Source organism: Eupeodes corollae, chromosome 1 (genome assembly GCF_945859685.1).
Source record: "Eupeodes corollae chromosome 1, idEupCoro1.1, whole genome shotgun sequence".
In the NCBI taxonomy this organism is placed as follows: domain Eukaryota; kingdom Metazoa; phylum Arthropoda; class Insecta; order Diptera; family Syrphidae; genus Eupeodes; species Eupeodes corollae.
This window is the reverse complement of record NC_079147.1, coordinates 299,193,626-299,265,714: the sequence shown is the minus strand read 5'-3', so window position 1 is coordinate 299,265,714 and position 72,089 is coordinate 299,193,626. Positions and strand designations below refer to the sequence as shown.

General features: G+C 33.0%; 1 protein-coding gene across 1 annotated transcript; it reads left to right on the top strand.

The window, feature by feature from the left end:
• Positions 1 to 27,276: 27,276 nt before the first annotated feature.
• On the top strand, positions 27,277 to 43,218 carry LOC129941361 (protein commissureless 2). The gene is made up of 2 exons (XM_056049972.1): positions 27,277 to 28,069; positions 42,053 to 43,218. The coding sequence occupies exons 1-2, from the start codon at positions 27,472 to 27,474 to the stop codon at positions 42,766 to 42,768; spliced, it is 1,314 nt and encodes a 437-aa protein (XP_055905947.1). The 5' UTR covers positions 27,277 to 27,471; the 3' UTR covers positions 42,769 to 43,218.
• Positions 43,219 to 72,089: the final 28,871 nt, after the last annotated feature.

Here is a 72,089-nt window from a genome sequence, read left to right as displayed (position 1 = left end):
TAACCTCCAAGTCGTGTGGGTCTGTAAGTCGTCTGTACAAGTTTTTGAGTCTTGTCAGTAAGCCACTCTTGTGCCTACGTAGTGCGTCAATAGTCGCCATATTCAACGCTGTAAAGATTCATCAAATTAAAAAGATGATTACCTCTGGGATTACTATGTTGATTTTCCCAATCTTCATGTTTTGCGTTCAAATCACCGGCCAAGATGAAATAGTTTTCTTCCAAGCTCAGTTTAAGTTCCCTAAAAACAATTTTGATTTCTGATGCAAAGTAAGTGATCTGCGGAGCTCCAGCCGCATAGCCGCAATCATATACATCCGCTTCCCTTGAGAGAGAGAGATGCATACAACGCAAACTTTTAGCGTCTCGAGCTTTCGCAATTCATTGTTGTATATGACTTTATAATTAATGCCTTTTCGTATAAAGAGAGCGACACCGCCCCCTTGAGTGGAGTCGGGCCGGTCTCTTCTTACGATATTGTAATTTTTATGAGTCAATTTGTGTTTGTGGTTTAGCTTAGTTTCGCTAGCCATAAACACATCGGGACTGTAGTCTGTCAACAATTGGAACATATTGGCTCTTCGTTCAATCCTAATCAGTGAATTTACATTTACAGCTAGGACTTTTAGGCGCGTCTCCGGCAGCGCGCCCATTATGGTCTAAATTGCGCCAGGCCAGGCAACAAAGAGTAGAGATGATCTACCCTTTTGCCTTGCTCCTTTATCTGACTTTAGCCCAACGCACTAACCATCACGCCACGGGTACTACAACGTGAGCGACTAATTGTGTTAAAATGATTGAGATGGTTTAGATTGTTTTTGAAGAACTTAGACAGTACCCGGTTTCGACACGGATTGTCGAGCTTATAGGCGATATGCTTAGGGATAGCAAGTACCTAGAGTTTTTAAACTTGACACGTAGTGATGTTATTCTCCTTTATGTTTGCTTTCTTCATAGTGTCTTGCATAAGAAATAGTTAACATGTAGCCAATGCGTATGCCAGAATTTGACAAACGTGGTAGAATGACTTGTACTGTTTCTTTGCTAGATATATCAACAGATGTTAGGTAGATTAGTGTGTCCAGTACCGGAGATAGGGTCGTACGAAGCGTTCCGCTTTTATTCATTTTGTCGCGGTGTATAGTTTTTCTATACTACCACACCGTGCATTACCATTTTTACCAACAGTTTTTTTTGCAAGAAAAGAGAACAACGGTAGCTTTTTTAACTCTTAAGGGGGATAGAACACCACCTTGCTGTGTCCCTCTCCTTCTACATACGAATCTTCTAGCAGAAGAATTTCCTGGTCTTAACTACACTCCCCAAGTGAATTTTTTACGTTCATAGATGTTAGTCAAGGTGTGATTGCAGATATGACTTACTAATGTGTAACGCCGTTTCCACTGGTTTGCCCTTACAGTAGTAGGGGGAGACATAGACAGAAGTCTTGTATCAATACTTGCCTCTAAATGGATATCAATCAAACTTTCTAGGGTCTTCAGAAGGAATGAAGATAGATTTTTCGGTCGCAGGTTTCTAGCGTTGACTTTCGAGCATTTATCTTCTTTTAGGTATAAAAACAACTTTCCCTTCTCTTCATGTCGAGGGAATATGGACCAAATATAAACAGCTGTTAAAAATTGACTCAAAGATTTGTGCAATGACTTCAGGCTTTTCATAATTTGGATCGTATTTTGCCATCTGGTTTTGAAGATTTAAATGGTTCGAAGCTATTGAGAGCCCCTTGTAGTTTGTTCCTTGTGATCAGACCTTGTGGATATGTTATATTGAACCTTGAACGAATTTGATTTTTAAAAGCTGCGGTTAGAGAGCTAACAGAAAAATGAGTATCCAGACGTAAGTTCAGCGATTCTTCATTTTTCAGACAGCTTTGTATCGCTGGATTTCATCTATTGTGCCACAGAAGGACCGCCAGGGATTCTTTGTAAGAATCCCAGTGAGAAGCTAGTCATGTATCTTTGGCTAGGTTAAAGAGTTTCCTATAATTATTCTCTTCTCACCGAGTCCAGCTCTGAGGCCTACCATTATGGGATTTCCTCTTTTGAGTATAAGTGGACAAGCAATTTCTAACAATATTCATAGATAAAAAGAGATCATCGACTTTATTATCAAATTCACCAGCTTTAGAGGAAGAACTAAATAGTGTAGGTTTAGTAAACTTTGTAATTTGTTTCGATGATTTAGATATGTCTATGGATATTTATATAGAATTTGATACATCTATGATCATAAAACGAGTGTTCTTTGGATAATTTAAAGTCCGAGATGGTAAATAACATCGGAGACAAGCGTTATGTCTATGACTTCTTGTCGATTTATATTTGTATTAATTTTATGATTAATTTTTGAATTTTGAACAGATATTGCCTTTGACTGTTAGTACCCGTGTTATGATGGTTAGTGCGATGGACTGTCATGCGAGAGGTCTTGGGTTCGATCCCTGCCTATGCCATCTAAAGTTTTTTTCATGGGTACTTCCTCTTGCGAGAAATTGACAAATTCTCCAAGAGTAATTCTTGTCATGAAAAGTGCTTTCTCAAATTTGCCGTTCGGATTCGGCTTAAAACTGTGTAGGTCCCTTCCATCCCTGACAGATTACTCGCACACAAAAATGGTTGAGAGTTGTCAGTCACTAGGCCCTAGTTCTCAAACGAACTGTTGCGCCACCCAATTTATTTATTGCCTTTGACTAAAATTGTATGGATTTTTTTTAACTGTGAATGGTTCAGGAAGTTTGACACATAAGCTTTACAATCGAGAACTTCAATGCATAAACAAAATTAAACTCTGGTATTCTAATTCTTTAACATTTCGTTAAAAATAATTAAATTGTTTGCGGGAGAAAAAAAAAGATACAAAAAATATTCCATTTTGTCCTTAAAATAGAACCAACTTTATAAAAGTCATCTCACTTGCAAAAATAATTTCCCAGATCACAATGTTGACATTTTTTTTTACCATGAACACAATTCAACAAATTATCATTGTAAATAATTAAAACTCATCACTTTATCATCATCCTATAAAAAAACCTCACATTAACAAAAAAAAATTAAAAACCTTTTTGCTTCAAGCCCTCATTAGCTCTTATACAAACACAACAATATGAATATGTAGTAAAAAGTTTTGTATTATTATCATTTTTCTCCAATTAATGTGTCAGACAGATTTTAAATTTATTGCAGCTAACTGGCCAATGTCGAATTCTATAAATTGTAACTTAATGGCGTACAAAGTGACATTAAGCCACTTTGCAACTAATGTCACCCTGTACAAAGAAATACAATTGATATAATTTTTTATTTTTTCAAAGTATTTAAACTTATAATCTATCTTTCACCTTTGGTTATAACTATATTTAATCATTTAAGTATAAATTGTGAAGTAACAACCAACCAACCTTGTCTAGATAAAAACAATTGACTTTATGCAAATTGCCAACCTGTCATCTGACCAAACACTTTGTGTCTCTGTAATTAAAACAGAGTTGCATTGACCAATAACAATAAACATTGAAACAGATATATCCCAGAGAAAGATAGAGAGAGAGAGAGAAAGATAGATATGAGGTGAAACAATTAAGAAAAAAATATCATTAATGCCATCTGTCAGAGAGCTGTCAACGATGTTGGAGTTGGCTTTTATTCGAGTTATAATATAAAGACTTGACCAGACTCGACTTCGTATATGAGTACCTTTACCTATCATATGATAAGAACCACAAGCGGTAGTCATGTGATGACATAATCCATTTTCAATCTGACAAGTGACAGCTGACAGCTTCTGTAAAATAAGAGAAGTTCTTTATACACGTGGATAACTGTAGGTATATTTATATGGGCATGTTCACACAGACAGAACTAAATTGACCATCAAAATATAATCGGACTACCAAATTCACCGCAAATCATTTTACTCAGACTCCGACCAGACAAAGACAGATAACAACAACAAAAAAAGCGAAAGTAAAAATACCATATGGACCAGCATCAAGATCTACGTCACAAAGCTTCATCATCATAATGTGGTATAAGCCCAAAGCCCCAAAGGCTGGCAACAGAGAAACAACACAACACACGTTCCGAGTTAATTCTGTTGCAATATGTTGAACAAGGCACGTTGCATATATCACGTATAGAGGCAGAATGTTGTCCCGACCGAACCGGTAAGTCTTGCAGTTAACTAGGTTTACGTTTACACCACCACCAGCACCAGCAGCTATCCCCAATTCCCTCAATTCACCAAGAGCTGGCGGTGGCGGTAGAGACCGGTAAAAGTGTGCAGTGTGCAGTTTTTATCTTTTTATTTTTAATTTTCGCTTTTCTTCGCTGAATGCATTCTGCATGCCTGAATGGTGCCTTCGCTAGCGTCGTCGTCGTAGTCGTCATCGTTTTAAAGTCGACTTTGTCTGTGGCATAGCTCCCATCGAAACTTAACTCGAACTCGAATAGGTGAATGCGCCCATTGACCCAATTACCTAGTGACTCTGTGGCAGTGTGGCAAGTTGGCTTAAATCGACGATTTATTAGCTGTGAAGGGGAAATAACAACAATTTTTGGTGTTTTTTCGGTCTTAAGTCTTAACACACGAAATATAGGCTTGAGGGGGAACAATGGTTGCTAAATGTTTCTTTGGGAAATTTGCCTCTTGTCTGCCTAGATTCATTATGTTCGTGGCTTTATTGTGGCTGGTTTTTTTTTGGCTCGAACAACCAAAAAAGATATAAAAGAAAAAATAACGTGTTTTGATGAGATTAAAAGTGGGAAATTAAAAGGTATCTAGACGGTGTTGCATATATGCATGCATTTTAAAGCATTTAAGCCATTTAAGAGGAAAGTATCAACTACTAATTGCCTTTGAGTACGGCGGCGTGGAGAGTGTTGTTGGGTGAGCATTAATTAGAATATACATATATGAACGTTGTCTTTTTAAGGTGATTAATATGCATAGGCAGAGTTTAAAGTGGTTTAAAAGAGGTATGTAGATATTTTTAGATTAGTTACAACACTTTTTTTTAAGGAGGTTGAATGTAATAGTTTTGGTTTTGGTATTTTTTGACCAAATATGTCCTTCGACTCATTAAGAGAATTGCAATTTTAGCTTTAATTGCTTGCGTACTTCAAATCAAAGTCCGTAGGTGTTTGCTAGATGTGTTTAAGTTCTGTACAGCTTTTTCACGGATAGTTCCTCCTTGATACTTCTTGGTTTCCCGATTCGTCTCAATTCCTGAAAGTGTGAATTTCAATGTCTTGCATGTCTTTAAAAGACAGCCATTTGTGTCTCGAAATAATAGTGTCATTAATTTCCGAACTTTATTTTCTATCCAGTTTTTAGTTGGAAAAAAGAAGGGGCCAAGAACTCTCAAAGCCTAATTCCAGCCTTTAAATGCCAACAACTATTTATTTCTTTAACTTTGCTTAGAAATACTGCAAAATAAATCAAGATCCCCATACCTATCAGTTACCACTAGCAATAAATTATTTAAAATACACTAATATTGTTTTAAAGGACGAAGTTGGCCTGAATTTGAATCTCACTTTTTAATTTTTCTGTGACTTTAGGTTCTCAAAATATAATTATTAAAAATTAATTGTAGCAAAAGTTTTTCTGATGACAAATCTTCTATTCCGAAAATAGTTTCTGGAAATTGACATAAGCTATGATACTTTAAATGGAAGCTGTGAAGGTGATCGTAGAGGAGAATTTACTTTTATTCGTGGTTCAGCATGCTCATTGCTCAGTGATAGTTTATTGGTTTATTTCTGGAGATTGGTACTCGTGTTTTAACGATTTAAGAGTAGCAGTTAAAGGTTTTTCAGATCATATGCCATTAGAGGTAACATTCAAAGTAAGATCATCTTCAAGTGAAAGTGCCTGCGCCTGAGCTTCTTCCAAAACTTATATGGAGAGACGACTCCCGCCGATATTTCGGCGTAATTCATAAAAAGAGCTTTATTACCAGGTAACCGACAGCAGTTTAAGGAGTCCAGACGTAGAAACCCTAATTAATATAATCAAAAAAGCAATACCACAAACAACATCAAGAAGAAAAGTTTTAGAATAGAAGCAAAAATGGTTCGACAGTGAATGTTTGAGAACTAGAAATGCGTCTTTTGCTTTTTTGAAACTAGTGAGAACGACCAATAACTGCCACTTCAAATTTCTATATGTACAAGCAAATAAATATTACAAAACGTTCTGTTAGAAAAAAAAGCGAAATGGATCGGAGAAACATTGAGACAATAAACAAAACAAAATCTTCAGCGCAGCTTTGGAAAGCAGTTAGGTTTGTAAGTGGGAAAAAAACATGACATGCATTTCGTGAATCTTCTCAACACAGCACAAATATCACTTTCGCTTCACTATGCGCTACCTTACATACTCGTATTTAAGGAATTCTTAGATGCTCCTATGACGCTCTCTGAGGTAGAATTGGTTTTACAGAAATCTAAAAATGGGAAAGCTCCGGTAGAGGATAGAATACCCTTTGAATATTTTAAAACACCCGAATTTTAAAACTTACTAACCGTGGAGTTAGAAAGAAGTTTTGAGACAGGTGATGTTTCGGGAAGTTTTCGAAGAGCAATCATTTTCCCACTACACAAGAAAGGAGACCCTGAAGATCCGTCTAATTACAGAGGCAAAGTTATTTGGAGCAATATTGTTTAACCGGTTAAGCGAGTGGGTCGTAAACAAGCAGATTTTGTATGAATTCCAAGCGGGTTTCAGGAAAAACTTTTCAACGATAGACCAAATTTTCTCTTTGGCAAATATTGGTGACATCTATAAAATGAGAGGGAAAAAGCTGTATTCCTTTTTTGTAGATTTCCAGGCAGCTTTTGACTCAATTCCCAGAGAAGCACTTTTCTACAAACTCTACGGATACGGAATCTCTACAAAAATGATATCTGTCATCAGAGCAATCTACAAAGAAAATGTTGCAAGGGTATGGGATGGTAATTTCCTCTCAGACGAGTGTGAAACGTCAATGGGCGTTAAACAAGATTGTGTTCTTAGCACTCTATTTTTTGTTTTGTACTTTAACTACATTATCGATAGTGTAAAAAGGGGAATTGCTCTGAGTGGAAAAACATCCCTGGCTTAATGTTTGCAGATGATTTAGTCTTCCTATCGGAGACTATAAACGGTATGCAGCTAATGATAAACCGACTCGAACACTTCTTCAAAATCAGTTAATCTTGCCAAGACGAAAATTATGATTATAAGAAGTGGGTGGCAGGTTTTCGAGGAGTAAAAAGTGGACTCTTGAGGAGGAACCAATAGAGATTGTGAAAGAGTACAAGTACCTAGGAGTCTTAATTGCTTCTAATCTAAACCTAAATAAGTACCTTCAATAAAAACTATCTGAAGTTAAACGAGCTATGTATTCTGTGTGGAGAAGTTGTATTGAAAGGAAAAACATATCACATGGAGCAAAGTATCAAATCTATCGTACAGCTGCATTATCAATTCTCTTCTACAAAGCCCAAGTTTGGGGATATATTTTTTTTTGATGCTGTGGAAAAATGTCTTCGTTTTTTATACGGAATACTTTCAAGCTGCCTGGTTCACCAAATTATATGTTATACTTAGAAACAGGTATAGCACCGCTATTTTTGGATACGCTAAAAATACATTTCGATTATGTGACAAGTGTAATGGCGATGGGAGAAGAAAGGATTCCAAGACTGGTTCTCATGCAGCTGATACATTCTGATTGAACTTGCGTTACTTTGTTAATATTTAATTTTTCGTAAAAAAACTGTTTATTAAATTTTCCTCAAAATTTTACTGAGTGTTGTATTTTTCGTAAAAAAAACTGTTCATTAAATTTTCCTCAAAATTTTACTGAGTGTTGAGAGCATAATTTATTATCACATTACAATATATGAGATATATAAAATTTAATTCAAGTCTCTAGCATTTTTGATTCGTAATATATTAAGGGTTACCCAAAATGTTCACCTTTATTTTAAACTGCTACGGTAAAAAAAAAAACAGACCACGAAGGCCTTTCTGCATCTTTCTGCCTCATTATCTGTATAACACAATTTATTTGAAGTATATACCTCTTTTGGTTCTTGAGCTATGGACAGCGAAAAAAAACGTCGCGAACGGACGTACACACGCTCGCACAGAAATCTATCTAAAAATCTTTTATTTCGACTTAAGGGACCTTGAAACGTCGAGTAATGTCAAAATTTTCATTTTTACAAATCGGACACATTACAATAACTTCCAACGGGAAGTTAAAAAGTACTTTTAAACTGTTCAAAATCTAATGTTAGTTAACTTATTAAATTGAACAAATACTATGTACCTACTTCGTAAATTGAAATAGCTTCAAAAAGCCTTATTGATCGATTTTTTTTCGAAATTTAAAAAGGAGTATCTTAAAAACCTAACGAAATAGCGTGATTTTGGTGTTGGATTTGAATTATTATTATCAAAACCTAGTGTAAAATTTCGCCAAAGTGCGGAGCATATTTTCCAGGAAAATTCAAAATTTCAAGTTTGAAAATTTTCTGATTTATGAGCCCGTCTAGTTAAAAAAAATACAGTATTAAGATACGCATTTGAAGTTTTCAGTAGTAGAAAATCATGAATAATTTTGCAATTCCTTTTATACAAAAATTCGAATACAGAGGCATGAAAAACTTCTTTTATTTTTAACTTCAAGCAATTTTTGAAAAATTACATTTTTTCAAGGCATTAACATAAATCGTAGGATCCTTTTCTAGACTATTTGCCGTTTTCATAATAATAATACACTCTTCGTGTCACATGAATAGGACAAGTTTTTGTTTTATATTTGACGAAATTTTTTAAACCCTTACTTGTTTTTGAAAAACCTAAATATGGAATGAATGATGAATGAATGAAATGAATGAAACGAAATGTTTGGATTAAGTTGACAAATACAAATTTTAGGGCGGCTTTTTAGAAGAAGGTCATAAAAACTACCAACAGGTTTTTTTGTGTCACATGAATGGATTAAAAATGTAAAGTAGTGTGTGCTGGCTCCTTATTTTTGAATAACTTGAAGAAACCTTTGGTGTATGGATTCTTAGAATGGTGTTAGATAATTGAGAGAAATTTTATGGCTTCAATAATCTCTTTGGTTTATCTTGAAAGCCATATCCACACGTTTTCCATGATGTTCAGTTGAGAAGAATATAGGGCCATGGTAATAGGTTCACATTTTGCCCCCGAATCCAGGCCTTTGTTGTCCGAGCGGTTTGTACTGGTGCATTATCTTATTGAAAGGCCTATCATTGTCCAACAAATAATTAAATAAGCTTCGGAAAATCTCGTTCCAGAATCGATTTGTAAGTGATTGTCGTAATTTTAGAGCTTTGAAAATCCAGCTCCAAGATCTCGTAAGGTGATTGCTCCCTATACCATTAAATAGATGTCTTTCAAAATCATGGAAATAGCAGCTCTAACATGTCCGTCCAAATTAAATTAGTATAGTTTGCCAAGCTCGAATCCGACAGATTTGATTTGTTGCATAATTAAAGCGTTGGCTTTCGCGTGCAGCATTTAATGGTGTTTTTTTTTCTTGAATTGTTGGTGTTGGTCTTCTATCTGTATCTCACCAAAAACAGCTGATCTACAAGAATTTACCCCAGCCTCTGCCTTAATTTTAATAATGAAAGCTTCGAAATTGAAGCAGCCCTTACAAACCGGCCTTTCCTAAAATGATGTGTCTTTTTTTATTCTTCCTTGGTGGTTTTCTTTAATCTTCTCTGGGTACTTGAGGTAGTTATTCAACATTTGAAATTCTTCTAATTTTGCTGGAGATATCGCTTTAAGCTCGAATTTGGCCAATTTCCATACTTTTTGTTTCTATAAAATTAATACTTGTACTAAGGTCCCAAACAATCAGAGTATCCTTTTATCTGATTTAAAATATGCAAATAGATAAATTTAGATCTGGTCCCTTATCATGTGACACGAAAAAAATAGGTACCTTCTTTGGAAAAAATGCCAAAAAGTTGTACTTATCAACTTAATCCAATTGTTTTGTTTGCAACACAAACTTAATTCATACCTCATTCATGCATGACTGTCAAGTTAGGACTTCTTTTTCGAAATTTAAAAAACTAAGTATGCAGTTAATTGTAGTCTTTTTGTTGTAAATTAGTTGTTGAAAGCAAAAAATTTGAAACATTTTTTATACTTCTATTTTTTTAAAGAGGGTATAGTGCTAACTTGACACCGCGAGTCCAGGCATAAAACAAGGATATTCGAAAATATAACCACACAATTTATTTTTTTCTTTCCACATCTAATTTTAAACAAAAAAGTTAGAATTAACTGCATAATAAAATTTTTTTATTTCAAGAAATGTAGTGCTAACTTGACAGTAGTCATTCATTCAACATTTGGGTTTTTATAGAAAACCTAAGAGTTTGAAAAATATCGTCAAATACAAAACGAAAAAAGCTTGTCCCTACTCATGTGACACAAAGTGTAAGTAATAAGCTGGGTAGAGCTAATGCTCGTAGAATGCCTTATGACTTACAACTTTCAACAATTTACATATGTGTGCAAGTAATGTTAGGAATAGATGGGACCTAAAAATGTGCCAAATCCGAACTTCTAATTTAAGATACACATTTTTTTATTGTTGACCGATGGTTATTTAAAAGGATGACTGAAAGATTAAAGGCTGATCATCTTTAATTTTGTCTACACACCTGTTATGATTAAGATCCATGATTAATATACATATATCGTCCTCGTAGTTTACATAAAGATCTGCGATAAGTTTTAAAAGTTGTCAGTAGATCTACTAAGCTGATCACTAATAATAAAATAGAATTGTCGACAATATGAAGCCCTGTGTGACTCCAATTAGAACTTCAAATAATTATTTCACTTATGATTATAACATGATTTTAAGCATTTATAAAGCTTTTGCGCACAAAATCTATTATCAAATCAAACTGGAGATTTGATCCTCCTCGTCTTCTCGAAACTAATCAATTTCGGTCGACATTATTCAAAACGCCTTTTGAAGCTATTCAGTTAAACCTTAGGATAGGAACAACTACAAGATTTCACCCTAATAAAGAGAATTTAAAAAAAACTACTCTCAGAGGCCCAAAATACTGAACTTTGCCTTTTGAAAACACCTTTTACTGTAGGTAGTTATCACTTAGTTAAAATATCACTTCACCGTCCTAATTCTATTACCGAAATTCTATGATTTTCACGTAATAATAATTGTTAACATTGCCCTTCTTAATTACTTTTTCCAATCCCTTTTTTGGGTGTCTTTAACATTAGAAAAATATATTAATTTATACTCAAACAAAACCGACAACTCGAGACATCCATTAACTTACAACCCCCATCAGTTTTCAGCCCCTAACTTAGGTAACATTATGTGTAAAACCTTAAATTATAACTCATTTATCAAAAAAGCGAAACAAACAAAAATAAAAACAAAGTGAAATAAAATGAAAAGAAAAATGAATTCTTAAACGTGACATATATTTTCCAGTTAGGTTTTTATGACCAATTAACTAATAATAGACTTTTTGCCTGACTTTTTTTCATCTTGCCCAAACAACCAACAAAAATTTATAAAAAAACGAAAATTAAAAAATAAAAGATTAGTTTTTGTTGTAAGACAATATACGTAATTTATTAATATTAAGAAAAGGTTCACACCCTGTAAGTATCTACCTTTTCTAAGACTTTGAACCGTAAGACAAATTAGTTATGACTTTGCTATAATTTACAAGTTATTTATAACTAAATGGGATTTCTTTTGAGATGAATCAGTTCAAGCTCAATATTGTTACTAATTATTTGCTTTTACGGTTGATTAGAGGTTAATTTAATCTTTGACACTTGACTTACCGATACCGATGAGTGTACAAATTTGTCATAGAAATATTGATGGACATTGTACGACTCGAAACCTGTGAAAAATACAAATGAAGATTAATTTCATGGATTTTGAATTGGGGTTTTCCTTTTGTGAAATAAATCAATTGTTAGTTCACTAAAGGGGTATGAATACCCTTATAATGATTGGACACAATGCGACCTATTGGGGAAGGAGGATAGGATTAAAAAAGAGAAACCAATGCATTTCGGTTTTGGAAGTTGGCAGCGTCAAATATGTGATCACTTCACACCAAGTGGTTTCTGTTGCACATACCTGGAATTGAAAGCTGTTCAGTCTTCTCGATGCAAGTTCCTACCATGGATAGTGGCATTGGAAGAGACTTACGCTTTTGAGACAGTAGACAGCATTGAGGTTTCGAAGAATTAAATTCTACACGATTTTTAATTCCCCATTGCTCTCAAGATCAGAATTTAATGAGCTTACCAAATGCAAACACAACGGCAGGCGTTGGTATTCCACATTCGAAGAACAAGGATGAGAATCTACAAACGAATATGAAAAGCTGAGGGTACTGCCATCAGTGAAACAATTTAGGAGGTTAGAAATTTCCGACAAAAGATCATTTATACAAAAAAGAAACAGCGTCAGAGTCAAAACGGAACTCTGGGGCATACCAGCGTTTATTTTGTGGATATCAGATTTGAACCCGTCCAATACTACTTGAATTGAACGGCCCGAAAGGTAATTTCTAACCCCACAAAGAAGAGATTCATCGATACCAAAAAAAAGATTTTTGTATCAAATGCTTTTGAAATATCAAATGCAATAATCTTACTTTCTCCAAAACTTTGTAAAGATTTTTTACACTGTTCCATGAGATCACCAGTGGATCTATTGCTACGAAAGCCATACAGCCGGTCATTAGGAGGCTTTCGTTCTTCAGTGACCTTGGACTGAAGTGCAATTAGACTATAGTTAGGGACTTGAAACATGCCATAGAATGACAAGTACAGATCAATCTTAAACTTTCAATCGGAAGTTAATTTTAAAATTTTTCGACTTATTACTTTGAATATAATTGAACAGATTTGATAAGTTTAGATTAAATTGGTTCTTTTATTTTGATTACGTTAATTACAATTTTTTAAGCGCATGTCTATCGATCATATCAAATGCAGATTCAAAGTGAGCGAAAAACGTATATATCTTGTCCTTATTGAGGAATGTTTCTGCGATACTTTTAAGGGTGAAAGTGTGTTTTCAACTGTCGAATAATCTGTCCTAAAGCCTGCTTGAAATTCCTTTAATTGATTGTTGTCTTCTAACCATTTATTAAAACGTTTTTGAAAGGCCAGCATGAATATTTTATGTGAAGCATTTAGAAAGCAAATTCCTCTATAATAACACACCTCGGCCAAGCTCCCTTTCTTATGAATCGGGAAAATGATGGACTCCTTACATTCTAGTGGTATCATTCCTGTTTCCATGAGATTGTTATATATAGTTTAGTTGTCAGTCGATTGATTAGCTTTGCTGTACCATACCTACACAATTCTGCTGGTATGCCATTCGGTCCGCATGCTTTCCCATCCTTAAGTTCTATTACAGCTGAAATCACTTCTTGGTTTCTTATTGCAGCATCAAGAGTTTCATTTTTAAAACCCGGAGAACCGTATTGAAAAACAAAATTTTCTTCTGTTTGATTCAACAAACTCTGAAAGTGATCTGCCAGCTGATCAGAACATATTCTAAAATACATTGAAAACTTTTTTCCTTTCAGCTACTTTGCCAGTTTCCAAAACTAATATCCGCTTTAACAAGACGCTAATCTCTTGGAGTAAGGCTTCCCCAACAAATATTCGAATATCTGTATGCTCTACGCCAGCTAAACGATAATTCCTGCTTTTCTACAATCTACATCAAACCATGGCTCTATGAAGTTTTCCGGGGTTTGTTGGCGGCTACAATTGGAAACGACTTCTTGACTATTTTATCCAGCTTGGATTGATCACAATTTCTTAGACTCAGCAGTGAAATATCAAGCCTTGCTTTATCTCGTTTGTCGGTTTCCATTTTATTTTCGGTAGGGAATTTATAAAATTGGACTCTTGAGCTTCTCTGGAAATCTTACTTACTTACTTACTTAAGGTGGCGCTACAGTCCTGTAACAACTAGGGCCTCACCCAACAAACTTTTCCATCTAGCTCGGTCCCTAGCTAGATGTCTTCAGTTTCACGAATCACCTTGTCTAAATATGCCGTAATGTGAATATTTGATCAACTGTTTACTTTCCTTATTTAAAACCACACTGATAAGGACCAATCAGGTTGTTAACGATGGGCTTGAGACGTTCACATATTACGGCAGAGAAGACTTAATAGGATCGGGCAAACAATACTGAGGTTCCATTCATCGGACATGCTTTCTTCCGACAATATCTTACAGATAAGTTGGTGCATGCTCCTAACCAACTTACCTTCACCTGCTTTAAAGAGCTCGGCATTTAAGCCATCCGCTCCAGCGGCTTTATTAGACTTCAGCTTAGATATGGCAATCTTTACTTCGTCTAAGTCGAGAGTACGGGATTGTTGGTTTTCGTCGTCTATGTTGAATGGATCATCCTGCCTGACAGCGGAATTCAGTTCGTAGTTGCCGTTATACAGTCTGCAGAAGTGGTCCTTCCATATCCTCAGCATTGACTGCGGTTCCACTATGATGTTTCCACTTTCGTCTTTGCAGCCTTCGGTTCTAGGTTTATGTACCTGTGAATTTAGTTTCACCTGTTCATAAAACTTTCGAACTTCATTCCTGCTTTTAAACTTCTCATGCCCTCTCTTTTTCCTTCCGAGAAGTCGGTGTTCCTCTCGCCTCTTCTGCTCATAGAGCTCATGAGCAGCTCTCGTCCTTTTATGGAGCGCCGCTTTGCATGCCTGTTGTTTGGCTGCATTTGCCTGCCGACATTCCTTATCAAACCAGGGGTTCCTTGTTGGTGGCTGTTTGAAACCCAGCACATTAGATTCGGCTTCTCTGATTGCATCTTGGCAATGTTGCCATTGGTTTTCCATACATTGTGTTGGCGGCAGAGAACTTCGAGAGAGGTTACTTGTAACTCGGTCGGAAAAGGATTTGGCGATCTCTGGCGATTGTAGCCGTTCGACGTTGTACCGGAAATCCGAAATGCTACCTTGGCTACAACGAGGTAGTAGTCCGAGTCGATTTTACTCGTAGCTCCTCGGGAAGTTCGCACATCCTCTCGAAATCAGTCCGAACGTTATGATCATTGTAAAGTGGTCTGAATACGGTACAGTCTCTATTTTCATGTGATTCATATTTTTATTTCATTCGTTGCCTACGAGACAATAGTTTATCACAGAGCTTCCCTGATATAAGCTCTTGCGTTGCACACTAAATCCTTCGATTTTCTCTAGACTCCCAGTACTCTGTTCCCATTTACAGCTTGACTTTGAGTTCTTGCATTCATGTCACCAACAACAAGCAGATTAAAAGTATTACTTTCCGACATTATTCCTTCCAAGTTTTTAAAATCATTGTTCATATGTGGGAAGAATGCGATAAATCTTTCCATTAATTTGTAGTTTAACATTCCTAACTCTTTCATATACTTCTAACTTAGAATATTTATGTTTCTAGAATTTTTTTGAAACCAAATAGCAATCACTAGCTATTCCCCGTGATTGTGTTCTCATATAGCTGGTATCCATTTTAATTTATAATTAATAAAATTGTTTTCATAATTACTAAAGTTAGTTTCATGTTTAAAACAAATGTTTCATACAAAAAAATAAATTCAAATTGATTGATAAATTTATAAAAATCCATTGAAATTGCCTTATTAAATAGAATAAAAATAAAATGATTTTGCCTCCAGAAATTGCATGCATCGAAAAATACGTTTTTGACATCTGATTTACGTAATATTGTTGTAAACATTTAATGAAATTTCTTAAAAATTATAACTGAAGGTGTTTCTGTTCATAAAATAGACCTTAAAAGAATATCACCTCAAATATTTCGACAAAAAACAGCTTGAACTTCAATTTTTGATTGCATATCTTTTTAAGTTTTTTAAGTGACAAGTTGGTTTACGAAAATATATAATTTGCAAATTTTGAAGGCCCCCAATAAGAAGTTATTAGTTCGGGTACCAACCCAGCATTTTTTTGTCGTTAAAGCTTATATGTCTTCATTTTGACAGCCTACCGCACGGACAAAGATTCTATCGTTAAGAAAGATGCCATTAAAATAACAACAATAATAAATCAATATACAGTTATGTTCCAGTTGCCATTTAAAGATCAATTTCGAATTCCAAATTTCCCGATATAGATAAAGTCATAAGACTTTGACGGAAAGACATTTAAGACAAACTTCTAATCTCCAAAGGTTAAGAAAAATGTTCTGGTAAAATGCTCATAAAAAGATTAATTGTTTAAGACAAAATAAAGAGGTGCACCTAACAGTCTACATCGTAAAGTGTCAGATAAATAAAAGACAGAAATAATGAATCTATGTATGTATATGTAGAAAATGCACCTGTTATTCCTAAATGTTTGAGTCTTGTCAAAAAATAAAATTGAACACCTCATATCAATATCAATACGTCAATTTGATGTTCTATCTTTGACATCGATCTTAACAGAAAAAAAATCAACCACCTTACTTCGCTATCAGGTTCAAAAATCGATCTACTGAGTTTTGACACCCACGATTAAACTCAAGACCCAAGACCCTTTCAATGTGTACTTCGTGCTTCATCTTCTGTTCTATCAGACGAAACAAATTATTTCAAAATAAAATTTAAAAAAAGTAAACCTTCTTATCTCCAGTTAATTCGTAGAATGTTTATTCCTAACAAATATTAACACCAATCTTTTATTTGCTTTCGAAAAGTCATATCACGAGACCCCTCGTGATGATGATGATGATGAACACACAAAATTGACATAAAAGATAAAATTTGCTCAAGATACAAATTTAACTTCACCCTTAACTGGTTATAATTTGTTTCAAATATTTACTTAACAACAAAATTAAAAAAAAAACCAAGAGGGACTGTCAGAAGATCATAAGTTCCGGACCTGTGTGTCTCATAACTTTGGATTTTTATGTTCCTCAGTCTTTGCTTTTTGTTGATTATTTCCTTGGAATCATTTCAAGTCCGATTGATCGATGGATAGCAATCACGCAACTTAATATGAGAACGAAAAAAAAGTCTCTGATAAGTCCAAGTAAGCCCCAATTGAACATGATCAGTGGCTTTTCAGTGATCAGTGAGGAAGAAGAAAAAGAGGGACCCTTCTTTAGTATTTCCAGGGAACTTACAAGAATGAAGATAATTATTTGTTGGTTGTTCTTGATGGAACTGAAGAACGCACATAATCAGTTCAATGACTTTGGCGGCTATACTATAATGGAATGGTTCTATGGTCTTATGTAAGGCAACCCCAGGTTGTTGCATGATTTTTTTTGTTGTATATTGTTTATGTTTTGAGTGAAAAAATTTAAATGGAATCAGGTCGGACTTAAAGCGGAATGAGAAGTTTCCCTCGTGTAGCACGATCATAAAAATATGGGAGCAGGTAGCTGTTGAAATGTTGATTCTTTTTGTATTCAGATGTTTAGGTGACCTACAGTACTAACCTCATTGTGTTTGTCTAATGATTTGATTCTTTTCTTCTCCCTTAGGTTTGATGTTTTTGTTTTATTAATTTATAATAACTTACAATTGAGGCCGTTAAACTCGATAGCAAGAAGTTTCTACTTTTTTCATATAGGAATTGATATTGATGGACAAAATTAAACACTCAGTTTTAAGTAAGGAAATGTTCAACGGACGTTGAAGGCATTGCCAAAAATAGGATTTTAGATCAGTTTTTAGGTTAACTTAATATCGAAACAAGAAAAGATGTAGTAAGGAATTGGACCATTCTAGAGTCTTTGAAAAATGGTGCTTTTGTTTTGTTTTAAATTGTTCCCCTAAAAATTGTTGTTGCAGGATGAAACCTTTTAGTACCAATTTGTTGAATATAATTGTTAAAGATATGAAACAATTATTCCTGATGAGCTAAAACTCAATTTATTAGCGCGTTTATCTCAATACTGCACTTTTGCAACCATACGTACTTACTTAAGGTGGCGCTTAAGTCCTGTGTGAACTAGGGCCTCACCCAACAAAACTTCTCCACCTAGCTCGGTCCATAGCTATATGTCGAGAGTTGCGCACTCCAAGATGGGTGAGGTCACTTTCCACTTGTGCGTACTACCTAATCTACGGTCTTCCTCTACTTAACTGTCCTGTTTACGTGCATTCGAAGGTTTTCCGGGCCGGAACATTGGACCCAGCCATATCAGTTGTCGGACTTTTTTCCTTTAGGCTAAGTTTTCTTTGCTGTGCAGCTCCCACAGCCCGTACAGCTCGTCATTCCGTCTTCTCCCATACTTACCTTCTATGTAAACGAGGCCTTAGAGTAGACCATGCGAAGAAATTTTCTCTCAAAACGATACAAGGTGCTTTCATCCGCTTTTGTGATATTCCATGTTTCTGCACCGTATAGCAGGACGGCGTTGATGAGGGTTTTATTTTGGTTACTCAAGAAAGGGCCTTAGTACTCAATTGCTTTCCTAGCCCAAAGAATCAGAGTTGAACAAGAGTAATTTTTCGTGTTCATAGCGGAGCCTAGGTAGACAAGGTCCTTAACTACCTCGAGGTTACGTCTTACGCTGATGACGTTTTGAACGAGTTTTCGATGTGGTAGGTCCTTTCTTGATGGCACCTTGTGCTTTATTCTGCCCTTATAAACCGTTACACTCATTTTCGACGCCTCAGCCTCAATACTCGCAAAATCCCCATTGAAATCACGTTGAGTTCTTCCGATTGTGTCAATGTCATCAGCATATGCTAGTAATTGATAAGACTTTTGAAAGAAATTGGCTGCAGTGTTGACGTGTGAACTCTGCACTATTCTTTCAAGCACGATGTTAAAAAAATCACATGACAGCGCATCACCGTGTCTAAAACAGTTTTTGACATCGAAAGGTTCTGTTAAGTTGTTTTCAACCTTTATGGAGCAGCGTGAATTCTCCATGGTCATCCTGCACAAACGGACGAGTTTTGCAGGGGTGTCAAAAGTAGACATGACTCTATACAGCTCGTACCTGTAGATGCTGCCTTGAAATCGATGAAAATATGATGAGTGTCGATTTGGTGTTCTTTGGTTTTTTTCCGGGATCTGTCGTAATGTGAATATTTGATCAACTGTGGACCACACTGATAAGGACCTATCAGGTTTTTGACGATGGGCTTAAGACGTTTACATATAACATCAGAGAAGATTTTATAGGCGATGTTAAGTAGACTGATTCCTCTATAGTTGGTGCAGTTGAGAGGGTCTTCTTTTTTCAGGATTGGGCAAACAATACTGAGGTTCCATTCATCGGGCATGCTTTCTTCTGACCATATCTTAAGGATAAGTTGGTGCATGCTCCTAACCAACTTATCTCCAGCTGCTTTAAAGAGCTCGGCATTCAAGCTATATGCTTCAGCGACTTTATTAGACTTCAGTTTAGATATGGTAATCTTTACTTCGTCTAAGTCAGGAGGACGGGACTGTTGGCTTTCGTCGTCTATGTTGAATGGATCATCGTCTATGTTGAATGGAATTGGGTTAGTCGTCGCCGTTATACACTCTGTAGAAGTGGTCCTTCCATATCCTCAGCGTTGACTGCGGTTCCACTATGATGTTTTCACTTTCGTCTTTGCAGCCATCGGTTCTAGGTTTATGTTCCTGTGAATTTCGTTTCACCAGTTCATAAAACCTTCGAGCTTCATTCCTGCTTTAAAACCTCTCAACATCTTCGATCACACGCTTCTCATGCGCTCTCTTTTTCCTTCTGAGAAGTCGGTGTTCTTCTCAACTCTTCTGCTCATAAAGCTCATGAGCAGCTCTCGTCCTTTTATGCAGCGCCACTTTGCGTGCCTGTTGGTTGGCTGCATTTGCCTGCCGACATTCCTCATCAAACTAGGGGTTCGTTGTTGGTAGTTCCTTGAAACCCAGCGCCTCAGAGGCGGCTTCTCTAATCCGTGGCAAGAAGTTGGCACAACCCCCAACGTGGAGGTCCAGATCATTAGTGGACCTCCAAAAACGGGCAGCCGGATAAACCGCTTCTTATAGGCCTGGGCTCCGAATAAGTAGTAGAAGCCCTATAAGGTGTTCCCTAAGTATTTCAACTTTACTGGAAATGTAAACGCCACCTTTGATTTCATCTCGGGAATTCTTCCGCTACCGTCTGGAGAAGGAGAGGTGCCATAGTGGACACACCTCTCTCCCCTCTCTCGTTTGCTGCGCCCAACAACCTCCCGATGTAAGATCGAATTATTTTTTAGCAATTCCGAAAAAAACCCTTCGTTTTTGAGAAAGTGTGTTTATTTAACTTATTATATAAAAACAAAACGTTGATACTGTGTTTCTATCAAAAATGCGTGGTTTTGGAACGACGAATATTTCCTTTGTCAGATAAGGAATAATATTTCGAACAGATCAATTCAAGTTCTATAAGATGGTTCTGAGGCGGAAGCTCATAAAACAATTGATGGTGTTCCGCAGGGCTCCGTTTTGTCTCCGATTCTCTTTATTATAGCTAAAAAGAATAGCTTGTCTGTTTCTTCTAATCTATTGATCTATTTGCATGATGACAGGATCCTCAGCTTCTCATATTCGTTGCGTATCCTCAGGATATTTAACATTAACGGCAGCGTACTTTATAATTTCATTAAATTCAAATCTCGACAACACTGTACAACAAGGTTAGAGATTTAGTAACAGCGTAGAATTCTATGCTTCAGAACTCAACGTTGTTAACTATCATTAATGCGTAATTCATTACTTATTCCGCTATTTGTTATGAACCTCACATCGAGGAAATTAATAAGCTTTCACTAATCGATAAATAACAAATCTTCTCTTTTATATGGTCATATATGGGACTATGTCCAAAATGCTTCTGGACCTGGTTGTAATCTAATGAACTTCTTCCAAAATGTTATTATAGTTCACTTAGACATTTCATAAGTTATCTCTATAAATTTGTACCATAATACAAAATAGAGCTTTTAAAATGCTTTGTAGTATAGATATTCTTTCTTGTGCCGCACGTGAAGAATATGAATTGCGTAACCGAAATTTGTTTTTCGCTTCTTTTTTGATATTCAAAAAGATCTCCTTTTGTGTCAAAGAAAAAGAATACAATAAATTTGAAAGAAAGGTTTACTTCAGTCAGATGTTAACGTTGAACATTTTCGTTCTTCCAAATGTTCATAATGGTAAAAAATGTTATTGAAATATAATTTTCCTATTATAATTTATTTTGTTTATTTTAACGCCAGTTCCACATTTTAACAAATTTTATCAAAGTTAGGATTCTTTTATCCAAATTTCAGTTAAGTGGAACTGACTGTTTATAAAATCAGACCTTTTTAAATAGCCTCGACCTACAACAACCTTTCATATAAAATTATAAAATTCATTTCCTCATATTTGTCACATTTATTGATTTATATGTTAATTTTTGTTGTTATTTGTAACTATTTACATAAAATTAATAATTTATGACTTCTACAAATAAGTAATTAAAAAAAGTTGAGTTACAACTTAAAATGAACATTTCTTGTGGTTAGATCACGAACGTATTTAAATTGATTATTATATTATCAACTGTTAATTAAATTGTCAATATTGTATCACATTAAACAGCTAATAATGATGGATGAGAACACTTGTAACAAAATACACCTGAACTCATTTAAGTAAGTTTATAATTATTATTCTCGGTATTCAATAATTTAAGTTTATTCAAAAACGTAAACAAAATTCTATAGCAAGTAAATTTTGCAAACATCAATAAAAAAGAGAATTTTTAAGGCACGTCTATACCAACTTAAGTAATTATATTTGTTTAATGTACGAAAATTTATATTTATTTTATAACTGTCGTAATTAACTAAGATCCATTTTATGAGAATATTTTCCTTAACCTTTGGTCTAAGTTCTCATAATTGCGTATACACTAAATTAAAAAATAAACATAATTACGTTAAAGTAATGAGTTTCTATTAATAAACGAACTTTAACTTCAGATCAAAGCCATTACAGTTGCAAAAGCAAGCCTCTCAACATCAAAAGTCAATTTTAAGTGATCTCTCTTAAAATTGCTATATTGATCTTTCACAAAATTAATATAGGCACCTTTTTACACAACCTCAATTTTTTTACTACGTTCAACTTAACTTAATTGCCATGTCAACAACAACAACAAAAAACTAAATTTAAAATTTAGGTGCGTATGAACCTAACCTAAAAATGTTTGTTTTAACTTTTGCCCTAAAGCTATAATAAATTATAATCCTCAATAGATCGTTTATTGATCTTGACCAAACATTTCATATTTAAATTTTTGTGTTGTATGAAAATCGTACAAATGATGATTGGGCTTGAAAGTTTATGTAGATTTTACGTAATCAACCTTGAATTTTTGGGAATTATTAGTTAATATGAAGATGTTTACTGTTAAAGCAGGTACAATGAACTTTTTGTTTCAGGGTGAAAAGTAATGTGGAATTTACACGAGAGATAAAAATGTGTAATTATTTCTACCATAAATAAGACACGTGTTGTTATAAATACGAAATAGAAGCAAAACTTATGTTTGAAGATCACTCGACGTAATTTTGTAGGCATGACTCAGAACGAGCTTTAAAATTGTTTTCAAAAATGATTCAGTTCTTTTCATTTCAAAACAAATCGAAGGTCAAGAACAATTATAATTGTATTGTATTGTATATATAATAAGTAATTGTAATGATGATTGTGAACGCTCTTACTTTAAACTTTAAAACTTGCTAGAATAGTAAATTAACACACGAGTTAAAAACAAAGTTGGTCCTAAAACATAATCTTGAGGAACACCAGTCGCTTACTTTCTTTGTTATTCCTCTTAGTATATAAACCGTGAACAGATATTCACTTTTGAATTATGGAACATTTTCTGAAATGAAAAATGTCTGTTTCAACTTGATGGCGTATACTTGAGTCTAGCCTTAATATCGTGGCTTTTCTCGAGAATAGTCCATTCCATTTTAAGCACATTAAAACAATACCAATGACCAATGAAAATTTTCAGGTAAAACAAAAGAGGAAAACTCGGATATCTACATGGTTTACGGCAAATTTTTCTAATAACATATTTTTGCAAAACTAACAAAGGCTGAATTTTGTTAAAGTAGATAATACCCCAACAAACAATTCCATATTGTAGCTTAGACTGAAAAATGCCATGGTAAATGGTTTTTAAAATCTCAGTTGAAACTAAATTTTGCAAAAAGTAAAGTACTCACCCAAGGTATCCGCTTGAATTGAGAATTTCGTTTTGGAATCAGTTACAAGGCCTAAGTATTTAAAATCATTCACTTTTTCTATTGAAAAACAATTGGACGCACAGTTTTGGTTAGTATACATTAGATAAGTCTTGGGACTGATCAAAAAGTTACAGTTAGGAAGCTTGAACTTCTTACATTCTGGGGCATGGTACTGAAAATCAACTTCAAAGTTTTGAAAGTATGATAAGCTGAAGAACATTAGGTTCGTTTTCGAACTAAAACCAATAATGTACCGAAAACCATATTCTCAATAACTTAAGGTACCAATTTATATCTGAGACCAAGTCCAATCGACTATCAGTGGCATAAGAAAAACCAACATTAAACGCAGTTGGTTTACCTCTGAAATCAAGAGCAACCAGAGAGTTTATGACACACTAGGAATAAAATTGTTCCCTAAACAGATCCTTGGGGTACACCAAGGTTGCGAAACATAAATTCGCTTCCGATCTCACCCAAATTCACTTTCTGACACCAATTTTCGAGATAAGATCCAAACCAAACATAAAACCACGGAATCCAGCTTTTTTCTAATGTTCGCTGTAAGATTTTGTACGCCTTTTTGTAGTTAGTTTCCATGCAGCAGCTCTTAATGATGGTCAAATTTCTTCAGGAGTTTCAGAACACGCTTTAGATTTTTAAGCCTGGGGTGATGCCCACACTGAATTATCTATGTGTGTCGATTTACAATATTAATTGTTGAATAGGTGAACGCAAAACTATGACTGTTTTCTGAGGATTTGAATCACAACTAAAATGAGCTGGCAGGAAGTGGAGTAACAGCTTCATCTTCCGAAATAAAATAAATAGTTAAAAGCTTAACCATCAGCATTTTGAAGCATCCAGTTTTCGGAAGCATTATTGTAGTAGGCTTTAGGTGATTCTAATTTGAATTTGAGGTGTATGTGGAGTTATGGTGTTAATGTGAATTCCATTTCCTTGGCAAAATTTAACAATTCAATGCTTATTTGTCGTCATTGAAGATCATAAATGGGGGAATATGAATCCCAATAACATTTTTTGGTTTGTGAATCGTAGTCAACTCTGTCTCGTCCATATGCCATATTGATTCTGCTCCAAAGTTATGTATTGTCATTAAAGTTAACAAATTTTCAAAAAAAAAAAAACTGATAAATGTTGCGCTTATTAAAACTATTCAAATGGCTCAAGTTAGTAGCTTCAGGAAGCCGCAATGAAACTCGGGAGTGTCTTCTCATAAATACATAACACCAAATATGAATTGCAATTATATTTTGTCACTTAATGTTACGGGTTATCCATTTTTCGGTTTCAAAAGTATAGGGCTGGAATTTAACATCTGTCAAACTAAGTTGTTAAACCATTTTTTTACCAGTTGAAAGTCTGACATTTACGAAAATGGATTGCTTAACTATCGCACAACGAATACAAATTGTTAAAACCTTCTACAAAAATTATGATTTCGTCACAGCCAAATATCGTGCTTTAAGATGAAATTATGGTTTACATACTTGTCCAACTACGCAAGTAATTGACAAAATTGTGAACAAAATTTGAGGATCCTGGATTAGGTACAGATATTGTAAGCTTTTTCATTATCGTTTGCTGCTGTAAGTGAAAGTGTTGCCCCAAATCTGAATGTGTCAATTTCTCGTCGTTCTCAGCAATAAGGACTGTCGTATGGCACATTATGGCGTGTTTTGCATTTTTAACTACACCTAGCTGACTACTCGCAACGTCGTAGATATTTCGAATGGGTCCTTGAACGACAGGCGGTGGACTGCGGTTTTTCGACCAAAATTTTCTAGAGCGACGAAGCACATTTCTCACTCGGTAGGTAAGTTAATAAAGAAAATGTTCGTATTTGGGGTTCTGAGAATCCTCAAGTAATTGAAGAGAGGACATTACATCCACAAAAAGTCACTGTTTGATGCGCTCTTTGGCTCGAAAACGACGATTTGAAACCGCAACCCTGATAACCCAGTATTGCTGAGGGGCTTGTTATTATTAGCAAAGCTAATTTGTAACCTTATTTTCCTACGAGATTTAGTTTACTTGTCTTTTGTAGATAGCCTACGTGTAATATTTATTCAACTTTGGACAAGACTCAAGACTGTGCATAATAAGGTTTATATTTTATTTCACTCTTATTAGGTTGCTGGAATATGCGGTAGTATCTTTTTAAAGTCATAATACTGGTATTGTAAATAGTCTTGTGGTTCCTTTTATTAAATAACCTTTTATGATATTCTTATTCTTAGTTTGTTAGGGTCTATCGGGTCTTGTTTTGGGAAAATTTGTTCAAAAATATGTTGTCTTTAGTGTATTTTAGGGGGGACAGGTAATATAAATAACAGAGATTCGTTCTTCATCGTTATACGCGAATGTAAAACCTTTCTTACAAGCCCTCTTCTCCTAAACTTACATACATACCTAATCACTACCAATACTTGATTTCATAATAAAATCTACGGAAATCAATTTATAGTCTTTATCAAACATAATCTGCAAAAATAGTTAACTCAAAAAAAATAGCAACAACAACATAAAAATAACTTCCTTAATTAATGATATCAGACGTAAGGGATTCTCTATGTATTAAACATTAAATCTAATTATAAATATCATTTACCTTGAAATCATAGATACTTTTTATAAACAAACGTTCTTAATCTTGTAATAATTTACATGAAGATAAAAAACAAAACATTAGAAAAAATAAAAACAAACAGAAATTACAATTTTTTCAAAAAACACATATCCTCATAAATACTTCCGTCAGTTTAGATATTTACTATAAAAACGTGTTGGTTATATCAGTTTTTAAAATTTCTCAAACTATTTATATGAAATTAATTGATTAAATTTCATCGATATCGATAGTGAAGTTTTTATTTTTATCTCGACACACTTTCCAAATAAACATACCCAATATCGAATTGAGGTTATCAAAAACAAAAGATATCAATGAAAAACAAGTTTGACTTTTACTTCAAACAATCTATTTCATTTTCCACATTCCATTATTAAACTTACTAAAATATCTTTCAAATGTTGTACTAAATATTGCTTCCGATCAAAATGATTCTCACGATCGACAAACAATATATACACGAGTACCTTCATATAACCCTTCAACGGTATCAGATTTCTACATATTCAAGTGCTACTCGTATCTTGTCTCATTTCACTCATTGATTGTAATCTTCAACTTGAATGAATTAAGATGAAAAGAATAAAAAAAAATTATAATAAATTCAAATTTCTATACAAAAACATGTATAACACCCGATTTGAAGTGATCTATCTGATCATGATGATCATGATGATCATGATCGTCATGTATCTTCAGCATTTCAATTACCCATTTGCATTAAAATACAATTCTCTTCTCTGTTTATTATTGTTTTTTGAATAAATAATCTGTTTTGTGAGAGAATAAATAAGAAAACAGTTCAGATACAAGATCACTCAAAAGTATCTCAAAAACACCACCAGGTAGTTTAAAGAAAGAAGAAATCTACTACTTTGAGTAGAAACTCATTTCAATCCGATACAGATTGAAGCAGTAAATAAAACAAGATCATTTTTTCCATCTGATCGAAGAAAATGATCAACAAGAGAGAATATAAAAACACAATATCAAAATTCATTATCACTGCCGGCAATTTGTTAACAAGAATATACAATGAACGAAAAACTACTCAAACTCAGAGCTGATCAGACTCAAACGATCTTCTTAGATACTTTTTCTGAGCAACAATCTAACCTACCTTCTACCTGCCTTAGCTATCTCTTATAATGATCGTGCATTGAGACGAGACCCGGTTGTTATAGCTCTGAAGAAAGGCACAACAAAGACCATACTGCCTGTTGTACTAAGACTGAGACTCAAGACTGAGACTGAGTCTTCGACTGAAGATACGAGATACCCTACCTACCTAGCTACTCTCTCGAAGTCAGTTTGAAATTCCATTTAGTAAGCAATCAGACCTCGTAGACTCCGGACGGACGAAGTAATCTTTTTATAAAAGTATATTTTTATAGACAAGCACTCCATAAATTTTGTATACCTTTTTCGTATCTATCGGGCGTTCAACTAAATTGAAGATCGCTTCAATAACCAAACTTCGATTCGATTGTGTGTCAATAGTATGGAAAGACTTGATCGTGAATTAGCACTCGAATTACCTCAAAACATGAATTTAGATTCAATCGCTGCACATTTCTTCAATAGCCCAGAATCAGAGTCACAGACCGATACCGGCAGTTCGGTTTTGTCGTCGTCTTCTAGGACTGTCCATCAGCTATTTAACGAAACCGGCAGAGCTACGATCACCGCCGCCGTGGCTGATCTACATCAACCTTCAAGTCGATCGCTTGTGTCTTCGACGTCATCTTCAACGTCGGTCGGAAATCAATTTTTTCAAAAGATCGGTGAAACTTTATTTGGTTTTGGTGGTGGAAGTAGTGCGTCAGCTGTTCATAGTATCCGCGGTGTTTCGAATAGTGAATTATCATCCGCCAGCCACAACATGGACATTCTTCGAAATCACATAGTAATCGATTCAGCTGATTTTGGAACATCAGCAACGACAAGTGCCGCAAATGAACTTCAACAGCAGCTGGAGTACGACAAGTTCATGAATGAAATATGGATTGGCATTGTTTTGACCCTGATTATCATATCGATGGTGTTTTGCATTTGTTCGTGTTTCTTGTATCATCAATTTAGACAATGGAAGCGGAATTGTAAGTATTCTAGAATTTTTGTTTTTAATCTTGATTGTTTTAATCAAGAGATACTTTGCCCTCTATACTTCTTTGTGAATCTTGATGTGAGATAACTACTATGCGAAATACTAAAAATAGAAACAAGTTCAAGTGTCAAAATATCAACAACAATTTTTGTTATTTTGTTTGAAATTTGTCAATTGATAGTAATCGGTTAGTGAACTGTTTTTCCTATGATAGAAAATATACTTTAATTAATATGAAATGCGTAACTTAACTTATTCGTATCATCATTCTGTCAACTGTCAGATACTTTTTGACGAGCTATAAACAACGATAAAGAAAAGCAGAAAAACAATTCAAACTATAACTCTATATTTACTGTTTTCAAATGAAGATGAAGATTGATTGCGGACTTGACAAATATTCATTAGATACTTTTTTTTAACGATGTGACTTTTGTGAAAGAAAGAAAACGAATCTAGGTCAGTAAATAGACGAGAAATTGTTTATTTATTACACTTTTAGCTGTTTCTCGTTTTGTGCAACTTACTTGTTTTCCTTGATTAAACGAAAGAAAGTACGTATAGATATTAGATACATTTGTTGAGTACAGAAGTATCTAAAAGGGTGACACTGATCACCCTCTAGAATCTATTAGAAATTCAAAGTTATTTCGTTGTTATTGTGGAATGATAATTAAGTGTCATTTGTTTGGATTTGTTAAGCTATATTTTCAGTAAATACTTATACTGACTATTGTTGTTCTATAGATGCTTAGAATTTTCAGCTAATTAAACAAAGAAATGGGCTTAGCTTCGAAGTGAAAATATTTGCTATTATTTTACAACAAAAATGATCTTCAGTTGTTCAGACTGTGGGACAACACTTTTATTATTTAAGTGAATTTCATAAATTTGATCGTTTTGGGGTTGTACTTAAATATTACTTTGAAGTGATCTTCAAGTAATCTTACCTAAATCAATCAGGATTTGTGTCTTTTGAGGAATTTTGCAACATCTTTAGTATTTTGATCTTTTATTGTTCTTGATCTTTACCTTTTCCAATCATGATTTTCTTAATTTAAAATTTTTAAATTCTGTTGGTATTTTGAAATATCTTCACATTTAAATACTAAACTAATTTTTTTTCTTCTAGCGGAAAGACATTTGACATATGATCACTTTTATTGCGAAGTGATCTTAATTTTTAATTTCGTCTTTTTCTTTTTTTTATACCAAGTGATTTCTATTTATTTCAACACGATTTTTTGTTTTGTAACAAAATTTTGCCAAATCTTCAAGATATTCATTTGCAACTTTTAGAATTGCGAAGTATTTAGGATTTATAAATTTGTGATTTATTTTAATTCCAAATATTCGAAGTGATCTTCACACTTTTCAATAGTTAATTACGTATCGTTACATAATTCTTAATTAACAATTTTTGAATATTTTTGAATTCTGTTGGTATTTAAAATATCTTCACCTTTAAAAACAAAACTTATTTTTGTTGTTTTAGGTGAACGACTAGAATCAAATATTTGGTATCTTGAAATATCATTACCTTTATTGCAAAGTGATCTTGATCTATAAATACTTTGCTTCCTTTCTTCTAAATATAACAAGTGATCTTTATCTACTTCAAGCACGTTTTGTGTCAAACATTTCTAACATCGTCAATATCTGTATTTACAATTTTTCAATATTTTTTTGGTTTATTGCCACTGATCTTCATCTATTAAGATTAGCAATTAAGATTTGTGTCTCGTGACAAAGTTTTTTAACATTGTCCACATCTTCATTTAAAATGTTTAGATCTTTTAAAATTTGATTGTTATTTTATAATATCTTCACCATTAGTGTGATGTGATCTTGATTTATAAATGAGTTGATTTCTAAGTTCCAAATATTCGAAGTGATCTTCACCAATTTTAATCACGATTAATGTCTTGTAACAAAATAAATTATATCTTCATTCACTATTTTGGATCTTTTAGAACTTTGTTGACATTAAAAAATATCTTCACCTTTCCTGTAGTGTGATTATCTTGTTACTTAATTTATAAAATTATTGCATTTATGTTAATAACAAATAACATATGTTTTTTTTCTTCTGGCTTAAAGACCAGAACCAACTGTTGTATAATTTAAAGTAATGCGAATGAGTTCGATCGCGCTTGTTATAAAAACAATAGGTTCCAGTAAACTTCCTTAAGGTAAACCAGTTTTATGTTTTTTAATTAACAAAGTTCTTTTTTTTATATCCGTATTATCGAAAGTTTTTATCATACCAATAACTTAATTTATTTCCTATATAAATCTCACGACACTCCCACTGCTTCATGTGTAGTATTTAGAATTTTAGAATCGATAAACAGGTGGTCTTGTTTAGTTATCGATATTTACCTCTTAAAGGGGGGTTTTTTGAATATCATGACGCAACTTAGAATATTTTTGTTTGCTATTTTTAATTTGAATTTTTAATTATATCGTTCCATAGAGATCATTGATCAATGATAACACCCGTAAGACCACCAAAATTGTGATCTTTTTTATTTCTGAATTTTATTAGTTGCTTGTATCTAATATTCTGGGTTCAAGATCATTATTTAAATAATCTTTTGTAAGAGTTTTGAATAGGTTAATAATATTAGTCATTTAAAATAAAACTCTATTAACTGATCAAGCGTGAAAATAAGAATTCTAAAATAGATTAGACGTACAAATTTTATTACCAAATTAAATCTGCTAAAAATGAAGCAATTTAAAATTTGTTTAAGTTGCAAGAATATATTTTCAAATACGTAATCCTCTTAAATATTATAATAATTTGATTATTAAATAAAATATTCAAATGAACCCTAGAAACCAATAAAAAATATATGAAACAAGTTTAACAGAAAAACAAAAATCATCCGTTCTAAATTATGCAAATTTTATAAAGTTACAAGAAGATTTGATTTAAAATTAGAAAAAATGAAAATAATGAAATTATTAAAAACTAATATAAAAATTAATCGTTGGCACACTTAAATGTATTTGAATATAATTAAAATTATTATCTTATGTAATAATATATTTTATTCATAAATGTAAAGATTATTATAACTGTTGTTTTTTTAGACAAAATTTTGTCTTTGATGTTTGACCTTTTTAAAGGGATAGACGCACAGTCAACAAAAACAAATTGATATTTTTTTAATATTTTGTTGATGAAAATATGGAAGATTATTATTCTTTTATAGACAACGCACATGCTTCAGAAAAATAATAAAAAACACACGCGTTTCAATCATAAATTATTATGATATTATTGAAATAAGGAAACAGAGAAGTGTTTGACTCTTGTTTTCCTTTTATCTCTCAAAACATAGTTCAAAATAAACAAACATTTATAATTTAATGACTTTCTTGGGAATTACTGTGAATTTTATTGCCTAATGTTTTGGTCTACAAGAATAGCAAAGCCCTAGTTCAGTAATCTCCCGCCAAATTTGTTGAGTTAAGTTTGGTTTGGATTAAGACTAAAGCAGGCCTTAGGCCTTCGAACATGGTAACTTGACAGGTAAATCATAAATGTATTGATTTTCCAAGTTTATAAACTTTTAAAACTAGAGAACATTTAGTTCAAACCAACTTTTGACATTTCATATTTTCTATTGTGACCTAAGCAGATTGTGGAGATAACAGTAAATTCGTGATTTCATGATATTCTGATCAATTCACAATGAAATTTGCGAATTTGAAAATAAGAACATTTATGTTATACTGATTAAAACAGTAAGTTAATTCACAATAATACCAACACTAGTTCACAATTAAAAAAAAAAAGAGGTGGTGCAACAGCCCGTAGCGAATCAGGGCCTAGTGTCTTACAACTCTCAACCATTCCTGTGTGCAAGTAATTGCATCATGTACCCGTGGCATGATGGTTAGTGCAAAGGACTGTCATGCGAAAGGTCTTGGGTTGGATCCCTGCCTATGTCACCTAAAGTTTTATTCATGGATACTTCCTCTTGCGAGGAATTGCCAAATTCTCCAAGAGCAATTCTTATCATGAAAAAGTTAACAATTACTTCAAAGAAAAAAAATTGATTGAACAACAGTTCCTAGCGTAAATAAACAAGCCCAGGATGTATTTTAAAGCACCAAGTAGTTGTTCATTCACAGCATTCCACATGTTTTTAGAGAAAAAAAGAACAGTTATTGAAAAATTCTATCGTGAATGGTTTTATTTTTCAAGTAGGTGACAATGGAAAAGTAAAGCAAGATATAATACAATAGCCTTCACTCTCCAATTACCCGATGTTAAGGATTTTTGTGCCTATCGCTTTAGTTTCCAGAATCTACGCTAAGTGTAGTAGAAGGCAATTATACTCTCCCCACCCTTAAAAAAAAGTTCAAAATTAAGAAGAATCAAATAAGTCTTATTTTCTACAGGGCTTCCTCGAACCAAGATAAGTCATTCAATATTACAAACCTATACTTGGAAACATCTTGAGTAAGCACTTTTTTTTTTGATAAGTCTACCAAATACGTGTCTTTCTTTTTTATTGTAACCTAGCCCTAATATCACAATCAAATTAACGAGTATTTAATTTAAAATGTCTTTAATATTTCAAAGATTCAAAACAGTTGAGATAGAAATGAAAAAAATTCATAGAAATTATCTGATTATTCGAAAAAATCCTTTCATTCACAATAGAAATTTTTAAATTCTTACAGTTTGAAACAAATATGCAATCTTTTTTTGTGTTTTTGAACAAAACTTATTCATTTAAATAAATCAAAATTATGTTTAATCTACTTCGTTTCTTTGAAACTATTGTGAACTTATTTTTAATTTATTATTAATTACTGAAACTAAGTAAAAATATATTTTTGACTGTCAACATTTCTAACAATTCTAATTTCCAAAATATTGCTGCATTTCATAATTTTAAGCAAAAAATGTTATTTGGCAGTTTTTTTCGAAAATTAAAATTCCTCTTTCGTTAATTCCAAAAAGCAAACAATTTCTTTTGCTTAAAAGTTCACTATTATAGTTTCACTGTGAACGGACCACAAAACTATTGTGAATTATTTGAGACGTAAGTAAGCCCTAAAATAATCAAATTAACCAACTTTTCTGTCTTAAAATAACCACAATTGATTCAAAAGCAACGAATGAACTGTTATTTATGTCTTCTTATTGTAGGTCACAATAATTTAAAAGAAAATGTTAAAAGATTATTTATAAAAAAAAAACTAGCTCTGAGTTGAATGTCCTCTGCCTCACTTAAGGTTGTGTTTATTTGGGTAACTATGGAAAACTAATAATTCCCTAAGTCCATATCACAAACTACGTTTTCTCTTAAGGTTTTCTAACAATATAAATACAATTTTAAAAATCGATTAATGTATAATCAAGAATACAAGTTTTTATAAATTTGGTATTTTTAAGCTAAAATTATTAATATTCAAATTATTAATCTCTTGTTCTTTTCTTATAATACAAATAAATAAGTATTTAAAACAAATGTATATCCATTAACATGCTCAAAAGTTATTTAATATTATAGAAAATACGACATTGAATATTTTATCACAACTTTAAACTTATAAACTTGTTCTTTTACCTAGATTGGAATCAAACATAATAAAAATAATTATTATTTCTAAGAATCTTCACAAAATTAAAGCCGATTCATTCAGTTGGTCGTGCAAAAAAAAAAAAAATATTTCCGAAATAAATAATAATAATCAACGTTATTGTGAATTCTTTTCCCGTTAAATTACAGTAGAGTCGATAGATAAGATACAATCCATTAATCATTTATATATGACGACATTTTGACATAAAATTTAACTCAAATGTCAATATAATATATGAAGGTCATAAATGGATTATTATTATGACAATAAAATTCACAGACCACCATCATCATAATATACTCAGAGTGGACTCAACCTAACTTAAGGTACCTAACCTACCTAGACTCTTGCTTCAAAACCAAAAAGACAAAACGAAACATTCTACGACTTATTTCCTATTTAAATTAATTCTTATACGAGTATCTTTTAATCTTTTGCGCTTGGTTGAGGGTCTGGAAATATTTACATACAGGTGAAAGTTGTAAAATAAAACAATGAAATAATAATAATAAAAAGAACGCGCATTTAAATTAAGAAAATAAAAATCGAAAGTGAAATTTTGTGTGCGATGAACGCAACTGAACTGTGTGTTGGCAAAGATAGGAAGTTCGTTAATTTTATTATGGGTCGTTTACCTTTTTATAATCTTTTTATAAATCTATCAATTTCAATTCGTCATTTTTTATTTGCTGGTTAATTTCTGTGGGAATTTCATAAATATTTTTAAATTTATTTAACTCTCATCAATATTGACTCATATACCCAAATATGTATCAAGACCAGACCTAACAACTAAGACTTTTTGAAAAAAAATTTATTAATTTATTATCTAATCTTTGACTTTACTATTTTTGCAACACTTTTTGGGTGGGCGAGTATTTATTTTTTGAGATAGAAATCTTGCAAATTTAAAGATTTGTTTTGAAATAGAAGTATTTCAATACTTGTTTCGGAATTGTAGCTTTTATCAATATTTTATTTTATATTATTATCATGATGAACTTTAAAACTTTATGCATTTTTATAGCTTTTTTCCTAATCAATATTGCTTAATGTCCACCACCTTTTTAGTAGTAGGCCAACAACAGCACTAATTCTTTTTATAACTTTTATATTTGACCTAGTTTGATGTTTTTCAGTGTTCATAGATAAATGAAAAAATAATAAATATATAATTATTGTTTTATTGATCAGAAAAGTGATTGAAGCAATGCATAATAAAGTAACTATAGTGGCTACGTGACTTTAAGCCATTTATTTTAGCTTTGCCTCAATTCCTTTCCTCGAAGTTGATACTTACTTACTTATTCGTGGACGTGTATATGTAGGCTATACACTATACTGTGAATATATGTTTCTCTGTTAAGGTTTAAATATAGTATAGTAAAAGTTGAAGGGAGGTTAAAAACATAGCTATACGGTTCTTTTTATATGGAACTTATTGTAAAGAGATTATTTACATGCATAATGACATTTTTATAAAAAGAACATTAATCTAAAGGCTATCTTTAGGTATAGGTACAACCAAAAATACAATAATTGAATTAATGCGTTCAATAATAATATTAATAATTATTGTAAATTAAAAAGGTTGGACCTTCGGATTTACGTAAAAGCTTACACAAAAAAATGATAATATTCATTGTGTGTAAAAATAACTTTTGTTAATCCTTCGAGATTAATCTTAATCGCACAATTTGTATAATTCAAAGGCCAACTCACGTTTTCGACAGCAGTGTCATTACTTAAGGACAATGAGGGTGTGGAAAATGGTACTATCAACCCCAAGTTTTTTTTTTTATGTAGCACAGAATTTCTGAGCTTAGTAAATTGGTGCAGTGAAATAAAGCCAAGTAAAATGGGGCCAACGTTTTAAGTATTGGACTTATTACATGTTTGTTAAGTGCAATAGTTAGTCTTATTACAAATAAATAAAGTGAAATAAGGCCGAATAGGTTTTATTTCACTTTCTGCCAACCTCGCACCTACCCCAAATCTTACGGTGTGCCTAAGCATTGGCCTTGTCCTATAACATGGCTTACAGTAAAAATATGTTAGCCTTATATCTCAAAATGATTTGGCCTTAATTAATTTGTTCAAAGTGCAATATGGCAAACTGCTGAGAATTAGTCTAATTTCGCTTTTGTATTGTGCGATAAGGACAATTTTTAAAGGTTGTTCATATTTTACTTGACTTTATTTCAGGGCAAGCAGTAAATAGGTTTGTTAATAGTTAACGTCAAAATAACGGTACTTTTTATTCAAATTAAAAACAGATCACAAAAGAAATGTTTATCATTGTCTAGTGATTAATTTTTGGCCATTTAGCCTAAAGGTTAACGATTACAAGATCTCAATGAGAATTCCAAAGTTTTACCAATTTTTGATGAACATTCTCACAATTTCAATGCGTTTTTTTAACGTGTTCTGTTCAATTCAAGTTTTGTTCCGTTCTTTTGGATTGACAAATGATGCCAACGTCAAAAGTAAACGCTAAAAATTGTTTAAATAAAACAAAAACTCCAAGTTTATCCAAATGCCAAAATCTATACTCTGTCAAAACTCCCTAACTCCTACTTTAATTTTTAAGAATTGAAACTCCAGAAATATAATAATTTTTATATTGATTTCAAACTTTAGATACAAATATTTCAAAACACACAAAATATACTAAATTAGTTTTGATAGAACAACGATGATTTGTTATTTCTAAAGGTAAGGTTCTAGAGCTTTAACTTTTGAACAACTTAAAATAATTGTTTGGATACAGTAACACCCGTTTAAGACAAAAACTACTCATAACAGAAACCTGCTTAAAGACACTTATCTAAAATACTTTTTAATCCGCGAGTATTTTTACCCTTCAATAATTCCACACGTGAAAATCCCGGGTATCAGAAACATATATTCATTTTTCAATATTATCTACTTTATATTTTAGAACAGAACAAAACGATAGCTCAAAGCTTTAAAAATCTTCCCATAGGGATGTAATGGGTTCGATTTGACATTTGACATTTCTCGGCGTTTCAAGGTCCCTGGAGTCGAAATAAAAGATTTTTAGAAATATGTCTGTGCTTGCGTGTGTACGTACGTTTGCGACGTTTTTTTCGTCGTCCATAGCTCAAGAACCAGAAGAGATATCGATTTCAAATAAATTTTGTTATACAGATAATAAGTCAGAAAGATGCAGAAATAGCTTTTAAGAAAATTGTGTGTGTGTTTTTTTTGCCATAGCAGTTTGAAAAAAAGGTGAAAATGTTGGCTAACCCTAAATATCTTACGAACCAAAAATGATATTGTAACGTGATATCAAAGAAGTATATTTTTTGAAAAAAAATCCATTTAACTTTTTTTTTTTATAAATCGAAAAAACTGAAAAAAAAAATTTGTCACGTCCAAAATTTTACGACTGAAATATGATTTCATCTCCAAAACAATTTTGTGCAACGAAGAATAATGTTTTTGACATCTGAAATTTTGAGAAAAATCGAATTGACAGTTTTTTTTATAAAAAATAAAAATTTAAGAAAAACATTACTCAAAGTTGGTAAAAATTGAATATCGATTTAAATATCTTTTCAAAAAATTGAAATTTAGCCGTCAAACATTTTTTTTTCTTATAAGAAATATTGTTTTCAACATTCTGAAAAATGTTGAGAAAAATCGAATTGACAGTTTTTTTTACAAAAAAATAAAACCTAAAAAAAAAGTTTATAAAAGTTAGTAAAAATTGATTTTCGACTTTCTTTTCAAAACTTTGAGATATTGGCTTTAATTTTCTTTTATCTTTCAAAAATATTGTTGTCAACATTCAGTTAAATTAAAAAAAAAAATAGAATTTACAGTTTTTTTACAAAAAATTAAAAACCGAAAAAAATTAACAAAAGTTGGTACTAATTGATTTTCGACTCAAATATCTTTTCAAAAATTGTAGATATTGGCTTTTAACTACTTTTATCTTTCAAAAAATATTGTTGATAACATTTAGTAAAATTTTGAAAAAAATCGAATTGATAGTTTTTGTACAAAAAATTAAATACCTAAAAAAAAAATTAACAAATGTTGGTAAAAATTGATTTTCGACTCAAATATTTTTCAAAACTATAAAATATTGGCTTCAAACTAATTTTATCTTATAGAAAATATTGCTTTCAACATTCGATAGAATCTTGAAGAAAATCGAATTGACGGTTTTTTTTCCAAAAAAATAAAAACCTAAAAAAAACAATACTAAAACTTGGTAAAATTTTACTTTCGACTCAAAAAGCTTTTCAAAAATTAAAAATATTGACTTCAAACTTATTTTGTTTCATAGAAAATATTGTTTTCGCTATTCAGTAATTTTTATATAAAAATCCAAAAGTCCGTTTTTTCATAAAAAATAAAATCTACAAAAAATAGTACGCAAATTTGGTAAAAATTCATACGAGTACATATAGACAAACTTTTAAGCAAGACAAATCGACAGACGGGATGGGAAGTTATCAGTGTGGGGCGCATCCCAGCCTTTTTTTTCTTTTTTATTTTTATCACGGTGTTTTTGTTTACTTAAGCGGGTTTTTCACAAATGTCATGTTTTAAGCTATGTATGGATCTAGGAAATTTAAAGCTGCAATCAAAAGAGAGTTTAAGCACTATTTCAAAAGGGAGTTTAAGCTTCAAATTTGAGCTTAACAAAATTGTTAAGTTGGCCTTCAATGGTTGCTTAGTGGATTTTTTAAATCCGAATAAAGACGGTTAACTTTTTCTCAACTTTTTCTCTACTAAATGCTCTCCTTAGAGTTTTTGTTTACAGTTTTTAACAAATTTGTCCTGGAATTAATTATTCTATTATTTGTAGAATATTCTAATGCAAGCTTCAAATTTTAGAAAAAAATACTAATTTAAAGGCGACTTGAGATCATTGGCCTATCATATTAAGCCATAAATCGCAAATATCAACCAATTCTTATAAAGTTCAGAAAAAGAAAACTATTTATTGTTTTCCAATAAGAAGCTTCATTTTGATAACTGAAAAATATAAATATTTTTAAAGATAAATATATATATATTTATAAAATTTTACAAAAAATAGTATTTTATTAACAGTAAGGAAGGTTTAAAAGTGATAAATTAGCAAAAGCCAACTGTAAGTCACCTCTGCGTGAATCTTAAAATGTTTGTATTGCTTATACAAATTTGTTTAGCAAAGCTTAACAGATCTTAATTGTTATTGAAGTGGTTGAAGTTTGTATCACTGTATTTTAAGTAAGAAATTGTCAAATTCCAAAATATATCAGCTTCAAAACTGACAACCTCTGAAATACAGAGCTAATTAAAACAAAACATCCTATTGAAAAAGCCTTTAAGAGATAACTTTTTCGAGATGTTTGAGACGAATCTTCACTAACTTGTTTTCTAGAAATTTATTTAGTTACCTATAATATTTTCATTTTTCTAATCCTAATCAAAAAGTATGTATAGACTCGTGCTAGCAAAACAAATAAAACACTGAATTATCTTCCAAGTTTACTATATTTGTCTTAAATTTGTTTGAAACGTGTCTTCATTTTTAATCTTTGTCTTTTTTATCAACTTTTTCCACTATCTTTTTCTTTATAGTTTGTCTAATTTTAAATGCCCCATTTACTTAAGGTCAACGTATATAAAAAATATGTTCTTTTTCTGAGGGCATAACAAATTTCACGATCAACTTAATGCCCTTCAAAAAACCTCACAAAAATACAGATGATAAACTCATCAATCTCCTGAAAAGAAAATCCATAGAAAGAAAAAAACACTCTCTTATCACTTTTATATACATTCTAGAAATGTTTGCTGACTAATTTCTAAGGTCTAGGTCACAGAAACATAAAATATAAGAAAAAGCCATCAACTATGCGATGGCACCAAAACCCACTTGACTTTGAAATTAAAAATAAAAATGATTTAAAAAAAAAGAAAACAAAACAAAATTACATTTCGACCTTTAATTAGTATCTTACCCAAGAAAGGTACTTGACTTTATCTACGAAAGTGGTGTTAAGGCCAACTAATGCATGTCGGGACATCAATTACAACTTGTTTTTGCTTTCCCCCTGAATGTTCAAGTGCCTGAGAAACCTTTGGGTCTTCATATCGCTTCATATCAGGAACTACCTGTTGTATAATTTCCTTCCTTTCAATTTAATAAAAATCCAACAAAAAACAACAACTACAAAAATAAGATACAATATCTAAAACCCACACACATCGTTCCACAGAGAACGAGAAAAAGACCACTTCAAAACCTTCATGTGTACCTATCTTAATCGTTCCTATATTTTTACTTTTTAAAGCAGTATCTAAATTACATTAGAAAAACACCACCATATCGCTGCCACTGAATTTTCCTACCTAAAAGATACAAAAGTATCTCATATTCTCATAGGCACTTTTAAGGAACATTTTAGATTACATAAAATCTAGATTATGACCCTATCCCTTGGCCTACAAGTCTATGATGTAAACAGAAGGGTCAGAGTTGTAAAAACATACCTTAATGTTCAAAAAATAACCCACCTGAATTTTGATTAACTTTCCGATACACTTTTGTGTCAAGCCTAATTTGCATATCAGAGGAATACAATCTTTTCATAGAGGTAGATATACTCGTGTTGTATATGTAAATTAAAATTTTAGACCAAAAATCATCTCTATACCTGTTCCCTATAGTCCCTCCCTTCCTACGGCCTTCTATAGTTAATTTATAAAGCTCCACAAGTTCATCTATTCCGTGATGATGATGGCGATGATGATGTGTTGTAATTAGTATCTCAATGTGAAAAACGAACCACTTTCGCTAAATCAATAAACACGATTTCGTGTATTTATTTGTTCGAATCAAATAAATCGAATCAAATAATGTGTGTGCGCTTAATCAATTGATTTATGCCTCTTTCCAACCCTCCCATCATAAAGCTTGTGATTCTTTTGAAGTTGTGTATTTTTTTTGTAAGCAAGGTATAGAGAAACGTCGCGGCGCGTCGCTTCGTCGCTTCGTCGTTCATTGTGAATCCGGTATAAATTCTAATGTAATCCATCAACATCAAAACATCATTATGGCACAATTGTGCACATAAATGACGAATACCCGCACTCGAACTTATAGATGGGTAGGGTACTGTGTAGCCTGCCTTTTTAGCTTGTCTGCCTGCCTGTGTGCCTGCCTTGGACAAAAGACTCATTTGAATTCTGTCAATATTTGCGTTAATTTTAAAAATTCAACTCACAACCATAAACACTGGAAATTGTTCGCTACATGTCATCAAAATCATCATCAGAGTTGTATGAATGCGCGTTCTCTCTAAAGTGCCAGTTAAATAAAAACAAACGATACAAAATTTATAATAAAGTGAAAAATTAAAAAAAAAAGGTACTAAACAAATAAATCCAAATGACTTGTCTGACATTTCTGAAGATCGATTTACTCTCTAAACAATCTCTGATTGAGCATCAGAGATATATTGCACAATCCATAAAAGCATTTTAACGCGAACGCGACTAATAATATGTGCATCATTAGGCATTAGCATTCAAAAGATACATTAAACTGCTTGGAAGTATCTGAAAGATACAAAAACGCGGAAGACTCTGCTTCAATACACAATCTACAAACAACAATCGTTTATAATAAATCAGCGCAACAAAATGATCTAGGTGTGTTTTGAATTCATCAAAGAAAAAGTCTAATAGTATCTTCTTCTTCTTCTTTTGTAGATACTTATCTATCTTTCTATCTGTTTGTGTACAATAAAGTTGAAATTGAGATGCAGTCACCTTGACTTATGGAACTTTTCATTTTTATTCATAAGCCATATCAACATATAAAAAGATAAAGTTCGTTCTTTGCATACACTTTAGTATTTGCATGATGATGATGGGGTTCCACATGGTTGCGTACTTTCACCTGGTTTATTTATGATAATGAGCTTTGCATGCATATCACTGCATTTGTTAGATGTTTTGTGTATGAAATTTCATCTTAAATGTCTTAATTTATGAAAATAACTGGGTTACGAATAGATTTTCCTGTAGGTAGAAATATGACGAAGAATAAAACCAGAGCAAAGTGGAGATTTGTAATCATCAGATAGATTCTTCGCATCAGAAAACATCAAATTTCTCCTCAACAAATACAAATATTTCTTGATTTTCTCTCTCGAAATTGATTGACATTCAATTTAAATTGGTTTTGCATATCTCGAGGTGCAAAGAGTATAGAAGGTATCTACTATGTAGCTCGTAAGTTATTATCTAAGCCACAAAAACCCCAAAATTTATACCCATTCATGTCTTATACCTTCCTATAAACTAACCATCTCGTTTCTCTTGCTTCTTTCAGATCGTCATAACCTCCAACAGACACAAGATATCGAATCGGTTAAACTAAATCCCGATGCTGATGACCCAGTTCCGGAATATACATTGGTTTCTGGTCTACCATCATATGAGGCTGCTCTGGAATTAATGCAAAAGGCAGCAACAGCAACCCATCACAGCAACAGCAACAGTAGCAATAACAATGGCTCCTGCTTAATTGTCTATCCATCGGCATTATTCGGTGCGTTCATGGTGAACGAGAAGGAGTCACTTTTAATGTCCAAGGCCCAATTCCTGCAGTCACAAGAACCACCATCAGTAGCAGCATCGGCAGCAGCAACAACAATAACAACATCATCATCAGGAACAGAAGCAACAATACCACAATCACCATCAATTGGTGGTGGGATAACAGCAGCAACAACATTGTTGACGGCAGCGACAACGATGTCAACGACGACGACAAAGAGAACAACGATACCAAGACCAACAATGACAGAGAATGTCAAGTGTCAAAATGCAGCTCGTTTGGCATCGTTGCAACATTATTCGATACCAAGCTACGAAGAAGCGATAGGTTGTCAACCACAGCAACAACAACAACAACAACGACCAAGTGATACATCGGATACAATGTCATGTGTGATGAAATCACCACCACCATCATTACCACCCCAAAATTGGTCTGAGGACGATACCACGAAAGTTTTACTTATCAAGAAGAAGGACCAAAAATAAAAGGATTCTTTTCAAAATAAAGAAGAGACAAACGAGAACTGAAAAATAAAAAATAAAATCGACTGACAGTAGTTAACCTCATTCCTCTCATCATGATGTGCGTGACCCCATTTTCCCCATTGAAAAATATCCTTATAATTGTTGCTGTGTTTTTAAAAAAAATACTTTTTACGTATTTTATTTTCGCTTGAGATCTGTGATTATTATAATAAAAAATATTTATTTACATATTTTTGTTATTTAGAAAATAAGAAAATTTAAATGTAAACATAATTTTTATTTTTGTATAGAATTAAGAGATAATGTTAACTAATTTTAGATAAGATTAAGAGAAATAGTTAATCTTAAAAGTATTCCAGTGTTAACAGACTGAAATGAATTTCCTGTGAGATTTACACAGTTAATTTTTTAAAAATAATAAAGATAAAAATACAATTTATTACAAATAATTACATTTTGTGTTTTAATAAGAAAACAGATTTGTTTGAAATTTTGGAAAGGTGAGTCATTAAATCCATTTCGGGAAATGGGTCTGTTTGTTTATTTAAATTCAAAATTCTCCCAATATTGAAAACACTGTCAAAAAATACTTGATTGTCTTTTAACGGCCTTCAAAAATAAACATTGGAGTGAATAAACGTCAGGTTTTATGACGCTGTTTATTTTGAAGACGGATTTTTGTTAAATTTTACTATTTTGACAGCTGTCTAAAAGATAAAGTTTGTGTGTCGTTTATTTGCAGATGACAGTTGACAGTTGTCTATGCTTTGCACTTTAATTGATTCTAAAAACAGTTTAAAAACGTTCGTGTGGTTCAGGTTAAATTAAAAAAAAACGGTAATGTGAAAAACAAATTTCATCAATTTTCTGATTAGCTGTCAAATTCTTCTGATCGTAACTTTTTACTCAACGTTGTTAACAGCTAAAAGTTGTTTTCGCTTCATTAAGATACAACATTATTTAATATTTTGTTTCCAAATGAATAACAAATCTCCTATTACTAGAAGAGAAAGTTGAACTCGCCAAATGATTTTGTTCTAGAGTTAGAAAATATTGCTGTAAGCTTAATAACTTAGATGCTCCAAGACAAACTTATTAACTTAGGGAATGAAGTCCTTGCGAGCAATTAGGATGCGAGTAAAGGATTAGGAGGAAGATACCGATGCACATTGGTTTTGAATGTCTCTACATTGTTATGAGTTGACTTTAGTAGAGCTTTCCACATTCATGCAGTGAGACTAAAAAAAGAATCTCTATACTTTATAGTACGTCCTAAATTGTGCTCAAGGGTTAACTGAAGGGCATTCGTAGGAGCACGGGTATTACGTTTGAATTGTTTGAGGGAGGAATGCAACTGGCTATTTCACTAGAGCATTGCCTATGAAAATCGCGATACAATATTGATAAACATACACCCCTTAATATCCACAAGGGGACATGGAAGTCTCCAGATCAATCATATGTGATCTGAACTGCGATCGAAGCATGACACTTCTCCGGTATACAGGATGTGCGAACAATCGCAAGAAACTGACAGGTCCTTTTAGATTCGAGTCACCAATAACCTCTTAAAAAGTCCTATGAGGGATGTCATAACAATGAGGTTTGTAAATTTTACCAAAAGGTAAAAACAACCTCCCAAGGGTACCAGCCATGAACCGAAGCCTGTAAGAACGATCAGGGGAACATCGTAGTAGAACCTCAGTCTATATTGAGAATATGGAAACACCACTTCCCCAAATTATATAACGGCGATGGCAAACCGAGTTCCGCTCTAAGGGAGATAGAACCACTCAACCTAGGCGCTGATCGACGAAGCTATAATTAAACTTAAGTCAAACAAAGCTGTTGGAGCTGACCGCAACTATTCAAAGCAGCAGCCGATGACTTAGTACGGAGCATGCACCCCTCATCTGCAAAATAATATGGTCAGAAGAAAGCATGCCCGATAAGTGGAATCGCAACATAGTATGCCCGATACATAAGAAAGGAGATCGTCTAAATTGCGCCAACTACAGAGGCATCAGTCATAACCTTGCGTATAAGATCCTCTCTGCCATATTATGTGAACGTCTGAAGCCGTTCGTCAACAACCTGATTGGTCCTTATCAGTGTGTCTTCAGACCAGGAAAGTCCACGACGAAATATTCACATTACGGCAGATCTTGGAAAAAACCCAGGAACTTCAAATCGATACCCACCATCTCTTTATCGATTTGAAAGCCGCGTATGACAGCATCTATAGGGAAGCGCTCTAAAGAGCAATCTCTAGTTTTGGCATCCCTGTAAAACTTGACCGTTTGCGCAGAATGACGATGAAGAATGCACACTACGCTATCAAGGTCGGAAAAGATCTCAACGATGTATTTGATATCAAAGAAGATTTTAGACAAGGCGATGCACATAATGCATCGTTCTGCAAAGAATTGTGAAAAACGCAACCGTCAAGACTAGAAGCACAATATGCCAAAAGTCCATCAAACTACTCGGATACGCAGATGATATTGACATAATTGGAAGATCAAAGCGTGATGTCAGTGGAGCGTTTTTGAGCATTGCGACGGAAGCGATTAGTGGTCAATGAGGGCAAGACCAAGTATATGTTGTCATCAAAAAAGGACATTGAACAACGACATCTAGGACAAAACGTCACCATGGACAGCTATAACTTTGAGGTAGTTTAGGACTCTGGCTACCCAGGCAATTGAGAAGTAAAGTCCTCTCTCGAGCATCTAAATTCACCATCTATAAGACACTCATCATCCTGAGGCCTGGACCATGTCAAAGAAAGATGAGGGCGTCTTAATATCTTTCGAGAGAAAAATTCTTCGATTGATTTTTGGTCCTGTAAGCATAAATGGAGGGGAAGATATAACGACGAACTGTACGGGCTGTACAGCGACACTGACCTAGTTAACAGAATTAAAGTCTAACGACTTAGATGGCTAGGTAATGTAGAGTGAATGGACAACAATGCTCCAGCCCGGAAGGTCTTCGAATTCAATCCAGATTGACGGCGCAGATGAGGAAGACCGCTACTCAAGTGGCATGCCAAGTGGTGGGTGAAGACCTCAACCAACTTCGCGTGCGAAACTGGAGACAGCTAGCTAGTGACCAAACTGGCTGGAGACGCATGTTGCTTGAGGCTCAAGTCCACCATTGAGTTGGAGAAAACCTAAGCACTTAGCGGTTTTTAGGGACTTCATATATGTGATCAATACACAAGATATGGTTTATGGTGCACATACCTACAACTGAAACTTTTTCAGTTTCCTCGATACAAGTACCACCCATGGATAGTTTCATTGCGGGAGAGTTACGCTTTTGAGATAGTGACTATAGTCAGCATTAAATTTTCGGAGTATTAAATTCTAAACGGTTTTGATTCTTCTTTGGACAATGCTGTCAATATCAGAATGAACTTATCATTAACTGCCGTTGGTAATTCACCTCCCAAGAACAAGAATGGAAAATCTAAAAACGAATTTAAGCTAAGCTTTCTGTCTTTCAGTGGGTTAGAAAAAAGATCATTTTTTTTAGACAAAAAATCATTTATAAAAATTAGAAAGAGTCTCGGAGACAAAATGGCACCCTGTGGCACACCAGAGTTTATTCTGTATATATCAAATTTGAGCCCGTTCAAAACTACTTTAATGAAACGATCCGGAAAGTAATTTCTAACCCATCAAAGGAGGGATTCATCAATACCAAATGGCAAGTGCAATTATCTTATTTTCTATAAAACGATGTAATGATTTGTTTCACTTTTCGGTGAGATAAGCAATGAGATCACCAATTGGCCTTTTGCTACGAAAACCATACTGCCGGTCATTAAGAAGCTTCTTCACTACTTTTACCAACAAATAGGGAAAAATGGCTTCAATTTCAATGGCTTAACTATTTGGTTCCGATTCTTCAAGAGTTCTTAGTTTGAAGGCATAAAAGTCTGTCACTATAAAATAGAGTACAGACTCACAAGTTGTACATTTTTATTGAAACAAAATGTCGTCGATTTAAAGCAAAATAATTTTAAAAAGTGTAAATTCAGTTATAGTACCCGTGGCATGATAGTTAGTGCGTTGGAATGTCATGCGAGAGGTCTTGGGTTTAATCCCTATCTGTGCCACCTAATGTTTTTTTTTCACGGGTATTGCCTCTTGCTAGGAATTGACAAATTCTCCAAGAGTAATTCTTGTCATGAGAAAGAGCTTTCTAAAATTAGGCTTTCGGTTTCAGCATATAAACTGTAGGTCCCCTCCATCCCTGAAATTACTCGCAAACAGGAATGATTGAGAGTTGTAAGTCAATAGGCCCTAGTTTTCTAGGGACTGTTGCGCCATCAAATTTATTTTTTTCTTATAAATTTAGTTAGCATGGCTCTTAAGCATTTGCTATACACCCTTATTTCGAAAAAATAAGGACCGATGATGTCAAATGTTCATTAGTAACCGTAAAATGTATGAACTTCGTAAACAGATAAATTTTGTTCAAAGCAATTTTCTACGATTTGGAAGCTTTGTTCCAACGTTTTAAGGTTGTAATACCTTACTAAATAGAATTGTCATCCTAGTTTGACATTCCAACTGTCAATTCATAGACAACAACTAACGAAATCATTTAATGCAGCTTAAAAGCAAAAACAACCTCTACAATACCAAATGGATGAATTCTTTAAATTCTAAAAATTAAAAGTGAAACCGAACCAGTAGTTTTTGAGTTGGTAAAAGTCAGTTGAAAAGAGGATCTATTAAACCTTTTCTAGATAATTTTGAATAGGTACATATAAGTAAACTATGAAGCTTAAATTTTCTTAGAATCTGTAATCTTCAATGTGGTAAGGATTGATCAAAATTGTTCCGAATTACTATCCAAATTTTGATACAATTTAAAAAATGGGTTACAAAAAAAGTATAAGTTTAAGAAATCAGTTAAAGAAAAAACCAAATTTCGATCTAGCTTAAAACGTCCAAACACATAATAAAACCAATACAAATTTGAAAAATCCCAATGTGATGTCATGTTTGATCTAAATCACAAGTTGGATTTGTTTTAAAAACTGTGAAATTACTTTCATTTTATGTTTTTTTTACAGAACTAATTCAAAATACCCAATGCCTCACCGAATTCATATGAATCACGATGAAAAATTTCCTACACACTTCATTTAGAACACATTTACGTAAGGTAAGGTACATTAACAGAACCAGTCTTCAGTGGAGTTCGCACCAGAATCTGTCAGACTCTCTGACGCATGCAAATTTACCCATGATCTACAATCTTCAAAAAATAAAACAAAAAATTTAATCTGTAAAAAACATAAAAAGAAAAAAGTTCGTATTTATTATAAATTTATTAAATTATGTATGCATGTGCTTAGGTATCGTATGTTTTCTGTTTACAAACAAAATTAACATAAGTCAAGGACTGACACGAAAACGGTGCTAAAGCTGATGGATAAAAACAGATGAAATAAACCAAACTTACTTGAACTTGATTATTATTACCAAATAATATAAAATGATCATTCATACCTCAATCACATTTTCTGATCAATATGCGGTTGCGCAAATTAAAAAAAAGCCAACAAAAAGTTTTGAAAAAATTAACAATACCTGTTGGTTGGGCCAGAAACTTGTATCTCTTGGGATTGAAATCGATGTTTAACCAATAAAACAACAAAAAACAACATCAACATTGTACCTACATTTTGATAAAGTGAATGCTTGTTTTGATGCTTGACCTAAATTTTTGATTCATCGACGACGACGCGACGACTACCGACGAACGAGGCTAAAACTGCAATATCTGGTAACAAACAACAACAACAACAAATCAAAACAAAAATAAATTTTATTTCAAATCAAATGTGTATCTGACATTCCTCCAGATGTGACATAACGAAATTTAATTGTTCAACAATTGGTGATTGTGCGGAGTATTTTAGTTGACATTTTCATCTGTTTGACCGATGAGATAAAGTAAGTAAAGTGAGTAACTGAGTCGCAGGAATTGACTTTAGAAACAAAAAATCTGACACTTTAAACGCAATGATTGTTAAAATTGGACTCAAGCAAATCATTTGACGTCTACTTATTTTATTAACCTGGATTTTTGGTAAGAAAGCGATATAGATTTGTGGAGAGAAATATTTGTATTATTAAATGTCAAATTGACGTATGACTGAATTATGGTACATTTTAACATCGGCTGTCAAAATATTTGTTTTCAATTTGAAAATAATGTAATCAAGTAATAAAATTCACGTCGTTTTTTTTCGAGATAATTGGACAACGACCGTAGGATTTAATTTATTGTAAAAATAATATCAATTGAGTATTTTTTAATTTAAAAATACATTTTTTTTTAATAAATGAAATAAGAAATATTGCAAAATTTTAAACAACCTATTGTTAAGGGCTTACCATTTTATTAGATGGCAATTTATTTAGCGACTCCAGGATATTAAACCTTTCTTCCTTTGGCTAACTAGTAAATTCCTTATTCCCTTTTATTAAAAAACTGATTTCCAAACTTGTCTAAACAGTGTCAGTTCGTGAAAATAAACAAAGAAAGCAGATTTAAACGGACCTATTAGTTAGAATTAGTACAATTGAAGACTCGCGTATTTCATCCACTACTTTTATTAGATTATTTGACAGATGTCATAATATGGACTTAGCACATTGTTAAAATCTAAAGTAACCATTAAGAGTTTAACATAAGCAAAATGTTAAGAAATATTACTTTGTTAAAATCATTTAAAATTAGTTAAGTGATTTAGTAAGCTTCGTAAATTGTTACAATAGGCTTCAACATTTGACCTTAGATAATAAATTTATTATCTGTGATTTGACTAAATCGTTTCAAATTTTGAGTCAATGTTTTCATTTGTTGTCAAGATATTATTTTCTGTAACATAAAAGTCACGGTTTAAATTCCTATTAGAATAAAATCAATTTTTACAAATTTTAAGTACTAATTTTGTAGGCTTTTATAAAAGACGGCGAAAAAAGTATTCTTCGTTGTATAAAAAAACTTGTGAGTAAATATTTCTAGACCCTCTAAACTACACCAACTAAAGACTCATCAGTCTACCTTACATCGCTTACAAAATCTTCTCTGCCGTAATATGTGAACGTCTAAAGCCCATGGTCTACAAGCTAATAGATCCTTATCAGTGTGGTTTAAGACCAGGAAGGTCCACATTTGATCCAATATTCACATTATGTGCAGATCCTCGAAAAAATCCAAGAATATCAAATCGATGTCCACCACCATCGATATCAAAACAACATATAACAGCATCTTCAGGGAACAGCCGTATAGAACCATGTCTAGATTTGGCGCCAAAACTCGTCTATTTGTGCACTTAAGGAACTATGTTTTAAAAGTCTGTCCAATGACTAGCATATGCTGATGACATTGACATAATCCGAAGAACTCAACGTGATGTCAATACGCTTCTGGGAGTATTAAGCCCTATCACAAATACCATCGTATTAGATTCGGAGTGAAAAAATAATTTACGATTTTCGAAGTTCGTACAAATTGGCATCACTGAAATCGAATGGAGTGGTTAGGTTAGGTTAGGTTAACGTGGCTGCGGATTAAAAATCCACACACTTAGGCCAAGAGAAAGGCCCGTTGTGATACCACATGAATCTAGAGAATTACTTCTAACTAGTCGAACCATTTTGACCTTTTTATAAAGCGAAGAAGATATTTGATATCCTTTTTAGCTAGTTCACTGGGATTATCAAAAGAGTAGTCCCCCAGATGAAGTTTGCGTCTGAGTGAAAGAGCAGGGCAAGTGGATAGGAGATGAGAGATTGTTTCCTCTTCTTCTTCGTCCATACAGCTCCTGCAGAAGTTTTTTGAGGCTACACCAAGTCGTATTGCGTGTCTGCCTATAAGACAGTGTCCTGTAAGGACACCTATTAGGGAGCTAATATGAAGTCTGCTTTGAGATAACAAGTCTTTAGAGCGCTTTAGGTCCAGTGAAGGCCATATGAGTTTTGTGGCTGCGCATGTTGGTAAGCTGTGCCACCTAGAATTTGCTATCGCAAAAGCTGTTTCTTTTAGCATAAGTTTACATGTAGCTATCGGAATACCTTTCTTCTCCCTTTCAGGTTAAATAGGTATGACGGTTCCTCTGTTAGCGACTTCATCGGCTCTACAATTACCTGTGATGTCTCTGTGGCCCGGCACCCAACACAGGTGAATGTTAAATTGCTGCACCTCTTTGATCCCTAAAATTTCCGCTTGAAAGACGCTACAATTATTAGGGAGGCGGAATGAGATGCTTAGATTAAGCTTTTCTGAGTACACACCACTACCAATTCCCTCATTCGTCTTGGATCCATCTGTATAAAAATAAATACTTTTGTTATCCAGGAGTTTTTTGTCTTCCCATTCATCTCTGGATGGAATGGATACCTGAAAGTTTTTTCCAAATAGGGGTTTAGGAATATTGTAGTCTATGTACTTTGGATAGAACCAAATAGGTTCAAAATGATGGAGTGCCCCACATTGTTGTTGGTCCATTGAGATGAGGCGTCGAGTCTTATCGCTGTACTCGCTGCTACTTGTTTACTGAAGATGTCGAAGGGTGTCAGATGGAGGAGAGTGTCTAACGCTGCTGAGGGTGTGGTTCTCAATGCCCCGCTTATGCAGAGACATGCAGTATACTGAACTCTGCTGAGTATGTCGCAGTATGTGACTTTCTCCAGTGCAGTCCACGCTCCTATAGCTTTCTTGTAAAGGAAAAGAGCTACTGTAGCTTTTTTAACTCTCTCCTGTATATTGGATTTCCAACTTAATTTTTTGACCAATATTAGACCAAGATATTTGGTTTCATTGGTAAAAATTAAAGGTATACCTTTTATTGAAGGAGGTACAATTACGGGGATCTTGTATTTCCGTGTGAAAAGGACGATGTCTGTTTTTTGAGGACTTATACTAAGTCCGCAGTGATCAGCCCATCTAGTGAGCATATTGAGTGCATTTTGGAGGAGGTCTCTCAGTGTATTAGGATGTTCCCCTGTGACGGCGATAGCGACATCATCGGCATACGCAACCACTCTGTAGCCTTCCCTCTCAAGGGATATTAGTAGTTCGTTAACCACTATGTGCCACAGTAGAGGGGACAGAACACCATCTTGCGGAGTGCCTCTACTGACAGACCTTTTTGTGCAAAAATCTCCCAAACTAGAGTTGATGATCCTGCTTTTTAAAATTAGATTAATCAACTCACAGATTGTGAGCACAAGTGATAGCGGATGTGTCAACGTTGTTGAAAGCGCCCTCAATATCCAAGAAGGCCACCATAGTGTATTCCTTTTTCTCTAGGGAGTGTTCGATAGTTCTTACCAGAGTGTGCATGTGAGTATGAACTGTGAAATTTTTTTACGTTATATACGGTCCCGTATGCTTAGAAGGGACCGTATATAAAAAGAGGGATAAAAGTGCAACGACTGAGATGGCTGGGTCACATAGAGCGCTTGGAAGCCAAGGCTCCGGCCAGGAAAGTATTCGAATCACTACAGAAAAGTGGAAAGAGACCTCACTAAATTTGGAGTGTGAAACTGGAGAAATCTATCTAGGGACCGAGCTACATGGAGAAGTTTGTTGGGTGAGACCCTGTATCACACAGGACTGTACAATTTCAACGAACTGTTTTTGATACCTTCGAGAAATAAGAACCTTACAAAAATATCAAAAGTAAGCACTTGAATTAAGTTTTACTTCCAAAATCATTTCAACAGTTTGTTCACCTTTTAAACAATAATTAAGAATTACCTTGTTCTTTATCAGTTTCTCAACAACTGTAGGTATCTTAAAACTTCTGAACGGAAATTTATCTGTTATTTTCGACCTGCAGATGGCGCTGAAATCATTTCAAAGCATTTTGTAATGTAGAATGAGGAATCAGAAGATTTTATAAAATTTAAGACAAAGTCTGATCAGCAGTCCACATTTACGTAGTGCGTTTAAAAATAATTATCTGTAATTGACAGTACTACCGAAATCAAGCTTAAGGGTACACTAATAAACGTTCCCGGAGGGGCGCGTATCACGGTTATTATTATGAAGTCAGTAAGTATCTCTGCTGATTCTTGAGATATGTTTGACAAAAAAAGATATCCTCAAAATATAGATGCAAAGGCGCACCAACGTACGAATTTCTTTATTTATTTCGCGAAAAAATGAATTACTTGAAAACTAGTGAAAACATCGTCCTTTAAAGGCAATTGAAAGATATTACATTGCATTATTATCAGATCTGTCAAACGAGTGACTAAAGCCGCCAAGCAATTATCTTTTTTTTAACAAAAAATTGTTTGTTAAAAGATAATTCGTTCCAAAATCTAACATATTTCATTCTTGTCAAAAAATCAAGAAATGGCCATCAAACGTCTTCTGTTACTCAAAATTAGGAACTTCGCACGATGGTAAAACATTTGGAACAACATTTTCAATCCTGTTTTAAATACAAGAATATGATGTTATGCAAAAAAAAATAGAATTTTTTTAATTGATTGAATTTTCAAATGACATTGGCTATATTATAAAACCAATCTAGAAGTATTGAAACGTCAGACTTCATTCAAATCTTGTGTTTCATGTCTAAGTTGCCCTTAGGGTAGGCTACCATTTAAAAATTATATTTTAAATTCAATGAGAATCTGTAAGGCATCATATATATAGAAAACGTAAAATATCATTAAAAATACAAACAGACGAAAAACATAACAAGACACAAAAACCCAGATGACAATCTCAGATTTCAGATCTTTTTGTTCAGAATTTAGTTTCATATTTTGAATCCGCCGTCGTCATCCTCAACGACGACGACGTCTGTTTCGGTTCACTTGTATGACGTTTTGTTTTCTACGACTGCATTTTGTGTTAAGTTTCACGTACAGGTAGGTAAGGTAGAGTAATGTAAAACGTGAAAATGTATATCGATCTGAAGATAATAAGGAAGAAGACAAACTTCTGACAGATTTCTTCACGAGAATATAAGACAAAGTCGTGATGTGCTTGGGAAGTATATTCTTTTCCAACACAAATTGATTTCGTGGTAACTGAATATTTTCCTTGTTTTCAGTACGAGTTCTTTGTGGTACGTCAAAAATAAAAAGAGGGTGTCACAACAATCATAATAGAGGAACATAATAATGATGGAAGCAGTAATATCACATAATCTGCTTTTGCTTACGAGTGTGTAATGAAATGTCTTAAACATGATTAAGAGGTGAGACACGACACGATACGCATATTTTGTTGATGGAAGAAATATGATCCAGAAGGAGTGTGTGCACTTAAAGTTGGGATAAGTTGAAGACAGTGTGGTAGAAAAGTTCGTTGAGTATTGTTCGCCAAATCCTTGTTCTGATATTTGTATTGTTTAAGTTATCTTACAGAAGTGCATCATCTAAATACCTAAGATTCAAACAGAAGCAACATTTTTAAAAGTGTGATTTCTATTCCACTTTCCTCCTTTTAATGAGCACTCAAAAATATGTCCACGAAAACAATGTTCGTTATCAGTGAACTTATATAGCTATCCAAAAAAACGAAGCTAACAAAAAAGTCCTTAAAAGGAAGATCTAGCACTGTATGATTAATAATTCTACATTCGTGAAGTGCGGCTAAAGAGAAAATTTCTGTCTTTTACAGTATGGCTAAAATTGCTCTCTTGGCGAGAGTATAACGATTAAATTGTTTGTGGAGAAGGATGCTTTAATGATTAATCCGTAAAAAAAACATTAGATGGCGTAGGCATTGAATACTGTCCAAGAGGCTGAAGTTATTCAAAGAAGCACCAGCAAAAAAATCCAGATCATAGGAAAAGAAACATTTCTTGCATCGTCAGCCATCTTATGACCCTGCCATCTCACTCGTTGGACTTTTACCCTTTTGGTTAAATCTACGTCGCTGTACACTCCGTACAACTTATCTATCCATTTTCTCCTCCACTCACCTTCTATGTCTACGGCACCGTAAATCACACGAAAAAACTTCTTTCTCGAAACGACCCAAGGTTCTTTCATCTGTTTTTGACATAGTCAATGCTTCTGCACCTTAACAGGACGGGAGATGACGAGTGGCTTATATAGCTACATTTGCTTTCTAAGCCCAAAGAAACAGCGGTAACAAGAGTAATTCTTCGATTGATATCAGGGCTTGTGTTGGTTTCTGTGTTTATAGGTTAGGTAAAGTTAGAGTGGCTGTCCAAGATAGAAACGGACACACTTAGGCTAGTTTAATGGCCCATTGCGATACCACATGAATCTTGAGGCTTCCTCCTAAGCTCAATGGAACCTTGAGTCCTTAACGTGAGATGCTGATTATACAGATATTCAGATCGTTAAAGAAGATTTCTCCTAGGTAATTCTTGCGTTTTTGAGCTAGAGCAGGGCATGTGCAGAGAAGATGAAGAACCGTTTCTTCCTCTTCCTCGTCCATACAGCTTCTGCAAAAAGTCTTTTGAGAATACGCCTAGTCTCGTAGTATGCTTTCCTATCGGACAGTGTCCGGTTATGACACCTATTATCGAGCTTATATGCGATCTGCTTAGAGAGAGCAAGCACCTTAAACGTTTTAAATTCAGTGTTGGCCAGATATTTTTTGTGACTTGACACGTGGTGATTTTGTTCCACCTGGTGCCTGCCCTCCTCACAGCGTCTTGCATTAGCAGCAGTTTACAAGTAGCGATTGGTATGAGAGTATTTGCCTAACGTATTAATAGAAATAAAAAAAGTGTCGAAGACAGAACAGAGCCCTGTGGTAACCCAGCACTTATTTTATGATTTCCAGACATAAACGAATGCTACTTCAAGGTCAGAAAGGTAATTTCAGAAGATGCTAAGCTCTATCAAATGTTTATGAAATAGCAGCTTTCTGAGGAGATACACTTTTTGCTTCAAAAACTGTTTTGATAAAAGTTCTTTGATCTCCGACATATTTTTCGAGATGATATTTTAATCCGATTTACCATGAAGTTAAAAAGAAGGTTCTCAAATGAGAGCGGTTGGTAATATGATAAAGATTCGCCTTTTTATGGTACGTCTGGTCTAGAAAAATGCTAGTTTCAATCCACTCGGAACGATACCTGAAAAGTACGATAGATAAAAAAGCTAACGCAGTGAATTCTTTAGCGTTAAAGAACATTTCTTCAAGTGTTTAGAATAGAAACAAATTGGATCCCGACATTTTACTACCCGTTTCGTAGCTTTCCAGTCATACTGTAAGAAAAACCTCTTCATCCCAATAAAAAAAAAAAACAATATCCTTTCCTCAATGAATATCGATAATCCCATCCATAGCTATGTACTTTTACTGCGATATAAAGTACCATCGATCGCGTCATTGCCAAAGATGAATTTGATATCCTTTCAGAAAACCTGGGTTAATAGATTGAGTAATTATATTCTCTTCACTACCTTAGACCTTCCTTCCTAACCTATAGATAGACAAAAATAAACTATACCAAAACTCCTTCCCTTAATCTCAGGTTGCGTCGTCGTTGTCTACGTTATTTTCATTGTGAGCTATCACTCTGTCATTTCCCAAAGTCAACAAAGAAGAAGTTTTAACGAAAACAAATTCACTTAACCCATTTCCAATCTTCGTCGTCGTCGTCGTGTGCAGGTTTCACCTTACCTTGCCACTGTGTCTACCTCAAAGTGTACCGACTTATAAGTTCTCATAATGGAAGGAATGCCATATTCAACAACAAGAAAAAACTACCTCATAAGTCCATCTCATGGCAAAAAACTGCTTTGAGAAAGGTATCAGATTTCTAGGATAATCGTTCGAGGACTGCATATGAGACAAACCCCTCCTCAGCCTTTCTTTGCCAAAACGGTACCTAAATGGATATTGTGTCAAAAAAAAACAAGTTCACATACTCCTGTTTTTTGGCGCAAAAAATGGGGACCTGCTGATTGAGGATAGGAGGAGACACAAAAATTTAATTCACTTTGCAAAATGTTCTTCCCTCAATGAAAAGCAAGTCGTCACGCTGAAGACCGACGAACAAAAACACAGCCCATATGTGAAGAGTCTGGAGTGAAGTTACGATACTATACTTTGTACACCTTCCAAAAAAAATCATGAATGGGCTTTGGGAGGATGTGCCAAGTGTACGAGTATGTATAAAGGTATACTCGACTCCTCGTAAACAAGAGTCAGTCTTAGTCGGTGTCAATTTCGCATGATGATGAAAAAAAGAATCCAAGGAACCATGAAACCAGATCCAAACATCAGATCAGACGGTAGACGGATGGAACGGATGAAAAAAAAAACAGGGAATTATCCACAAAACGGAGCCTTTTATTCGCATGCTTAGCCTTTGAGAACGTAATTCCTCCTCCTCCTCTTATACTCCTTAAACCTGATGTGATGATGGTAGTCTTAAAGAGGCATAAAACCGTCATGCCATCCATCCGAGCGGAAGTTCTTGAAATTTTGTGACATTTTTTGTGGCTTCAATTCAAAGAAAAAAAAACAAATCCAGAGGATGGAAAGATCCAGAATTTGACAGGCAAGGAGAGAGAGGATAATAATTCTTTTAGTTGTTTAATTATGTAAAAGGGTAGGTATTCATTTCATTATACATGGAGCCGTGATTTATGAGAATTTATAAAAATATATTCCCGTTCATCAGAACGGAAGTAAATTTGTTCACACGATTATGACACAATTAAGGATGCAACTTTTATGATATTCGAGTACAATAAAAACACTCTGACGACGCACGGTAATAAAAAAAAGAACAAGTTTATTAATTATGTTTTAATAGGAAGTGAATTTTTTGTTTGTTAACTTCGCTGCAAGTCGACAAAAATTCCTGTGAATATTTCGTTTGACAAATTTTCAGGAATATCAATTTTTGTGTAATATTTATGTTAGGTCTGGTGTTTGGGTGGGCGGAAATTATTAACCATGGGAAATGTGGTATTAAATGACGACATGATATTAAAGGGATGTGAACTATAAGCCCTTTGTGTGCTAAATTTTAAAATTCCTTCAAAATTTTGAGTACATAAGCACCAGCAGAAAATTCTCCGAGAAATACGGATAAAGGAAGCTAGGTTAGGTTACGTTGAAGTGGCTATCCGTTAATGGAGTAGAACACTCGCTCAGGCCAGTTGTTGGCTAATTGTGATACTAAATGAATCTTGAGGCCTTCTTCTGAGCTCAATGAAACCAATTGGAGTTACTTTTGAAACTTTGAAGACATATTGTGTCTAAAATATTTGTACAGAGGAGGTGAAGAACTCCTTCTTCCTCTTTTTCGTTAATACGCGTGGCGTGCTTTTTATAGTGATCTGCTCATACATAGGAAGATGAACGTTGGACTTTATTAAGTTTGTTGCGGCTAATAGCTTTTTCTAGAGCAATCCAAAATATTGCCACGTCGGGCAGTACATTAAAATTGGTCTGATTACCGATGTGTATAACCGATGCGTAATTCATAATTATTACCAATATCTTTTTTGCAACAATAGAGAGCCACAGCAGCTTTTTTTACTCTTTCTTGTCTAAAATAAGACCCCGTTGCTTAGCCTCGTATGAGAACTTTAATTAGATTTCATTAATGTTGTGAGAGTTAGCAAAAAGAATTTTGTATTTCCTCAAAAATATGACTAATTCGAACTATTTATGGTAAATGATAAAAGGATTCAAGCTTCGTTAGGTAACACAATCTCTTTCAGAAAATGTGAGTAGAGGAACACCCCACGGAAGTGTTTTCTCTCCGCTCTGATGAGTCATGAAGGCGTTAGCTAATGCTGATAATTTGTTTATCGGGTGTCCGAAAAGTTCGTCACTGTAATTTGCGAAATATCGAAGACGGTTTTGAAGAAAGTTAGCAGCTGGCCCACGATCAGGTTTTTAATTTTTTGTACAAAAACTTTCAATTCGATTTTTCTCAACATTTTCCAGAATATTGAAAACAATATTTCTTATAAGATAAAATAAGATTGAAGCCCAAATGTCAAGTTTTTGAAAAGATATTTGAATAGATATTCAATTTTTACCAATTTTGAATAATGTTTTTTTTAGATTTTTATTTTTTATAAAAAAAACTGTCAATTCGATTTTTTTCAAAATTTATTAGATGTCAAAAACAGTATCTATAAAATTGTTTCGGAGATGAAATCATATTTTAGTCGTAAAATTTCGGCGGTATTTATAAAAAAACCGTTAAATTGATTTTCTTCAAAAAATATACTTCTTTGATATCACGTTACAATATGTTATATAAAACTTAAGTCAAGTCTCTATCGTTTTTGGTTCGTAAGATATTTAGGGTTAACCAAAATGTTCACCTTTTTTTCAAACTGCTATGGTAAAAAAAACAACACACGCAATTTTCTTGAGAGACCTTTCTGCATCTTTCTGTCTTATTACCTGTACAACAAAATTTATTTGAAATCGAGAAATATTCGAGAAATGGCAAAATTTTCAATTTGACAAATCGGACCCATTACAATAACTTCCTATGGGAAGTAAATAAGGCAGAAAGATGCAAAATAGGCTCTCAAAAAAATTACGTGGGTGGTTTTTTTACCATAGTAGTTAAAATACAAGGTGAAAATTCAGGACCATGAACCAATGACGCTAGAGACTTGAATTAAATTTTATATAATATATTGTAACGTGATAAAAATTAATTATATTTTTGGAAAAAAATCTAATTAAAGGTTTTTTATAAATCAAAAAAACTGAAAAAAATGTGTCACCTCGAAAATTTTACGACTAAAATATGATTTCATCTCCAAAACAATTTTGTGCAACAAAGAATAATGTTTTTGACATCTCATACAATTTTGAGAATAATCAAAATGGCAATTTTTTTTATAAAAAATAAAAACCTTACAAAAAAAAACAATACCAAAACTTGGTAAAAAAATATGTATAAATATATTATAAAACTCCAACAGTGCGTTTTTTCATAAAAAAATAAAATCTACAAGAAGTAGCAAATTTTGTTAAAATTGATGTTCGGTTCTTGATTCTCTCAAATTGATTTAATTCATCCAATTTGTAAAAATTTGTTTTCGACTGAAAATCTATTTAACAAAACTCGAATTTCAAACTTAACTATTTCTTTACATGAAAAGTATTGTTATTAATTTTAAAATTTTAAGAATAATTCAACTGACAACTTTTTTAACCGAACACGAAAACCTACAAACTTTTAAACAAGACAAATAGACAGACGGGATGGGAAGTTATCAGTGTGGGTCGCATCCCCGCCTCTTTTTTGACTTAAAATTCAAATTATATTCCCCAAAAAGGTCATACAATTTCCCGTGTGAAATTAGTTCAACTGAAGTTATCTTCCTCCACCTTGCATTGGTACGATATGCGGTTAATTGCAATATTGTAGTTGAAATTTTCTCACGACCCATAACCACAGGAACTTGAAAAAGAGCAAAATGTCAATATTACCCAACAATGTAAGTATTCAAAAACGTTTCTAAATTGAAATATACCACTGTATCCTTTTGATGTCAAATTTTGACAATCACATTCCACAGCAGGATGTTTGAACTTCTTAATTAAAAAGAAAACGGACATTCAGAAAGATTTATAGTTTTCTTTAACCGGAAATAAAGAATCCAATAAAGATCCTTCTTATAACTTCCAAAGAAAAATCTTAACCATATGCTACTGATGCACGATCGACTTACTTCATTTTTCAATTGTTATTTTTCTTTTCATACAATTACAAACTTTAATTGAGCCACAATTGCATAGTTTCCTTTTTTTCAAAAATTTTGTTCATTTATTGCTTTTGTCCTGCAAAATTGGAAAAAAAGAACAATTATCTTCATCACAGGTTATGGACATGAACAGTACACAAATGTTGGATTTTGCCCAACATTAGGAACCTTTAACATCTTCTTTCCGTCAATTTGTTCTTTTGTCCAACAAAAGAAAAGATTTTCTACGGACAAACAAAATTTTTAGTTTCTTAAGAAATTTTATCAAAAAATAAGGAATCCTAACATCCTTCCCTAATGATTGTATTGTTTAGCCACAAAAGGCATGGAAAATCAAATAAGTCATGGACATAAAAATGACAACAATGATGCCCAACAGGATCCTTTCTAGAAAAGGACTACAAAACTTCTTAAGATCCCTATGATGCCAAATATAATCGATCAATCATTGACATGCTGCGTATTTTTAGGTAGAAGAATAAAGAATCTTTTGTATGATCTTCCCTACTGATCGAAGTATTCCTTAGGAGAAATCTCTTTCTTGGACAGGATTTGCACAGACACAAACAATATTCATATACTTTCTAAAAATAGAAACATTTTCTAAAACTTAAAGCAAAGTGACATTTTACATCTCTTTTGAGAAATGTCACCAATTTTGACACTTCAATGGCTGCCATGACGTGAGTGTGAACTATCAACTATCAACTGTCATTTGTCAAACTGTTGCTGATGTGTTGATTAATGATTCAAAATATAATTATTCTCCTCAATCCGATTATAAATCAAGATTATTATTCAAAATACAACATGCAGCATATAAAACTATTCACAATAAAGAAAATGTTAAGAAATGGTGAATATTATGAGTCCTTTCCTTAATCCAATCAATAAGACTTACGGTCTCTCTCACCTTGATATCGGATGAAGGTATATAAAAGTTGAAGAGGTACCTTAAACCTACGAAAAAATAAAAAAAATAAAATGAAACGTGTTCAACTATTACTGTTGCGTATTTAAAGTGGAGGCATAGCTGGCTGGGTTAGTTACCCTTACTGGTTGAGGTTATAAAGAAGGTAACATAAAGTTGGCTTCATCACATAATCCTCGATGGAAAGGATTAGAGCAACAAAACATAAAAATGGTTATGCAACATACAACATACATTTTTTCAAAGCAAGAAGTATATGAAAAGAAGAATATACGAATAAGAAGCCTCTTTTCTTTTGACGGAGGTCACGACTCCCGACACAGAAGTTTCTTTAAAGCTTCAAGCCCCCGCATTCAAACGCAGTACATATACAGAAAAGAGGTTCTTAATGCTGAATCGGATTAGGTATAATATATAAATAAAAATGTGAATGAAATGTCAAGGGAAAGATGTACTTCAGCTTTAAGTATTTATTTTTGTTTGCAAAAGAATTTATACTAATTCTAGCTTAAGTTCCTTTAGTCAAAGTCTAAAAACGATGAATAGGAAAATGTTCTGTAGTAAAGTAAGTCTATAAGTCTTGTCTTAATCTCATTTATGAGTATAGCCAGTATACTCTCATCGCTGTCAAAATAAGACATTTATGAATGCAAATGGATCTTATGTGTTTTGGTTTTTAATATTATGCTGTTTTGTGATTATTTATGAAGGCTTCTGTAATTATTAATTAATTAAGTTTAAGGCTGAATACTGTTTTATTTCTATTAATTGGTTGCAAACATTCAACAACAATTTGTTTTTAAAAATGAAAATAATTATTATAGTCAGAAGAAAAGATTAAAATTGTATTTTAATGGATTTATCTTTGCATTAATGCAAATAATATTTATTTATAATTATTGCAATAGCAATAATTTCTGTCTACAAATATAAAATATAGTTTTAACAAATCATAAATAAACGGGAATAAGTTAATTGAATCAACTTTGAAACAAATGCATTTCACAGTTCGTTGTAAAATAGAAGTGTTAAAATGTGATTGTAAAGTATTGTATTGTTTTTAATAGGAATTTCTTAAAGTTTTTCAATCTAGAAACGTCCTCGAATAAAATAGGCTTTTTGGGATTTGTTTTCAGACGCATTACAAAATAAAGCGGGGCTATAAATATGTGATTTTTTCTTTCGAAGATTTTAATTTTAAATTGGCGGCTGTGAAGCGTTTTTGTGAAAATCTCGTAGGGTCCACGGTCAGAATAACTAGCACCATAAATCAATAAGTACTAGTAGTACCCGTGGTGTGATTATCAGTGGGTAGGACTGTCATTCTAGAAGCATTGCCTTTACTAATTTCCCGTGTCGCCAAACATTTTTCACGGGTATTGATTTTTGCAAAGAATTGACAAATCTTCCAAGACTAATTCCAGTCATTAAAAGTGCTTCCTCAAATAAGCCGTTCGGAAATGGTTTAAACTATACGTTCCTCAAGAAACACTGACATTACTCGCACACAAAAATGGTTGAGGTACGAGCCGTTTATTTATTTTTTTTAAAACACTGAACGGTCAAAAGCAGATTAAAAGCATAAAATTGTCAATATTTAACTTGTTAACTTTCCACGGGAAGTCCTTGTAATCGGTCCGATTTGTCGAAATGAAAATGCTGACATTTCTTGACGTTTCAAGGTTCTTAGAATCTTAATAAAAGATTTTTAGAGATATGTCTGTGGGCGTTTGTACGTACGTTCTGGAAGCTTTTTTCGTCATTTATATCTTAAGAATCAGTGGAGATATCGACTTCAAATAAATTTTGCTACACAGAAAGTATTGCAGAAAGATGCAGATAGGACTCTCAAGAAAATTTACAATATAAATTTGAAAAATTTTGAAATGACGCGAGCCACTTCAATTAAATTTTATGTAACTTATTGTGATGTGATACCAAAACAGTTTTTTTTTCGAAAAAAAATCAAATTAATGTTCTTTTTATTAATCAAAAAAGTGAAAAAAATAATTTTCACCTCGAATACTGTGCGAAAAAAATGAATGCATCTACAAAATAATTGTATGGAACGAAAAACAACGTTTTTGACAACTGGTAAAATTTTGAAAAAATACGAAGTGACAATTTTTTTACAAAAAATAAAAACCTAGAAAAATACGTCACTAAAACTTTGTTAGGTTCAAACTAATTTTATCTTGAAAACAATATTGTCTATAAGAAATGAAATTTTCAAGAAATTCTATTAAAATTGGTAAAAATTGAGTTTTCGACCAAAAATCCTTGTTAACAAAAAAAGATTTTGAAATCAAACAATTTCATCACATACAATAATTTAAAGTTAATTTTTTTAAACAATTCAATTTAACAAAAAACGAAAACTTAGAAAAACCACAAAGAACTGATAAGAATGGGTTTTCGACTCAAGTATTAAAAGAACAAATTATTTTAATTATTCAAATTATTTATTTCACACAAAATATTGTTTTCAATATTTTATTAAAATTTTAAGCAAGATAGATTGTAGACGGGATGGAAAGTTATCAATATGTGGGTTGCATCCCAGCCTCTTTTTTAGTTATATATCGAAAGATATGAAGTTAAGCAAAGACATTTTTGGAGAAAGTTCGAATTTTGGTTTTTCAACAACAAATTCGTGTGCTCCCTACTGTTAATTTTGATCATAAATAAATTTTAAAAAAAGAGGCTGGGATGCGACCCACATATTGATAACTTTCCATCCCGTCTGTCGGTTTGTCTTGCTTTAAAGTTTGTCTATATGTACTCGTATCAATTTTTACCAAATTTATACTATTTTTATACTATTTTTTGTAGATTTTATTTTTTATGAAAAAACGGACTGTTGGATTTTTTATATAAAAATTATTGAATATCGAAAACAATATTTTCTGTGATATAAAATAAGTTTGAAGCCAAAATGTTTAAGTTTTAAAAAGCTATTTGGGTCGAAAGTAAATTTTTACCAACGTTTGTAAAGTTTTGTTTAGGTTTTTAATTTTGTTTACAAAAACTGACAATTCGATTTTTTTCAAAATTTTCTGAATGTTAACAACAATATTTTTTGAAAGATAAAAGCAGTTTAAAGCCAATATCTACAATTTTTGAAAAGATATTTGAGTCGAAAATCAATTTTTACCAACTTTTGCTAGTTTTTTTTTTTGGATTTTATTTTTATAAACAAAACCTTCAATTTGATTTTTTCAAAATTTGACTAAATATTGACAACAATATTTTGTAAATGAAAAAAGTAGTTTAAAGCCAATTTCTTATATTTTTGAAAAGATATTTGAGTTGAAAAGCAATTTTTACCAACTTTTCTTAATTTTGGTGTTTAGGTTTTTTATTTTTTGTAAAAAAATTGAAAATGTAATTTTTCTCAAAATGTTTGCGAATGTTGAAAACAATTTGGTTCTTGAGCTATGGAGGATGAAAAAAACGTCGCGAATGTACGGACAACGAACGTACGTACACACGCACGCACAAACATCTTTCTAAATCTCTTTCATTTCTACTTTTCAACTCGACAAATCGGACCCATGACAATAACTTCCTATGGAAAGTTAAAAAAAAAACTTCTAAGGTGAATTCACTTAATCCCTTAACTTCCAAGGTGTCAAGACAGACAGAAGGACAGACACAAGATCTCGAATAGGTGGACAATTTTGCTTACATTCTCGAGATAAAACATTAATAAGAATTTTAAATCATATTTAAAACTTACTTTGTTTCATTTGTAATAAAAGTTCAATTTTACTTAACCAAATACCGGCCTTTCCAAATGAAACTATTGAAAAAATATCGAGCTATTGTGCAGGTTTTACTACAAAGCTAAGATATTCTAACTTCAGCCGCACGTCAGGAATGCGAAATGGTTTGCGCTACTATTTTTTTCTGTTTCTATTTTGATATTTAGAACTAAAAGACCATTCTATCTTCTCTCTTTTCTTAAATCTTCCTTATTTTCCTAAGACTTATATTGTGCTTTAAAGATATCAATTTATCCTTCTGTTTAAATCCATGTCATCATAGCCTTAAAAAATCCATTTTTTGAAAATAAGCATTGAGCGGCTAGTTTGGAAATACTAAATTGTTTTACTTCTCTTTATTAGTTACTGAACAAATTGAACTATTAAAGCACACAACTAAAGTGAGGGTTGAATTTGACTAAAAACTAGAAAATAGAATTGTACCCCTTCACACTCTTCGCCCAAAAACCTAAATACACTGTTTCTGACCTAAACATAGTTACAGAGCTCCACTTGAACCTTATAACCAATGTTGAACGCCTATAGCAGAAAAAGTTATACCTTTTAATAATTTATGTTCCAAGAAACCGAACATTATTTCCACTACTAAATTTTTGAAAAATCACCTGTTCTCTTGATGCTTCTCTCGCTTTGTCGGCATTATACAAAAAGCAATGATACTATCTTCGCACACCCTTATCTGCACAATAAGTTCATTAATTAGTTAAAATTCACCTTAGTCCTCACTAGGGTATAGTTTATGACTTGAAACGCTGCTGCACCTTTATCAGTTTCCACACTAAATTTTATGCAATTGAAAAAACACAGAAATGCATGAAAAAAACAAAACCCAAAAAAATAACCCATAAAATATCCTCCTTATCCATCTAACACATGTTTCCCATCATCTGACCGAATGACCATAAGTTGAACTGACTGACTGGTCATACGCCCCTCTCAAAAATAAAATTATACCCGAATAAGAATCCTTGATTATTTTTGTGAAAAATGAAATCGATATACCTCACTCGTTTATGTTTTATTGTTGTGTGTTAGAAAACAGCGGCGTTATTATGTAATATCAAGGTTCACTCCATGTCCTTTACAGCAACAGCACAAAAAGGAAAAACTAAAAAAACCTTATTAATGCGGAGATAGCCTCGTTTATATCCTTGTAATGTATCTATACCTATGTTTCCAAAGTTGGAGTTGGAATTTTATTACCGCATGCAACCTGTCGCAATCAGAATTTCAAAAAAAGAACGCAAATTACCGACTGGACAAGGGACGACCAGACCAACCGACCTACAGAAAGGCAGGTGCCAACTATGCATAGAAGGCTCACCATAACGAAAAGACATTGACATGGGTCAAGTGGAAAAAGGAATCGTAAGGATTTGGATTTTATCGCAGCAGGCACGTATCAGATACAAAAAGTAGCAGCGCGCCAGCAGGTATTATGTGTAGAGGCAGGTGAGGCTCAGAGCAGTTATAATAATTTTTGTGTTGTTTCAGTGCGGTCATTGTCATTTTTGTTTTCTTTGGAGTACCTTTAATTTATGATCATATAAAGGCGAATTATAATTTTGATAGGAATTGAATTTTTCGAGATTTCAATCACTTTCACTGAAATGATACACATTCAATCAAACAGACTGTGAAATTATGCATTCTCACGGATAGAGAGGACTTAGGGACCTTTTTAGGAAGTTCTGAAATAACCAAAGACGAAATCTTAAATAAATAAATAGGAAGTAACTTTTCTTTGAGTTACTAAAATAATAATTAAGAACATTGATCTTTACGAAAAAGGAAATTATTTCCAACGTTAAATGCGAAATGGAATTATTTCCAAAAAATTTGTGAACTTATTTTGTATGTGATATTTTATTTCCTTTAGGTGTTTGTTTTCCAAGTGTTTTTGTTAAGACATAAAAGCACATTAATTCGTTTAAAAATTGTGATCCGACAATCAGATGAGATTATTTCCAATATGATATTATTTCCCCTACTATTATTTCACTTTATACATATGTCATATACATTTTCTTTTTAATTTTTTCTGTTATTTATTTTATTGGTTTGATATTCTTTAAAACCATAAAAGCAAGTTCTTCAAACTCATTTCTTCACCTTATCAGTTTTTCACTTGAATTTTATTTACTCCTGTTTCTCGTCACTCTTGTTCGATGACCAACTGTCTGATGACCAAAACGATCGATTATCGAAAACACCCGCCTTCCTTATTATTCTCATTTTTTCCAATGACTGAAGTGTTCCACATTTTGTATAAGATGAGGTGAGGACTGACCATTCCTCGATGCAACCGCAGATCTATACAAAAAAAACAAAGGTGATGGAAGATGAAAAATGATACTTTGGAAGGACACAACTGCGATGATACTATACTCACCATAAACCTTAACAGATGCACCTCTCAGAAAAGGTACACCTTTGTGGAGCTTGAAAGGTAGATCTCTGCCGTCTCAACTAAATAATGATCCTTGTAATTTAATATACGAATAATTATAATAATCACTTTGGAGATTGATTCTTCTCTTTTCTTTTGGTTTAAATTTGTTGGTGTTCTTCTACTTGTCTGTGGTGATGGTTATACTTAACCATCGATAAATAGGGAGCATCCAACTTATAACAAGGTGCTATGTATCTGACCTTAAGGTAATAATAATGATGAACTTTTGTTTCCCTTTTGGCTGATGTTTAATTTTATAGTTAAATAGAAAAACGTTGAATCTTCTCCATTTTAATAGTTCCTTACTTTTAGTGGTTGAAGAAGTTATTTATTTTGAACGGAATGTAATTTCCAAGGAATTCTTCGTGGGTTTCGTAGGAAAATGAAGCTATATACACAGACAGAAGATAGAATGCTTTAAGGGGGTAATAAACAAGTTAGAATTAAAAGTAAATTGATTTCATTGACTAATGAATGATTCCAATTAATTATAGATTATACAATTAATTCCAGGAATGAATATACTACTTCATTTTATCCCTTCAGAAAATTACTTTAAAAGTAATTTTTGTATCCAATCTTTGCTTCAACAATTACCTATAACAATCAAGTCTTTTTACATTGTCATTGGAAATACATTTTTAGGTGACATGGATGATTTTTCAGAAATAAAAATCAAATTGACAGTTTTTTTTATAAAAAATAAAAATCTAAAAAAACATTACTCAAAGCTGGTAAAAATTGAATATCGATTCAAATATCTTTTCAAAAATTTGAAATTTAGGCTTCAAACTTATTTTATCTTATAAGAAATATTGTTTTCAACATTCTGAAAAAAGTTGAGAAAAATCGAATTGACAGTTTTTACACTTACACTTCTTCAGAAATAAAACGTGTAGAAACACTGACCTTCACATTTGATAATGATAAATGTTTTTGATGCTTCATACCAGTGGAGCAGAAGCGTTTAGTCCTGCCCTAAAAGAACCCTTTTTAACTTCCTACAGAAAGTAACGGGTCATCCATTTTGCAATTTCAAAAGCATTGCGCTGGAATTCGACATCTGTCAAACTAAGCTGTTAAACAATCGAAAGAAAAATAGCTACTTGACTGCCTTGTTAAGTGTTTCTGAGGATATAAGAAAAGCAGTTGATATGGACAACGTTACTTTCCTAATTCTTCTCGATTTCTCTAAGGCCTTCGACATGGTAAATCACAACATTCTTTGCCTTAAGCTCTCAAATTATTTCAATTTTTCCTCCTCTGCAGTCGATCTATTGTATTCTTATTTAACAGAACGTGAACAGACGGTTGAACATAATCAACAAAAATCGATCTTCTTACCTGTTGCGAATGGTGTTCCACAAGGGTCAATACTAGGCCCCTTGTTCTTTTCAATGTATGTGAACGAGTTGCCTAGTATTGTAAAAAATTGTTCCATTCGCATGTATGCCGACGACACTCAGCTCTACCTAAGTTGTCCCTTAGGGATGATTGAACACTACGTTGCATGTATTAATGAAGATTTAAAAAGAATCGATCAATGGTCAATTGAAAATTGCTTGCTACTTAACCCGATAAAATCGAAATGCATTGTCATCGCTAGGAATAAGATGGATGTGTCATATTTTCCTCAAGTTGCTCTCAAAGAAAATGCCATCATGTATGTCGACAAAGCTGTAAACCTCGGTGTTTTGTTCAATATGACCCTGACTTGGGAGGACCATATCAATAGAACTGTGGGTAAGTGTTATAGTGTCCTTCGTATGCTTTGGCCATCTCAATATTTAATTCCAATAAAAATCAGAGTTCTTTTTAATAAAAACGTTGTTTCTGCCTTTAATCACTTACGGTTGCGAAATTTTCTGCAAACTTGACTTCGAAAGCAAAAGAAAACTTAGTGTCGTCTTTAACTGTGCTGTTCGTTATGTTTATGGACTTAGACGTTTTGATCGAATATCCAATTACGTGATTCAATTTCTCGGAATGACATTTACAAATTTTCTCAAATATCGAACTTTAACTTTTTTCTCTGATATTCTTCAAACCCGACAACCTGAATACCTTTATAATGAGATAAGATTCCTAAACTCAAATCGTTCCGCTCAAGTTTTGGTCCCGCGTTTTTGTTGTGCGACATCTGAACGCCAGTTTTTTGTAAACTCCTCACGAATGTGGAATTCGTTACCACGTGAAATAAGAAGTTTAAATTGCGCAAAGAAATTAAAAAATGAATTAAAACTGTACCTTAGCAATTAATTACAATTAAAACAATTAATAATACATTTTTTAAATTCATCTTTTTATAAAATTGTATAAGTACCTATTCTTACTCGTATTAATATTTTTGTTATTATTATTCTTTTTCTTTCTTTTTGTAATTTGATGTTTTAACATTTTAACATATATTTATTGTGATACAAAATGCCGTAGCTGCTGCACACTTTAAAGCTATATTATAAATAAGAATTTATGTTCTTACAATGTTAGCTAATCATGATTAATAAAATTCTAAATTCTAAATTCTAAATTCAATCTTTTTTATGTTGAAAGTCTGGCATTTACGAAAATAAATCGCTTTACTAAAAACTGTTGATTCTGTCACAACCACTTATCGTGCTTTAAGAGTTGATTATGGTTTACATAACTGTTTATATTTCTTCAGCTCTCACTCGGTGGGTTTGTTAATAAACAAAATTTTCGTATTTGAGAACACTTAAGTCATTGAAGAGAGGACTTTACATCCACAAAAAGTCACAATTTAGTGCGCTCTTTGGTCCTCAAAAAAATCGAGTTTTTTTTATATAATGCAGTTCCACATCCGAAGAGGAGGGTTTTGAGTATAGAAACGAGTATGAAAAGCTAAAAGAGGTATCGTCAGTGAAACAATCTATTGGATTAGAAAAAGCAGACAGGAAATCATTTATAAAAATGAGGAAAAGTTTCGGAGACAAAACGGAGCCCTGGGGCACACCAACATTTATTTTATGGGTTTCAGACTTGAATCCGTCTAAAACTACTTCAATTGAGTGGTTCGAAAGAAAAGTTCTAATCCAACGAAGAAGATATTTGTCAATGCCAAAAGCACGCATTTTCGATAAAAGGGCAAGATGACAGACTTTATCAAATGCCTTTGAAATATCAAGTGCCATAATCTTACTTTCACCCAAACGAAGTGAAGATTTGTATCATTGTTCGGTGAGATGAACCATCAGATCACCAGTGGACCTTTTTTGTACGAAAGCCGTTTTGCCGATCATTAAGAAAATTCCGTTTCTCAGAATATTTCTTAAGCTGGTAATCAATCAGCGTTTCCATGAATTGACGTAAGTGCTATTGGTCGATAAATTGCGGGGGAAGAAGATTCGCCGTTTTTGAGATTGGCTAAACAAATGCAGTTTTCGAACTACTCGAACCGAGCCCAGACAAATAAGATATATGGAAAAACTTACTCAGTGGTTTGGCTAGCGTGAAAGAACAACTCTTCAGAAAAATAGCGGGATACTATCCGGACCAGCGTATTTATGAATGTTGCGATCTTTAAGAACTTTCGCCACAGTACGAGTACGAAAATAGATTGGTCTTATAGAATCATTTACGCGTTCAAGAACTGTAGGAGATATGACACTATATGGTAAGGTGGAATTTTCGGCGAACTGACTTCCAAACAAATGCTTACAACAATTCGCATATAATGTCAACGTTAAAGCTTTAGAATAAAAAAGAAATATTATGAAAACAAATATTATTTATGTGTTTTATTTTACGTTTACTTTTGAAACCACAAAATGGATAACCTTGTTCATAATACTTTGTCTGTTCAGAAAATTCTGCTAATAATTTTGTTTCTAACCAACAATGAACTAGAAAACTCAAGTATTTTTTTCATGTCATTGGGAAGCAGTTCTTGCATCAGAACTATGAGGTGAATTTATAAAGACTTTCTCGTGAACTTCCTCAGATATCTCTGAAACCATTAATCAAAACGTTTGATGCTGATTACTAATTCATTTGCAACAGCTTCCAATATTCTTCGATTTTTCATACTTAATATGACCGTCAAAAGCCTTATACATACGTACTAAACCAAGGAGGACACTATTAACTGTTATTTATAACATTTGCATAAATAACTGTTCATAGTCTAAGCTGAAAGTAAAAAATCTTCTTTATCAAATTTCGCTTGTTCCAGATTTTCATGGAAGTTCACAAATTTAGCCACTTATTGGCAATTGACCCCAAAAAGAAAATAATGGCTTGATCAGTCCACGAATGTTATCGAAATTGTAGAAGACTATTTATGTAAATATGAAATTAAAAATATTTGGGACACTCTGTATAACTTAAGAAATACAATAGGTGCTTTTTTTAAGAGGAGAGTTTTCTATCAAAGTTAAAACCACATGAGTAGA

Coding starts and splice junctions, on each gene's coding strand:
- LOC129941361 (XM_056049972.1), top strand. CDS start 27,472: ATGGAAAGACTTGATCGTGAATTAGCACTCGAATTACCTCAAAACATG. Junction 28,070..42,052: donor TAGACAATGGAAGCGGAATT/GTAAGTATTCTA, acceptor TGCTTCTTTCAG/ATCGTCATAACCTCCAACAG.